At 41.0% G+C, this 71325-nt stretch overlaps 4 protein-coding genes across 7 annotated transcripts in view; 3 read left to right on the top strand and 1 right to left on the bottom strand.

The window, feature by feature from the left end:
- The window catches only part of LOC113451829 (uncharacterized), a 44408-nt gene extending 26388 nt beyond the window's left edge, over positions 1–18020 (bottom strand). The window contains exons 1-9 of the mRNA XM_087923001.1: positions 16653–18020; positions 16247–16361; positions 16055–16122; positions 14932–15061; positions 12374–14125; positions 9533–9680; positions 5521–5788; positions 2732–2810; positions 1115–1182 (exon numbers count right to left, since the gene is read on the bottom strand). Of these exons, the coding sequence (XP_087779127.1) occupies positions 1115–1182; positions 2732–2810; positions 5521–5788; positions 9533–9680; positions 12374–14125; positions 14932–15061; positions 16055–16122; positions 16247–16361; positions 16653–17126 (3102 nt within the window). The 5' untranslated portion in view covers positions 17127–18020. The remainder of the gene's footprint in view (positions 1–1114; positions 1183–2731; positions 2811–5520; positions 5789–9532; positions 9681–12373; positions 14126–14931; positions 15062–16054; positions 16123–16246; positions 16362–16652) is intronic.
- A 2304-nt stretch (positions 18021–20324) lies between these two features.
- On the top strand, positions 20325–31630 carry LOC148126579 (uncharacterized). Its single transcript, XM_026723222.2, is given in 7 exon segments — positions 20325–20617; positions 21432–22038; positions 22791–22902; positions 23027–23094; positions 23705–23834; positions 26028–27992; positions 27995–31630. Coding segments are annotated over 6 exon segments (2835 nt in total). The 5' UTR covers positions 20325–20617; positions 21432–21498; the 3' UTR covers positions 28015–31630.
- An 844-nt stretch (positions 31631–32474) lies between these two features.
- LOC113451826 (uncharacterized) lies at positions 32475–43854 on the top strand. 4 transcript variants are annotated; one of them, XM_087927777.1, is made up of 7 exons: positions 32475–32622; positions 33812–34403; positions 34795–34909; positions 35247–35314; positions 38411–38540; positions 39850–41649; positions 42615–43854. In XM_087927777.1, the coding sequence occupies exons 2-7, from the start codon at positions 33873–33875 to the stop codon at positions 42656–42658; spliced, it is 2688 nt and encodes an 895-aa protein (XP_087783903.1). In that variant the 5' UTR covers positions 32475–32622; positions 33812–33872; the 3' UTR covers positions 42659–43854. The 4 variants fall into 4 exon arrangements, with proteins under 4 accessions (XP_087783903.1, XP_026579008.1, XP_087783904.1 ...); XM_026723223.2 differs by having other exon boundaries at positions 42611–43854; XM_087927778.1 differs by having other exon boundaries at positions 32479–32622; positions 39850–41583.
- A 7668-nt stretch (positions 43855–51522) lies between these two features.
- Positions 51523–65217, top strand: LOC148126578 (uncharacterized). Its single transcript, XM_087927998.1, is given in 5 exon segments — positions 51523–51585; positions 54122–54236; positions 61531–61660; positions 63007–64816; positions 64818–65217. Coding segments are annotated over 4 exon segments (2049 nt in total). The 5' UTR covers positions 51523–51585; positions 54122–54161; the 3' UTR covers positions 64852–65217.
- The last annotated feature ends 6108 nt before the right edge of the window (positions 65218–71325 follow it).

Below are 71325 nucleotides of genomic sequence, written 5' to 3'. Positions count from 1 at the left end.
TCTGCTTCTTCCCAGAATATAAGGAATCAACTGCTAGTACTACAAACCATTGTCTGAATTGGAAAAAAAAAGAGAGAAATCCCCTGGGAGTGAAATTTGTTACACTTTGCAACACTGCTTTCTTTGGTTATAATATCCAGGCACAAATCAGAGGATTAGAAATTACTTTGCAGGCCAAAAATACCGCGACTAGGTGCCAAAAAGGCCATCACAGTTGCCAAAAAAAGCAAACAGAGTTCTAGGCTGCATTAAGAGAAGGATGGAATCGAGATCACATGAAGTTTTAATACTACTTTATAATGCCTTGATAAGGCCAAAATTAGAATATTGCATTCAGTTTTGGTCACCGCGATGTAAAAAAGATGTTGAGACTCTAAAAAGAGTGCAGAGAAGAGCAACAAAGATGATTAGGGGACTGGAGGCTAAAACATATGAAGAATGGTTTCTGGAATTGGGTATGTCTAGTTTAATGAAAAGAAGGCTAGAGAAGACATAATAGCAGTCTACCAGTATCAGGGGCTGCCACAAAGAAGAGGGAGTCAAGCTATTCTCCAAAGCACCTGAGGGCAGGACAAGAAGCAATGGATGGAAACTATTCAAGGAAAGAAACAACCAGTGGAACGACTTGCCTCTAGAAATTGTGGGTGCTCCATTACTGGAGGTTTTAAAGAAAGAATTGGATAGCCATTTGTTTGAAATGGTATAGGATCTCCTCCTTGGCGGGGTGTGTGGACTAGACGAATCCTTTCCAGATCTATTATTCTGTTAATTTTTTACTTGGAGAAGTCTCTAAGTGGCCAACTTCATTGTGTTTTAATACTGTGCCTTATCTTTTAATCCGACGCCCTTATTTTTTAATCATTGGTTATAAATAAGTTTTTTTTAAAAAATTGGAAATGCGCAAACGTGAATGTTTCATTATAGTTCACAATTAGAAATAAAAAAAAATTACAAAAAGAGTGGTTCTCTTTGAACGATTCTGTAAGAGAACAGTTACTGAAAATGTGAGATGGTAATTAGGAGTTAAGTATTGGTCTTAAAAAAGATTTCCTAATAAGAAATCCAACTGATTTTTCTATGTTGCTCAGGAACATGAAAATACTCTCTTTCTTACTTGATTTGGAGATTCAATCTCTGTTTCAGCTCCACCATAAAGGCCAGAAAACTCCATCCTTTGCTTCCCTGTAAGGGATACAGAATTTTAAAATACATAATTAACGGAAAAGGAATAATAGAATACGTAGAGAAGATGAGATAGTTGAGATGTTTCTGGGAAACCAGAGAAGCTTCAATTACCTCCTGAGGTGTCTTGACTTGGATCTTCCTGAGGGATCATCCTGAAAAACAGCTCCTGAGGAGGATTTGACAGAGTCCTCCTTCCCTCTGGATCTCTGATTCCCATAATGAAGGACTTGAAATAGGAGGAATGAGAAAAGAAGAATTAATGGACGCACAACATGAAGTAGATTCTTGTTCTCTGAAGCCTTCCCAGTGTTTCTCACTGAAAGTCAGTAAAAAAGCAACAGTTGTCTCAAATCTACCTTATAGAAGGAATAATGGAAGATAGTCCTACATGAATTAGTAAGACACATTCAGGTATTATGAAAGGTAGAGGATCCTGGTAGAGAAGGGTGAAGAAATCCAACACATTCTTTTTTTTTTTTGAAAACAATTTTATTGGTTTTTTAACAAACAAACAAACAAACAAAAACATAAAAACATCTGCTCTCCTCGATACTTATATACAGTGTGTCGGTTGGTTCATCGGTTTTGTGCATTCATTTCGTAGTCACAATTACAGTTACATTACATAACTCTTATTATCAATTCAAACTTATATATCCACATACCATTATTAAAAAAAAGGATTTGACTATACTTTTATTCAATCATGCCTTATGAGATAACTATAATTTAAGTAATTTATTCTATAACAAATCATATAATCATACCAATTCTATCTTAAGAAAAAAGAAAAAAAACATTTTATAAATGTAATGTCAAGTAACAAGAGAAAAGGGAGAAGAAAAGTCAATAATATTCCTTATTACCTAACATTCTAAATATTCTATTTTTGTATTTCATCATCCAGCCATTGATAGAAAAGGTCCCAAATTGTATAAAGTTGTTTATCTTCTTGCTCTCTAATTTCAAATATCAACCTACTCATCTCAGCACATTCCAATATTTTCTTAATAATTTCCTCCTGCAATAAAATTTTCTCATTTTTCCAATTTTTTGCAAATACAATCCTAGCCACAGTGAATACATTTACAATCAAGTATTTCAAATCTTTACTATAAACCTCTAGTAAGATTCCCAATAAGAAAAACTCCGGTTTCAAGTCTATATGTCTCTTTGTCGTTTTTTCCAACCACAAATGGATTTTAGTCCAGTATTTTCTGGCATCCTCACAAGTCGACCACATATGGTGATATGAACCAGGTATCTGATAACACTTCCAAAAGTTTTTCCGATTTGTTCTTAAACATTCTTGCTATCCTTGTCGGGGGGAAATGCCACCTGTAAAACATCTTATACAAATTTTCTTTATAAACTGTAAACATTATCATTTTATAATTTTGCGACCATAATTTCTGCCATTTCTCTAAATCAATCCCATATCCAAAATTCCTCCCCCAAGCAATCATAGTTTCTTTAACTTATTCTTCCTCTAGCTTAATTCCCAATAAGTAACCATATAGTTTTTTAATCATCTTTTCATCAGTACCTGTCAAAATCTTATCTAAATCGATCTGTTTATCGTAAAATCCCTCTGTTTTGGAATCTTCATCATACCTTGAGTGTATCTGCGCATAAGAAAGCCAATTCGTCTGTATACCTTGTTCCTCTAATTTTTGTATCAATTTAAGTTCACCCTTTTCATCTAGTAATTCCCCATATCTGTTTGTTCCTTTTTATAGATTATAGAATAAGAAAAAGCTTCTAACGTCGACAACCAAACTGGAATTTTCAAATAACATTGTTTTTTTTATCTTCTCCCAGTTTAACCACAAAGGCTCCCGTATATAATATCTTCTCTACTTCTTATAAACAAATTATGTCAAACTTTAATTTCCCTAGTTTATGAAAAGTCTTCCTTCTCTTAGCAGCTAAATTCAATCCATTTATGTTCATTGTTATCAATTTTTTCTCTTCCATGATGATATTTTATATTTAGTCTTAGCGGGTCTCATACTTCTTGGTTCACGTTGGTCTTTGATATCCACCTGTCCACATACTACACCTTCTTCTTTTACCATCTCCATTTGCTCCTCTTGGGATTCAGTTAATAAGACCTCATTTTCTACCTCTTCTTCCCTCCTTCCAAAAGAACCTGCGTAGAAGAGTTCTGCTTTCTCAACTGAATCAATTCTATATCTCTGTTCTTGCCATATAAACATCAATCCTTCTGGGATCAGCCATCTATAATTCACCTCCTTCTTCAATAACGCTTTGGTCAGAAATCAATATTCTCCTCTCATCTCTCTCACTCTTTTAGGTATTTGTTTTAGGACCCGGATTTCTTTACCTTTGTATTTAAATACCTTCTCTCTTGCCACTTGTAAAATCTGTGTCTTAATAGATTTTTTAGTAAATCTAATGTGGACTTCTCTGGGTAAGTTATTTCTCATCGCATATCTTGTGGAAACACAGTATATCTCATCTACTCCATCCATCATCTTTTCCTCTGTTGTTTCCAAAACAACAGCCAAGATTTCTATCATTATCGCAGCCAAATCTTGCCCTTTTTCTTCCTCTATATTTTGAAATCTAAGATAAAATTCGGACCTCTCCATCTCCCACTTCAACATCTCGCTTTTTTCTTGTTCAACCACCATTAATCTAGTATGAATATTTCCAATCTTCTCCTCTCTTCGTTCACCCTCTTCTTCAACTTTTCGAATTCTCACATCATATTTCACCATCATCTGTTGAATATTTTCCACCTTTTCTTCAGTCTTCCCTGTTCTTTGTTCAATGATATCTATTTTTGTCTTAAGGTCTTGAATTCCTTGCATGATCATCAGTAAAGTTACTTTTTCTTGTTCTTTATCTTGCTTTGGCATTACCTGCGTTGAACGTTGTCCTCCAGATGGTGAAGAAGCAGAAGAAGATACGGAAGCACCCGAGGGTATAAGTTTCCTACTCATTTTAGGTGGTTCAAAATCTTCAAATTCTTTCAAATTTAATCCAATCAAAAACGTAGCCAATTATAATCCAAAATGGAAAGGTCCAAATAATCCAGAATTATAAATAAAAAGAAACAAAAATCCCAAATAAATTTCTTCAAATTCCACACCTTAATCCAGCCAAAAAAATCTCAGTTGAGAAAAGAAAAAAAAAGATAGTCCAAAAGTATACATTAAAAAAAAAGCAAAAATCCCAATGGAAAAAATAAATAAAAATGAAGAATTCAAAGGCTTCCCCTTGAAAATAAATAAAAATTAAAAATAAAGACCTTACTAGAATAAAAATATACAATAATGCTGGTGGAGGGGGTAGCGGAACTAAAAAAAAGATTAGAAAAGGAAAGTAGAAAACAATACACTGCACTCTGCTTAGTTGTCCAAGGCTCTAATTATGACTCCCTTCTCTTTCCCACAAGCTTCAAAGCTAAACCATAGATATTTAATTATAGACAGACATCCAGAAAAGCACCTGTAATAATATTCTACAGCGCTCTTCCCTCTATCTTATCAAGAAATGTCCTTGAGAAGGAGTCTTTCACATCTCTCTCCAGTTCAAGTAGAATATTTCCGAGCCTCTAGTTGGCTGTGTTACAAAGTTTCTTAGTTCTCACTTTCCCCCCTCCTCTCAGGACAGCATAATTAAAATAAAAATAAAAAGCCCGCAGAAAATATATACATATATATAAAAAGCAAACAAGGAGAAAAAAAAAAATAACCAAAGGGAGCCTCTAGCCTTAAAAAAATTAGAATATAAAAAATCCAAAGGGAGAATAGAAAATATATATATAAAAAGGAACAGTCCGGTTATCCAGTAAATAACAATAAAGTCCGGTAGCAAAAAACAAAAACAAATAAAGCCTCGCTTTGACGTCTCCCTTAAAAAAACGCCGCTTAATCAGTTTTGCCAAAAATCACACAGATTTCTTCTAATAATCAAAGTGTCCTTTCAAACCTCAAAAAATTAGAAAAAAAAAGTTTCTCACCCAACCGACAGACTTTCTTTCAGACTCTTTCTTTCTGGAGCTGCCCCGACTTCAGCAGCATGGGGGCTGCCTCTCCGCTGCCAGCAAAAAGAGCTTCTCCCGGGTCATCCAGGGACTTTGCGGTGTCCCCGGAGTCCACAGGGTACGCTCTTCACAATAGCCGTCCCTACAGGACGGTTTAGGTCCGTTTGGACCAGCCGGAAACGAAGATATCGGCTGCAATCGAAGAGCTCGATTGCAAGCCGTATCGTCATGGCGCCAGCTCCTCCCAACTCACCCGAAATCCAACACATTCTTTATTCCCTTCAAACTCCTTTTGGGCTCCCAAGTTGAAGGTCTCTCACCTGCAACTCTACCTGCTCCTTCTGTCCCTCTGCCTGGCACAAGAAGAAACCTTCGGCCAGGGCCACCGCCTGGGAGCTGGTCTCCTCTCCACACTCCCACACCCAGCTCTCCATCTGTAAGGGCAGAAGGGTCAGGAGCTGCTCCAGAACCAACAGGTCTAGCATCTCGGCTTTGGTGTGTTTTTCTGGTCTCAGCCATAGCCTACAAAAGTCGTGGAGACGACTGCAAAGTCCTCGAGGACTCTCAGTCTCCTGATACTGGAGGCTCCTGAAATTGCAGGGATGAACTTCTGAACAGATAATGGTTTCCTCCTCCAGGATATTCTGCCCAGGTCTTGCCCACATTTCCCCACAGTTCCCAGGCTGAATGGCAGAAGAAGGGCCTTTTCCAGTTCCTTGACTTGCTAAAGGTTGTGTCTCCATTCTATCTCTGTTTTGTAACGCGACTCCAAATAGGTCCAAAGAATCTTGTGGATGTCCAAATGCCTTTTCATTCATAGGGCTGACCGCAAAAGGTTATTCAGCCCTCTTTGTCCAAGAGATAATGTTGGACGACTTCCATTTTCACTTTGTACATCTGAGATGAAAAAGAAAACCCAAGAATTAGAAAATGGAGAAGTTAACCATTGAACAACACTCAACCACACGGAAAGAAATATATTTCTGGTGTAGGATTGAAGAGGTTTTGAGCAAATGATGTGTGTGTGTATGTGTGTTTGTGGTGCAAACATGGGACTGTCCTTCAAGGGCTGTCAAGACCTAATGAGTATATTTTTCATTTCTATTCTCAAATGCCAGGAAATGATCCTGGCTGGGGATGCCCCATTTCCCTTCTTCATGGTAGCCTTTGGAGAGCTGAGTCTCCCTCTGACATGCAGGCAGGTTCATACTACGTGCCCGGAGCCCCAAGCGGGCCATCCCAGCGCAGGGTCGGGAAAGAGGCTGCCCTGTTTCTTTCCCCCTCCAGCTGGGGAGCATGGGATTCGGGATGGAACCTGGAGGGGGTGTGGGTCTCTCCCTCCTCCGCCTCCCTTTGCACGGGAAGAGCACACCCCTCACCTGAGGCACATTTAGGTTGAGTAAGAAAGCAACAGCTATTCCAAATTTGACTTAATCTAGAATGAATAACAGAACAGTGTCATACAAAAATTAGGTAAAGGTAAAGGTAAAAGTTCCCCTCGCACATACGTGCTAGTTATTTCTGGCTCTAAGGGGTGGTGCTCGTCTCTGTTACAAAGCCAAAGAACCAACCCTGTCCAAAGATGTCTCTGTGGTCATGTGGCTGGCATGTCTAAACACTGAAGGTGCACAGAATGCTGTTACCTTCCCACCAAAGTGGTCCCTATTTTTCTACTTGCATTTTTACATACTTTCAAACTGCTAGGTTGGCAGAAGCTGGGACAAGTAACGGAAGCTCACTCTGTTATGCAGTGCTCGGGATTCGAACTGCTGAACTGCCGATCTTTCTGATCAACAAGCTCAGTGTCTTAGCCACGGAGCCACCGTGTCCTCCACAAAATTACTGAAATTAGTGAAACTTATTCACATATTGGGAATGCCAGAGAAGTCCGGGGATAAAGAATTCAAATATATTTCTTATTCTGTTTAAACCTGTTTTGGCTTCTCAAGATAGAAGTCCTTTACCTGCAACTTGTTCTGCTCCTGCTTCTCTGCCTGGCTCAGGAAGCCTTTCACCAGAGCTACTGCCTGGGAGCGAGTCTCTGCTCCACACACTCTCACCTAGCTCTCCATTTCTGGGGGCAGAAGGACCAGAAGCTTCTCCAGAACAACCAGGTCCAGCATCTGGGCTTTGGTGTGTTTTTCCGATCTTAGCTGTCGCCTACAACAGTCATGGATTCAGCTGCAAAGTCCTCAGGGACCCTCAGCCTCCTGGTGTAGGAGGCTCCTGAAGATCCAGGGCTGAACCTCTGAATGCATGACGGTTTCCTCCTCCAGGACTTTCTGCCCTGTTGCTCCCCAGATCTTTTCAGTTCCTAAGCTGAACAGCAGAAGTACCTTTTCCAGTTCCCTGACTTGCTAAAAGGCGTGTCTCCAAATGAGTCCAAAGAATCTTGTGGATCTCCTAATGGCTTTTTATTCATAGGATTGTTCCTGTAGCTGCAGGACTGACCACAATAGTGTTGCAGCCAAATCTTGCTTTTAAATTCTGCGCATAAGCTCTCTCCAATTAAGTAACCAAGTAGGAAGATCTTTTGTACAATTTAAGGAAGTACTTAAAAAGGGGTCCTATTCAAAATGGAACTTGGAACAAATTTCCTTTTATACTTAGGACAGCAAAGAAAATGCTGGAATGTGAAATGAGTATATTGGTCACAAAGAAACGCCCTGCCCCTTTACATCAGAAATGAGTTATATGGAGTTAAGCATACTTCTAGTAGGGAAATTTTAAATGTTGATAAGGAAAAAGGTTACTTAAAGAGTCCACAGAGACAAAAACCAGACATTACTGTCAAAGTCTGCTAGCAATACACTGAAAGGGTTCTTTGACTGAGGGTTGATAAGTTAATGGTTGATAAATTCCAGACAAAAATTACCTCAACACATTGCTTCATTTTTTCTCTCCAGTATGTCTGTTTATCTAAACACATCCCCTTATTATTTCTCTTCAGTGTGAGGTTATGATAACATGTGTCTGCAATTAAAGAAAATAAAGTACAATACAATACAAGAAGGCCTACTACATTGATGGGCAAGTACGCCAAAGTCCATGTTGCTTGGTCTGGCCCATTCTGACATCTTGTCCAAGAGATAATTTGGGCTGTACCTGAATACGGTCACATGGCTTCCAGTTTGTGTATCATAAATGGAAATGTCAAGAATTAGAAAGTGGAGAATTTAGGTAATGAACAACATTCATTCTCATGGAAAGAAGTGCGATATTTTTCTGATCTGGTGTAAGGTTGAAGTGATTTTAAGATGAGTCCTGTTTGTGTATGTTTGTGTTTCTCTTGCTGTGTGTGCGTCTGTGCTGTAAAATATAATATAGATTTCCATCAAGGATGTGGATCATTCATGTTAGAATAATTTACTTGATTTTCTGACAGGGTCATGAATAAACATGTAAGACACAATAAATAAATGGGCAATTGCTAGAAATAGAGTTCATTCAACCATCTACAATACCTACAACAATGGAGACTTACTACTAGAAGTATATATTATGACAAGTGGCCTTTGATGTTTAGATATGCAGATTGAGGTTCCTACCCTAGGCTTTGATTGTGATTCCCAAGGATATGTTAAATCCAAGATCATTCCTAGGTGTAGATTATTATGAAGGCATCTGGCATTTTTACTTAATCTAGCAGTTTGATGGAGCAAGTGAGGTGCTACTCTAAATGATAGAATTGTATGTTCCTTTCCTTTAGGGGATGGAGTCCAAAAGGTGCTTTTTCAAGAGGCAACTGGACTCTGTTTTTTCTTTGAAGATGTTTCGCTTCTCATCCAAGAAGTTTCCTAAGCCGAGGAAGCTTCTTGGATGAGAAGTGAAACGTCTTCAAAGAAAAACCAGAAAGTCCAGTTGCCCCTTGAAAGAGTACATTTGGGACAACCATGACCTGGATGACTGAAAATCTCCACAGACTTTCAGGAGAAAGAGGTTGCTAAGGCATGTGTTGGGGGATGGCAAATGAAAGGCTTTTAACTTCCAATGTTCTTCTCCAAGTTCTTTTTCTGTTTAAATTCTAACACTCAATAAATGCATTTTCTATTTCTTTTTCTTCACAATTTACTTTCAGCTCCAAGCAGGGTCCACACCACCTGTAAAACCCACAAAAGGTGAACAAACCATGCAAGTCAATGATCATGGCTAAGGATGCCCCGTTTCCCTTTTTCAGGGTGTCCTTTGGAGAGCGGTGTCTCTCTGAGGTGCAGGCAGATTCACACAGCCTGCCCGGAGCCCCAAAGGAATCATCCCAGAAAAGGGCCAAGGTCCCCTCCAAGCAGGGGCGGTAAGGAGGCAGCTGGAGGGGCCGGCCCGCTACTCTCCCACTCCGGAGACAGGATCAGGCCCTCGGGGAGCCTGGTGCGAATCCTGCCTCCTCCTCGCCCGGCTTCTCTCATCTCCGCAAGGCCGACCCTCCTCTCCTCCCACTCGGCTCTTCCCCGGACACGAGGCGGGACGGTATCCCCGTTTCCCCCTGCATGGAGAGGGCGGCTGATGAGCATGGGACCCAGGGTTGAAGACGGAGGAGGGCCGAACAAGGGTCTCTCCCTCCTCCTTCCTTTGCACGGGAAAAGCCCCTCCCGCACGTCTGGGTCTCCCCCCGCCAGACTCTTCCGCAGCCTCTCTGCCTCCTGTGGAGCTCCAGGAGTTGCAGTGTCCTAAAGTGGCGAGCGTTTGTGATGTCACTCCCTTTGCAGCCTCCTCTGGAAAGCCAGACGTGACATTTGCCCTCCGTGGGCCAACAGGGAAGCTCTTGGCGGAGGACACCCCTGGAGGAATCTGCGCGCGCGGCACCAGGATTCCCCGAAAGGGCGGGAAAGAAGACCGTATCTTTGGGAATGGAGAGAGCACGAGGATGATGGGCATGGGAGTAAGAGGAAAGGACTCTCAATGGTTGCCTCAGAGAAAGACGGCAGCATTTCATGAGGAAAATTTTTCGTTTCAGGAAAACGGGGATTTCTATCAGATTTTATTTCTTTAATTCAATATATATAGCTGCCCTTCTCACATTCATGGCTCTGGGTGCCAAAGATTAACCAAGTGGCAACTTGTGATATCGGAAGTAATGCTGGAAAGAAAAGAAATATCAAAAGAAACGTTCCCACGATGGAGAAAAAGGTCAAACTGATGGATCTTTCAGAATTTTACCTCACAAGGCACCACAGTGGAGAAATGAAGGAGGGAAAAACGGTGTCTTATTGGTGACGAGAAAATTTGGAATTATAAAATGAAGGAAAATAGTGGAAAAGGAATATAAATCTCAGATATCTCAGGAGAAAAAAAACTGTTTTTCAGGAAAAAAATCTGTTTTAAAAACAGATTGAATAGGTAATCCATCTGAGGAAATGTGATGGGGAAGAGTTTGAAGAAATTAAGGTCACAAGAATGTTTACATTATGAATAAATAGAAACAAGTATAAATTTTGTGTTAGGCGGAAAGAACTGAAAACTCCAGTGATTTGAAGAGATTCCTCTGCATCTGGAAGTGACAGGGCAAACAAAAAAGAGGTTTTAGCTACAATTAGTAAAACAAATAATTTGAAATGAAAGGTAAAAGTGGTTTAAAAGCTCCATTTAAAAAGAATGGATTTAACTTCTCCATCCATTTTTAGCTATCCAGGTTCTTTATGACAATCTGAGTTCCACTTCTCTAATTAAAAAAGGACACCAAAATGGAAATAGTAACTTTTTTAGTTTGACTCAGAACCATCCAAGAGCAACATTTGAAGCTTCAAACCAGCAGGAACCTCCAAAACCCTGAAATTTGCCTCCCACTGAAATCCTTCCAAAAAATTTCATGGGTAAGTGTTAGGGTTTTTCTTATTATCATATACAATCCAAACACATGGCACATAGACAGCATTTCCCCCCACAAAAACTGCTTTATTGTACAAATTTAAACTGTTTTAGTGTACAAAGTTAAAATCCTACTTTTTACTTACTGAATGCCAATGCAGCTAAAAAATATTTTAATACATACCTGGAAAGTAACCATGCCATTGATGTTTAATTAACTTTATTTAAATCAAATGTAGATATCTTAGTCCACATACGAAAGAAGTAAGTCCCTAATGTTTGAAAAAGCTTTTTGTATATTTCGTGGGCTTCTCATCATTCTGAGACTTTTGTGAAAATTCTTCTTCATCCTGAAGCCCTTCACACTCTATACTTATACATATGTGACAATATTCCTGCATCATGAGAGACTTTTGACTGAAAAAGATTCCATGCTTCTGCATTCATACTGGTTGCTTCAGGTTTCAATTCTACACTATGGGTGTGAATTGAATTAGTTTTTTTAGATATCTTCATATCCCAGAGGAAGTTCCCATTCTCATTTCTGACTATTTGGACAGGAGGAACTGAAATAGTTTTTTGTAATAATGTTTCTTGATTTCATGTTGTTTTGATCCTCAACTGATTTCCAAAGGTGCCCCTTCTTGCTTGATCGTTTGCAATGTCAGCACATTGGAGTTACTTTCATTCTCATTCCACTGAGTATCCCTAACTTCGGATGAGACAGAAAACAGAGGGAAAATTATGCAAAATTTAAAACACAAATCCTTAGTTGTCACTTTTAATATCAGAATTATTCAGTGGGAAAATGCAATATCACGTTCCATCCCATGCTGTATACCAATAGAATTTGAATTCCCCTCGTATTGCTTAAATTCCCAGAATCTCTGCTGCAACATTTCTAATATTTTGTGAAGACAGAGAAGTGCAAGGTCCTCTGATAAACTGTAAGCTTATTAAGGAATGAGAAAAGGAGAGAAAAACATGGTTAAGGAAAAGAAGCAAAGTTTAAGCTATGAGAAATTATAGTGGATCCATTCCCAAGACCACGATTAGATGGGAAGAACAACTGAGGACCAGGAAACTCATTTGTAAAAAAAAAACACAATAAAAACATCTTCATAAAATTGCATAGACTATATCTGAAAAAATTAAAATGCCCATTTTCTTGTATTTTTATTTCCAATTGGAAACCACAATGTATAAACTTTAAAAAAAAAAAGGATATGCAAGAGCAGCTACCTTAAAACAGCACATCCAGATTGCTTTTGTTTTATTTGTAAATTCATTTTCCTGGGGCTACGGGTTGTAACGGTCAGACTCAAAAACCTCTAGAGCTTCAGTATACAAAGGAGGAAATAGATAGAATTTACCAATTCTGGAATTTACATCGATTCTCACCCAAATGGATCTGTGTATGAGGAATTAAATCATTGGTCATCCTGAAGCTCTTTCCAAGCTCTGCGTACTTGTATGGCTTCTCTCCCGTGTGAATCCTTTTATGGGAATTAAGATTACCCCTCTGAGTAAAGCCTTTTCCACATTCCAGGCATTTATATGGCTTCTCCCCTGTGTGAGTTCTTTTATGGGAATTAAGATGACTGCTATTAGTAAAGTCCTTTCCACACTCCAGGCATTTATATGGCTTCTCCCCTGTGTGAGTTCTTTTATGGGAATTAAGGTGACTGCTATTAGTAAAGCCCTTTCCACACTCCAGACATATATATGGCCTCTCTCCTGTGTGAATCCTTGTATGTCTCATAAGGGAAGCTTTTTGACAGAACCCCTTTCCACAGTCTACACATTCATATGGCTTCTCTCCTGTATGGATTCTTTTATGAACAGTAAGGGACCCACTTTCACAGAAGCTCTTTCCACACTCCATACATTTATATGGCTTCTCCCCTGTGTGGATCCTTTTATGAACAGTAAGAGATCCACTTTCACAGAAGCTCTTTCCGCATTCCAGACATTTATAAGGTTTCTCTCCTGTATGGGTCCTTTTATGGGAAGTAAGAGTACTATGGTAGCTGAAGCCCTTTCCGCACTCCAGGCATTTATATGGCTTCTCTCCTGAATGGATCCTTTTGTGAGAATTAAAATGACTGCTTTGAATAAAGGTCTTTCCACACTCCGTGCATTTATATGGCTTTTCCTCTGAATGAATCCAGTTATGGGAAATAAGATCACTGCTGTTAGTAAAAGCCCTTCCACACACTCTGCATTTATAAGGCTTCTCCCCTGTGTGAATCCTTTTATGACAAGTAAGATTACTGCTCTGAATAAAGGTCTTTCCACATTCCATGCATTTATATGGTCTTTTCCCTGCGTGGATCATTTTATGGAAAGTAAAAGAACTATTCTGACTGAAGACTTTTCCACACTCCACACATTTATACGGCTTTTCCCCTGTGTGGATCCTTTTATGTCTCATAAGGGATGATTTTTCACAGAACGCCTTTCCACACTCTAAACATTTATATGGCTTCTCCCCCATGTGGATCTTTTTATGGGAAGTAAGGTGGCTGCTATTTGTAAAGCACTTTCCACACTCCAGGCATTTATATGGCTTCTCCCCTGTGTGGATCCTTTTATGGGAAGTCAGATGACTGCTCTGAATGAAGGTCTTCCCACACTCCACACATTTATACGGCTTCTCCCCTGTGTGGATTCTTTTATGGGAAGTAAAGTAACTCCTTCGACTGAAGCTGTTTCCACACTCCATGCATTTATATGGCTTCTTTGTTGTGTGGATCATTTTAGGAGAGGTAAGAGATCCAGTTCCATGAGAAAGACTGAAAGTCCAATTGTAATTTTTTCCATTGTCTCTACATATATAATCATCTCCTTTTGTTTCGGTTGGATAATGTTCATTTACATCTAATTTACCACTGAATGGTCTTGTACTTTTCCCAAAATGTTTGTTCTTTATTTTTCCATATTCAGCAAGAAAGTCTTGCATTGGAGCATCAATGGAAGATGAACGTTCCTCGTTCCAATTATTTGACTGGCTTCTCTCATGGCTTTCTAGTTCCATCTGCATTGCAGGCTTCTCTGTTCTGTCTCCAGAGGTATTCATTAGGAATGGTTCCCCAGAATCCTCATTTTCCTGCCAATTATTACCTTCAAAGAAAAAAAGAAATGAAAATGATAACAAGGTTAGGGAAAAATCAAATTGTGGGAAGTGCTATGAATTTCCTTATGGAACTGCCAAATTCTACTGTTCCTATATCTTGAAGTTCTTCATGCTTGCAGTGGCACAGCATTGATATAATTTCTATATTTACGGCTCAGAAAAAAAATCAGCTGCATCAACAGAGGAACAGTATCAAAATCATATGAAGTGCTAGTACTGCTACATATTACTTTAGTAAGACCACACTTGGAATATGCATCCATTGGGGTCCCCATGATATAAAAAAAGATATTGATACTCTAGAAAGAGTGGGGAGAAAAGCAATAAAGATTATTAGCAGGTTGAAGGCTAAAGCATATGATGAATTTAAAATTCAGCAGATGAGAAATGGTACAGGAAGCATCAAAGCAGAGTGTCAACTCAAAAATATTTCTCTGGTCTTTTAGGCATGTAAGATTTTACTGGAAAGCATGATTAATGACTCTTGGCTACAGAAGAGTCGGTGCAGCCGACTCTGAGACACATCATTCATCTCACCTTTGACCCTGGATGTATATTCTCCAATGGGACACATCCATAGCCAAGAAAGTCAGAGAGATGCGTCTAGAGACTCATGATTTGAATGGGGGTGGATTGTCAGAGCCCTGACATTAACCTCTTTCCTTCCTTGGAGCAAAAGAAGGCCAGATCTTTTCCTTCTCATTCCCAGATGATTTATATGAGAAATAGCTGATGCCATCTAACTACAGAATGCCTTCCAAAATTCTCTGATTATGGAGTACCAGACCCTTACCCAGAGAGGCCATGTTCCTATAATTTTCCAGCATGACTTCCCAATGCAATGTTTTTTGGTCAGCATCAAGCTGAGACCATTCTTCCTCGGAGAAATGCACAGCCACCTCCTCAAAGGACACAGGATCCTTCTGAACAAAGAAAAAGAAGAACAAAACAGTCCCAGCAAGATTTGTAAGATCTGTCCCATTATCTAGAAATGCCAGAAGGAAAGCTATGGGCCAAGTGAAATGTCTGTGCTTGGTCGAATTCCAAGCTTTAGTTGAGAAAATGGACAGAGCTTAAAATCTTTGACTAAAGAAATATTTCAGGCAAATTTTATCAACTTGATTCTAATAAAGGAGAATATTTGTAGCTCAAGGTTGAAATGAGGGGTTCTTGGTGCTCTCTGAGGTTGTTTGTTTTTCTTTCTAGACATTTCATTACCCAAACTATTGTAAGTAACATCATCGGCGCTAGTGAAAATGTTACCTAGTTTGGTAATGAAACATCTGGAAAAAAAACAACCAAGCTCGGAGACCGCCAAGAACCTCTCAAGGATTGATTCTGCAGGACTTTCAGTGGTGTTCAATGAAAGGAAGCTCAGTTCTCAAGCCTTATGTGACCAGCTTCACTGGATTTTAATAGTCTGCAAAATCATTTAATCAGATAGGCTTATACTTCTTATCACTCATTGTGCACAAGGATTTTTAAAAAATATGTATTTAGTTATTTTTGAACACATTGCTTAATTAACAAAAGAATGAGTCTCTGTTTTAGCAGTTGTTACATATAATAATGCTGCTCTGATCAAGTGAAGCATTTTTTAAGATTTAAATGTTGTAAAGTAGAGAGGGTAGCTAATGTAAAGAGGGTTAAAAACCAGTCTTAAAAAAAAATCCTAAGAATCTTAGAATTGAAATAACAAAACAATGTATCTCAAATGTAGATTTTAAAAGAAGCTAACCCGGCTGAATCTTGAAGATTGAACCTTGAAGATTCAATACCTGAATCTTCTATTCCCCTATCAGTTTCGCACAGGTAAAAAGAAAATATCCAAGTCAAGGGACATGGAAAAATAGGACTCTAGATTGACTTCCCAAAGGAAAGGGAGGATATAAATCTTATAAATTTCCCACTCTTACTTGAGTTTCAGCTGCTTCATCTGCTGTTTCACCACTACCATAAAGACCACACATCATTCTATGTTTCACTGTGAGGAAGACAGAATTTTAAAATTCATAATTAAAGAAACAGGAAGAAGTATTCTATCGGACAGAAAGATAAATAAGATGAGAAAGAGAATTTCTCTGGTGAACGGGAGGACCTTAGTTTACCTTCTGAGGTGTCCTGATTTGGATCTTCCTGAGGAATCCTCCTGGAAAACAGCTCCTGAAAGGGATTTGATGGATTCCTCCTTCCGTCAGGATCTCTGATCTCCACATTGAAGGACTTAGAAGGCAGGAGAAAAAAATAGAATAGTCATCAAACAACTCGAAGTAGATTCTTTTTCTCCAAACATAACTTCAAAGCCCTCAGTTACATCAATGGTGCTGGAAAGAAAGGAGCAATGGTGCCAAATATAACTTCCAAAATGGATAATGGATAGATAACTACAAAATTTGATGAAACAAACCCATGTATTATGAAAGCCAAGAAAAGTGTGGTAAGGAAGGTTGAAAAATTCAGCACCTACTTTAGTCCCTTCAAACAGCTTCTGGCCTGCCGAGATGAGTCTCTCACCTGCAACTTTGTCTGCTCCTTCTGCTCCTCCACCTGGCTCAGGAGGAAGCCTTCCGCCAGGGCCACGGCCTGAGAGCTGGTCTTTGCTCCACACTCTCGCACCCAGCTCTCCATCTCTGGGGGCAGGAGAGCCAGGAGCTGCTCCAGAACAACCAGGTCCAGCATCTGGGCTTTGGTGTGCTTTTCTGGTCTCAGCCATCGCCTACAAAAGTCGTGGAGTTGGCTGCAAAGTCCTCGGGGACCCTCAGCCTCCCGGTATTGGAGGCTCCTGAAGTTCCAGGGCTGAACTTCTGAACTGATGATGTTTTTCTCCTCCAGGATCTTCTGCCCCATTCTTTCCCAGATCTCCCCACAGCTCCCAGGGCCTTTTCCAGTTCCCCGACTTGCTAAAAGTTGTGTCTCCATTCCTTCTGTCCTGAAATGCAACTCCAAATGGGTCCAAGGACTTTTGTGGAACTCCAAATGCTTTTTCATTCATAGGACCAATCCTGCATCCATTTTTTCCCCCAAAGAGGTGATTTTATAGGCCAAGAAGTTAAAATGTGTATCTGAGATGGAAAAGAAAATTAATTCCAGGAATTAGAAAATGTAGATTTAACTATTGAGCGACACTCATGAGCAAGGAAAGAAGTATTTTTCTGATCTGGTGTAGGTTTGAAGTGACTTTGAGTGTGTTTGTGTATATGTGTGAATTTCTCTTGCTTTGTGTTTGCAGTATAGATTTCCATCAAAGACTTGGATTGCCCAATAAGTGTATTTTCTTGTTTCTACTTCTGGTTTCTTTTTTAAAACCTAGATCTATATTTAACACCAAGCCCCATTCACGCAACCTGCCAAACCCTAAAAAGGTGAACAAAGCATGGAAGATCGGTTCACATTGAATGAAATATCAGGAAATGATCCTGGCTAACGATGCCCCATTTCCCTTCTTCATCTTTGAAGAGCCGAGTCGCCCTCTGACCCGCAGGCAGATTCACACAACCTGCCCGGAGCCCCAAGGGCTCACCCAAGCGCAGGGAAGGAGGCAGCTGGAGAGGCCGCCCCGCTTCTCTCCCCCACAGGAGACAGAATAGGACCCTCGGGGAGCCCAGTGCGAATCCTGCCTCCTCCACCCGCCTTCTCTCCTCTCCTGCTGGGCCTCCGCAAGGCCGACCCTCCTCTCCCCCCACTCGGGCTCTTCCCCGGACACGGGGCGGGAAAGGATCCCCGGATCTCCACAGCCTTCCTGAGATCCTCGGTTCTTCTTCTGCTGCTGCTTTGTCCTGCATGGAGAGGGCGGCTGGGGAGCATGGGATCCTGGGTTGAACCCGCAGGTGGGTCGGGCGCGGGTCTCCCCTCCTCCGTCTCTTTTTGCACAGAAAGAGCTCTCACCCTCACCCGGGTCACGTCCGGAGACTCTCCCGCAGCCTCTCCGCCTCCTGCGGAGCTCCAAGGGTTAAGGGGAGAGAGTGGGTCGTCCTAGAGCGACAAGCGTTTGTGATGTCACTCCCTTTGTGACCTTCGCTCTCCAGCGGCCTAATGGGGAAGCGCCCAGAATTCCCTTGTCTTGGCTGAGGGCGACCCCTGGAAGGTTCTGGGCAAAGTCCCAGGATTTCGCTCCTCCCCACCCCCAAGGGCGGGAAAGAAGAGCACACCTTGAGGGGAGGTGGAGGGCAGGGATGATGGGCATGGGAGTAGCAGTAAAGAGACTTCTGATTGGTTGCATGTCAGAGAAAAGCTACAGGGCCTCCTGAGGGAAGGAAATTTTTCCTGTCAGGAAAATAAGAGATTTCTGTCAGTTCTTATTTCTTTAGTTCAATATATACAGTTCTTCTCAAATTCTCTTGCCAAGAATAATTGGCAAAACCAAATGCTGCCTGAAACAAGGAAAATAATGCTGGGGGCGTGGGAAAGGGGGGGTGGATATATATAAAAAATCAGTTCCAAAATGAAGAAAAAGCTAAAACTTGTCAATGTTCCAGAAATTTTACCTCAGAAAGAGGCTCCCTGGTAGAGAAATGAAGAGGGAAAAAATGGTGTCTGTGACAGGAAAAAAGATGCAATTGCAAAATGAAGAAAGGCAAACAGTGGAAATGGAATTCAAAGTTCAAATATTGTGACGGGGACAATCTGTTTTACGTTGGGCAGAGGATACACTTAAATACAATTAAAGAAGGCCCTTGAAACAGATATGGTGGCTCTGGGCATTTGGAAATAAATTTAAGCAGGGTCTTCGCTGACCTTGTGCAAAACCTTCCTGCTGTCCCTCTGCAAAAGCAAAATGGTACTTGTAGCAGCCTCCTTACTTCAAATATCCTATTTATTCAGTAACAAAATAAGCCTCATGCAGAAAGTGAAGGGAGGAAAGGAAGGGGATGTGGATTCAACAACAGCATTCCATGGCAAGTGGGCACACTCTTCTAGCACTACTGGTGGCATCCATACCATAGCTTGGGAGATGATTGTCTCCTTGCTTGTAGCTCGCCCCTTTTCCCACATGCGCTGTCCTTATTCCTCAAGCTGTTCACCACTGCAGACTCACTACAACCCCACTCACCATGCTCTATTTCCAATGCTGTCAGAATGCCTCTTTCAAGGTTCCGATTGACCAACCCAACCAGAGCAAGCACGGTCCAGGCAATCTGATCTCTTAATGCAAACCTTTATTGAGTACAACCTTTTAGCACATTTGAAGTGAAAATCAGATCTAGGTATTTCTCGTGCTAACCTGCATAGTTAAAGTTCAAATTCCCCTTCCTCCCAATTAGATCAGGTCACATTGCCCAAAGCAGTTTCCGGATATTGTGGGAAATTCCTTTTGCTCTGGTAAACACCTTCCTTGGTTCTCATGCTGACATCTTGATGTCTCGCCCCATGCTCTATCTCTTCTTTCCCTCTACCCATAGTTCATTGGCCAACTGAGATGTGATCATAGCTGCAACAGCAAGAATGCCTTTTGAAGCTTGGCAGCCTCCTTTTCCCCATCCCAGCCTGTCACCCCACCCAAGGCTCACTCCCTCAGAAAAGACTGAGGAATGCCAAGCAAAACATAGCTGAAGCCCCTCCAACTCAGCAGCATTCACCCATTTGTGTGGCTTGAGAAAAACTGCAGCGAACTGACGCTGACGCCACTACTACCATTACTGCAGCACCCCCATCTTCCTTCTCCTCTGCCTGAGCTCTGCAGCCTGTGCAGCAGGCCCTCATGTAGCTCCACTGTTTTGGCTCCTTGGGCGGCATCAGTCTGAGTGCTGTGAAGCCGGTGGAAAGGATGGGAAGAGATAGGGGTGCTGTGTTTCCAATAAATTTGCATTTTTCTGGTTGTGGCTTCCCTGTCTGTGTCCCTCCAGGCCCATCTTCCTCCATTTCAGGCTAGAATTTGCAACAACCACAAGACACAAGCTATGTTTCCAAGAGAGGCTTCAGGTCCTCTTCTTCTGCCATTTCTGACAGGATTTGATCCCCTTTGAGGCCTCCTCCAATCTCTGCTGAGCCTTCCTGGGTGGCTGTTCTTGAGGGAAGTGAGTTTTGATCCTCCAGAGAGATTTTTCTCCATCTTCACAGATGTTCCTGGACATGAAGGAGAGGAAGATGGAGAAGCTGCTACCTCTGGAGAATTCTCATGCAGAGAATCCTTGTGAGTGGCCTTTCTTCTACTCCCATGTCCATCATCCCTGCCCTCCCCTCACGCCAAGATGTGCTTTGCTCCCCACTACCTCCACTCAGTCCTCTTCCCAGCCCTTGCAGGGTCTCCTGGCATTACAAAGAAAATCCACCAGGGGCCGCCCTCTGCCAAAAGAAGGGAACACCAGGGACTTCCCCCATTGGGCCACTGGAGGGCGAAAGTTACGGCTGAGAAGGGAATGGCATCAGAAACGCTTTCCGCTCTAGACTCCGACACTCGCTCTCCTTAACCCTTGTGGCTCCGCAGGAGGCGGAGAGGCTGCGAGAGAGTCTAGCAGAGGGCTGATCCAGACGTGCTCCGGGTGAGGGGAGGGGCTCTTCCCGGGCAAAGGGAGGCAAAGGACCCGTGCCCGGCCCTACTGCGGGGTCAATCCCGGATCCCATGCTCCTCAGCCGCCCTCTCCATGCAGGGGGAAGCGGAGCTGCAGAGTAGCAGCAGCAGAACAACCGGGGATCCCAGGAAAGTGGGGAGGGGAATCCGGGGATCTCTTCCCGCCCTGTGTCCGGGGAAGAGCCCGAGTGGGAGGAGGAGAGGGTCGGCCTTGCGGAGGCCCAGCAAGAGAGTACAGAAGCCGGGCGAAGAGGAGGCAGGACTCGCACCCGGCTCTCCGAGGGCCTGATCCTGTCTCTGGAGGGGGAGTGAAGCGGGCCGGCTTCCAGCTGCCTCTTTCCCGGCTCTGTTGGGGGTGGGGGGAGGATCTCGGCTCTGCACTGGGATGACCCCTTTGTGGTTCTGATCCAGGTTGTGTGAATCCTGAAGAAGGGGAAATGGGGCATCCTCAACCAGGGTCATTTCCTAAAATTGTGAATTGGACTTCCACGGTTTGTTCACCTTTTGGGGGTTTGGCAGGTTGTGTGAACTCTGCTTGGAGGTAAATATAGATCTAGGTTTTAAAAAGGAAGTCCTTTCTTGTAAGGAAAAATAATGCACAACGCTCACACAAATATGTACACATATGCATGAAAGAGGACCTATCTGCTTAATGCCACTGCAGTCCTATAACAGTTTACAAAAACACTTTCTTCCCTGGCGATGACCGTTGCTCAATTGTTAAATTCTCCAACTTTCTAATTCTTGGGATTGATTTTTTGATATATATATTTTTTGCATTGCAGGTATAGAAAGTGGAAGCCTTTTGGACTTGATCGCAGGTAAAATTATCTCTTGGAGAAAAAGAGCTGAATGGCTGCCTGCGATCATTCCAGTGAATGTAGGATCGGTTCTATGAATGAAAAGGCATTTGGAGATCCGCAATATCCCTTGGACCCAATGGGAGTTACGTTAGAGGAGAGAGACAGAAGAACGGAGACAACACTTTTAGCAAGTGAGAGAACTGGAAAAGGCTCTTCTGCTGGACAGTTTGGGATCTATGGGGAGATGTGGGCAAGAACTGGGCAGATGATTCTGGAGGAGGAAACCATCATCTCTTCAAAAATTCAGCCCTGGAACTTGAGGAGCCTCCAATACCAGGAGGCTGAGGGTCCCCGAGGACTTTGCAGTCGTCTCCACGACTTCTGTAGACAATGGCTGAGACCAGAAAAACACACCAAAGCTCAGATGCTGGACCTGGTTGTTCTGGAGCAGCTCCTGGTTCTCCTTCCCCCAGAGATGGTGAGTTGGGTGCGAGAGTGTGGAGCAGAGTCCAGCTCCCAGGCAGTGGCCCTGGTGGAAGGCTTCCTCCTGAGCCAAGCAGAGAAGCAGAAGGTACAGGTCAAGTTGCAGGTGAGCGAACTTTTCTCCAGAAGGGAGTAAACAATGGATTTAAATTCTTCACCCCTCCCTCCCAGAAGTCTGTCATTCAGACTACTTGGAGACATTTTACTAATTCTTTTTTAAAATATACTTCTATTTTATTAAAAAAAGGTTAAAATACAAAACACCAATTAAAAAAACATTAAAAAGAAAAAAGTACATTAAAAAAGTATTAACATGTATAGACATATTGACCTCCTAATTGAATGCTGATTAATAAAAAAGTATTAACATGTATAGACATATTGTCGTCCTAATTGAATGCTGATTAATCTGTTATGGGTATCAAACTGGTGCAGGCCGGATGCGTCACACACAGGCCTTTCCCATCCCAGCTCTGCAAAGGGGAAAAACACGTGACAGCAATGGGATGTGGCGAGTTTGACACCCATGATCTATTACAATAATAATAATATTGATATTATATTAATTCTTGTAGAACATTGATCTAATCATAGAATAACAGAGTTGGAAGGGACCTTGGAGGTCATCTAGTCTAACTCCCTTGCTTGAGCAGAAGAGTCTATTTCAAATATTAGCCTCTACCTTCACAGCCTCCTGATTGTGAGGCTAGAGCTCCACCTCTAGGCCACTGTATGTAGTTCTCCCTCAGCCTTACTGATGGATATTAGGAGCTTTGATACTTTGTTCAGAGAACAATAATCCACTTCATGTTGTTTGCTGTCAATTCATTTTTCTTTCCTCCTTCTTCCTATTTCAAGTCCTCTGTGGAGATCAGAAGTCCTGAGGGGAGGAGTAATCCATCAAATCCCCATCAGGAGCTGCTTTTCAGGAAGAACCCTCAGGAAGATCCAAGTCAGGATACCTCAAAAGGTAATGAAGATCTCCTATTTCCCACAGAGATCCTTTCTATCTTATCTTCTTTTAGTCTTCTCTTGTGTAGAATACCTACTCCTGTTTTGTTAATTGTGCATTTTAATATCTGTCTTCCTCACAGAGAAACATAGAATGAAATTTTCTGATCTTTATGGTGGAGCTGAAACAGTGGTTGAACCTCCAACTGAAGTAAGAACAGGAAAATAATTTATTAAATTTCTATCCTCCCTTTCCTTTAGGAAGTCATACTGGTGTATACAGCACTGTCTCCTTCTATTATTCCCTCTTGTTTTGGCTTGGATATTTTCTTGTTCTTAAGCAGCAGGAGAATAGAAGATTCAAGCTGACCCCAAAAGCCTTTTGCTGAAATGCTAGAAAGAATTCACACACATACACAACACAGGAAGGATTGGTAGACAGGGTTTCCAAGGCCTATCTGCAAGTCGCGCTGGACACTCAAGAATGTTTGATGTGAGATGGGTGAATGGGTGGATAGTTACAGTGATCTATCGATGATATGGATAGAAAATAGATAGTTCTAGAAGGGAAGTGGTGATACTTTCACTGAATGGCCTGAATGTGTACCAGAATCAATTTATCAAAAGTTGATAAAACCTGCCCAATGTATTTCTTCAGTCACTGCCTTTTGGTCGTGTCCTCTTTGCCAACCCTACTTTAGAATACTACCAAGCACGCCCATTTAACAGTGCATATCTTTGCTTTGGGAACTTGTGTGAACCACAGGATAGATGCTGCATATTCTCCTGGACCTGTTCTGTTTTTTCCCCCCCCTGTTCAGGAGGGCCTTGTGTCCTTTGAGGAGGTGGCTGTGTATTTCTCCAAGGAGGAGTGGTCTCAGTTGGATCCTGACCAAAAAGTGCTCCATTTAGAAGTCATGCTGGAAAATCATAGGAATGTGGCCTCTTTGGGTAAGACGACGCAAGAAATTTTATCAGAATAAAAACAATACAAATTTTGAGGAAATAAAGAAGATAGAGTAGGGGTTTTCGAACTCGTGGCCCATGAGCTAGATATGTTACCTGTTGGCTACGCCCACCTCTAGTTTAGTGGGAAAAGTCAGAATATGTCACATGATGATGTAGCAATGCGAGTTTGACACCCCTGAGATAGAATAATGAAATTACTGAATAAGAAAGAAGTATGATAAAATTTAAAAAATCATAGGAACTCTGGGTAAGGTGTTTGCTTCTCCCCAATATAGTATTTAGGAAGACATTCTGTAGTTAAATGTTATCAGCTACTTCTTTATTTTTCAAATTTTATTAAATATATCAGAATAAGAACAATGCAAATATTGAAGCAAAAATCAAGAAAATAAAGTAATAAGTGAATAAGAAAAAATATCAAGAAAGAAGGGGAAAGGAAAAAATATGAAAAAGTAATAAAGAAGTGGCTTCCAATCTTCTTGTAATTGTGGTTATAAATGCAATTATTATATATTATATAATATTTTATATTGTATTACAGCCTTTATCGCTTAAGGTTACATCATCATCTTTCCAAAATGTATCCTTTGTACTCTTCAAACCCATAAATCATAACTGAGTTTTTATCTTTTTGCAGCTAAAAGTCCATCAGGGGTTTTTCGTCTCTAATAAATATAGATATTGTCCTTTCCCAGATCAAAGGACTCGATCTAGCCATCTCTGTTAATTCTGCCATCTTCAATCATTCCTCCATTGTAATTTTTTCAGAGTCCTTCCCTCTTTATGAATATAATAGTGTTGCTACAGTTATCATAGTTCTGTTTTCTAGCTGTAGCTTTATTAGTACCAACAGAAAGTGTTCTAATTTCAGTTCGGTATTGATCTTTAAAATTCTCGACATCAAAATTTTCTAGCTTGCCAGATTATTACATAATTTTCATTTCACTCCTTTCAACCACATATTTTCCCATTGTTACATTTCTATGTTATGACAAAACTTTGCCCATTTTATCATACATTTTAACCTGTTTATAGGTTTTAATGATTACATGTTCATTCTTCATAATTATGACTCAAATTCTCTTATGTTGTTGAATACTGTAGGTACTTTTATCTATCTTGAATTTTTGACAGTATGACAATATGAAAACAGCTGACAACTATATCCTTCTGCTGTCAATTACTCTGTTGATTTCATTTGGTATTCTCTTTGTTGAAGTTCTAACACTCTTGCCATAATATCCATTTGTCTTCGCCTGTTGCTTCTCTTCCGTGCCCAGAGCTGTCAAGGTGTTTTTAGACAGTCTGGGTTTGCATCTGCTCCATATTCTAAAAATTTCTGACTACATGGTTTTTAAAATCTAGATTAATTCTAACTTTATCCTAACATAAAAATCCATGCCATCCAAACTTTAGGTCATGCACTTCTAGTTCTAAAACTACCTTATTTCTCAGCAATTCCCAATCTTTCATCCAAACCAAATGGCAGGTCACAAGGTACAGTTTCAAATTGGGCAGACCAAATCCTGTTTCTTCTGCGTCTTAGAGAATTTGATATTCAGTCTGTAGCTTTTGCCTTGCCATACAAATCTAGGCTTATCATTCTGCCATTGCTTAAATGCTACATCATTTGTCAAAATATGTATTGCTTGAAACAAAAGCATAATTCTAGGCCACACATTCATTTTTGTCACAGGAATATTTTCCAACAATTTTGATTTCTCCTGCCTTAACATACCCTAACTCTTAACATCAATTCTATTTGATTTGTTTGTTTCATATTTTTGGTTAATATCTTCTTTTTTAAAAGTTAAAATTCACTAAAATACCATGTTTCTTTAATTTGGGGAACAACAAATAGTAAAAGGAAGATAGTTTGGGTGGGAAGAAAAATACTTGTTTCAAAATCGATGTAGTTCTTACAAGTTGCTTCTGGAATTGACCCCTCCAATAATTATTAGATTTTTCCTAATACCTCCTCAGATGTTTATGTGATTCTTCCTTAATTCAAAGCTGACTCTAGGTGAAATTTAAATATGTATGGATAATTATAAACAAACATACTATAATATATTGGAACCTGTCAAAGTATGATTAGGAAATTCATAAGATTTCTTGCAGTTTGATCTTTTTCCCTAACTTAGTTAGCATTTTCATTTCTCTTTTCTTTTGAAGATAACGGCAAAGAGAATAAAGATACCGAGGAACCATTCCAAGTGTTCAATGCTGGAGATGAAACACAGAAGTCTGAAATTCAAATGGAAATAGAAAGTCATGAAAGAAACCAGACAAATAATTGGAATCTGGAAAGCTCATATTCCATTGAAGCTCAGATACAAGACTTTCTTGTCCAACAAGGAAAAGTAAAGAAAAAATATACTGGGAAAAATGTAAAGCTTTTGAAAGAAAAATTAGAAGTAAACAAACACAATTCAACAGAAACCAAAAGAGAAGATTATATATGCAGAGATAATAGAAACAATTACAATTGGGCTTTCACCCTTCCTCATGAAAATGGGTCTCTTACATCTTGTAAAAAGACCCATGCAGAAGAGAAGCGATATAAATGCTTGGAATGTGGAAAGAGCTTCAAAAGAAGCAGTCAAGTTACTTCCCATAACTGGATCCACACTGGGGAAAAGCCATATAAGTGCATGGAATGTGGAAAAAGTTTCAGTGAAAGCCGTTCCCTTACATCTCATAAATGGATCCATACAGGGGAGAAGCCATATAAATGCAGACAGTGTGGAAAAGAGTTTGGTGAAAATGCATCGCTTGTGAAACATAAAAGGATTCACACAGGGGAGAAGCCGTATAAATGTGCGGAGTGTGGAAAGAGCTTTATTCAGAGCAGTCATCTTTCTTCCCATAAAAGGATTCACACGGGGGAGAAGCCATACAAATGCAGAGAGTGCGGAAAGGGCTTTACCAATAGCAGTCATCTTACTTCTCATAAAAGGATCCACACAGGAGAGAAGCCATATGAATGCACAGAGTGTGGAAAGAACTTTACAAATAGCAGTCAACTTATTTCCCACAACTGGATCCACACAGGGGAGAAGCCATATAAATGTTTGGAGTGTGGAAAGAGCTTTACTAATAGAAGTCAACATACTTCTCATAAAAAAATCCACACAGGAGAGAAGCCATATAAATGTGTGAAGTGTGGAAAATCTTTTACTAATAGCAGTCAACTAACTTCCCATAACTGGATCCACACCGGGGAGAAGCCATATAAATGTCTTGAATGTGGAAAAGGCTTCTGTCGAAGAAGTTCCTTTACTTCTCATAAAAGGATCCATACAGGGGAGAAGCCGTATACGTGCAGAGAGTGTGGAAAGGGCTTTACTAATAGCAGTCATCTTACTTCCCATAAAAGGATCCATACGGGGGAGAAGCCGTATAAATGCCTGGAGTGTGGAAAAAGCTTCTGTGAAAATGGGTCCCTTATGAGACATAAAAGGATTCATACAGGGGAAAAGCCGTATAAATGCTTGGAGTGTGGAAAGGGTTTCTGTGAAAATGGGTCTCTTATGAGACATAAAAGGATCCACACAGGGGAAAAGCCGTATAAATGCATAGAGTGTGGAAAGGGTTTCTGTGAAAATGGGTCCCTTATGAGACATAAAAGGATCCACACAGGGGAAAAACCATATAAATGTGTGGAGTGTGAAAAGGGCTTCAGCCAACAGAGTAAACTTATTTCCCATAAAAGGATCCATACAGGGGAGAAGCCATATAAATGCCTGGAGTGTGGCAAGATTTTTATTCAGAGCAGTCACCTTGCTTCCCATAGAAGAATCCACACAGGGGAGAAACCATATAAATGCAGAGAGTGTGGAAAGAGCTTTATTCATAGTGGTTCTCTCACATTCCATAAAAGGATCCATTTGGGGGAGAAGCCATATAAATGTGGGGAGTGTGGAAAAGGTTTCTGTGAAAATGCATCCCTTATGAAACATAAAAGAATCCACACAGGGGAGAAGCCATTTAAGTGTGTGGAGTGTGGAAAGGGCTTCTGTGAAAATGGGTCCCTACTGAGACATAAAAGGATTCACACAGGGGAGAAACCGTATAAATGCAGAGAATGTGGAAAGAGCTTCCGTCATAGTGGTTCCCTTACTTTCCATAAAAGGATCCACACTGGGGAGAAACCATATAAATGTTTTGAATGTGGAAAAAGCTTCAGGCGGAGCAATGACCTAATTTGCCATACACAGATCCATTTGAAAGAGAATATATGTACATTTCAGATTTAGTGTTAAAACTACAGACATTTCCCTACTTATGAACTTTAGAGTTACAAACTTTTAGTAATACAAACGTGCAACTCCAACCTAGAAGGTCACGGGTGGCTGGAGAAGTTGGGAAAGGGTTAGTTTGTGGTACATTGCATGTATATGTGGTGTGCTTTAAAGTAATCCTTCCTTGCCTCTTTGATTGCTTACTGTTCATAGTGTTACTGTTTAATAGTTGGATGACTGGTGTGACCTGTAGGTACTGAATGTGTGGAATTGAGTGGTAATGGGAAAGGGAGTCCAATGAAGATGCTGAAGAAAATAGAGTGGGGGCATAAGATAGGGAATGTGGCTTGTTACTGAAGTACCGTAATGATCATTAAGAACAAAGGGAAGATCATAGAACATGTCAATGGTTCATGTGCCTATGCAATCCACAGTAACCAAAAGGAGTGGAAAAGTGACGGAAGAGAGAGAGAAGCTATTCTGCATGCGGAGCAAAGATAGCATCGGTGATGTATGTCCCTGAGCTTAATGCTGATCCAGAAGGCTTAGAGCTTATTCCATGACTTGCAACAAAAGATTGGTGAAAGTTCTGCTGAATACAGGTTTGTTGCAAGACATGGAGGGTTCCTGCATTTTAAGGCTTGTGCATAATGTGAAAGTGAGTGGCGAGGTGGCAAGTGTGGATGAGAATGCAACCAAGGAATTCCAAAAAAAAAAAAAAAAACCTCAATGAAATTGAGGAAAATTGTTATTTGCCTCAACAAATATTCAGTGTGGATGAAATGGGGCTTTTGTTAGGGAAAAAAAGTGCCAGGCAAAACTTTTATCAGCAAAGAGATGATGATGCGAAGCTGCAAAAGACAAGACTATGTTGCCAAGTGAGCAACGCTTCTGGTGATCTAAAATTGCTGCTATATCATTCTGAGAACCTGTGAAGTCTCAAGAACATCTCAAAATCTCACTTTGTTGTATGGGAAACTAAAAAGAAACCTTGTGTCATCCTTCTAATCTTGGAAGAGTTGTTTTTTCACTTATCCTAGAAGTATAAAGATAATTGCCACGAGAAAAACATTGCCTTCAAGATTCTCATTTTGGATAATGTCGTGGCTCATCCAGCTTATTTGGACAAATTCCATCTGAACATGAAGGTTGGGTATCTGCCTCCAAACACCACTTTCCTTCTACCACTATGGATTGTGGGTTGTAGTAACCTAATTACGCTGCATATTCAGCAGGCAGTTCAGATGACCGTGTGCCAGTTTTGGATGTCCTATGACATCTAAAAAGCTGTCAAGAATATTGATGCAGCCTGGCATCAAGGTTACTCTTATGAATATGAATATGATGTGAAAATGTCTCTGTCTTCAGTTTGTTCGTGACTTTCAAAGGTTTGAAGAGGTAAATAGGGAGTCACGGCATTGTCAGCAACTTGATTGCTTTCATCAAGGATCTTCCTCTTGACCTGAAAAGGTCTTTAACTAATTGTTAGCTACGCATATGGAAGAACTCTTCAACAGCAACCTCATGAAGTTATAAAACCAGTGAAAGCAAGAGAAAATGATTAAACCTCTGGAGATGCCAGACCAAGCTGATGGCGGAGGGATTCAGCTTGATCAAGAAAGCACTGTAATTGTTTGAAATGCAGGACTGTTTTGAGCATTTTACCAAGGTGTTTGTAGCTATCCAATGGTGCAATATAGTGCCATAGTGTATGAGGAAAAAAGAAAAGATGAAGGCTATCACCAAAAATTCACTGGACCATTTCTTCAAGAAGGTGGAGAAATGTGTCCTTTCAGCTCTGAAGTATGAGCTTATATTATTGTAAGGTTTCATCATAATCCTACTGCTTATGTAAGGTAAGAACTGGGCTGTACATGTTTTTTATGTTTGTTTGGATTTATAAACAAAGCAGACTTAAGAATAGCTTGGAACATAACCTGTTCATAAACAGAAATATCTATACATTTTCTATTGACATATACTAAACTAGGAATCAAATACTTTGGCCACCAATGAGAAGGAAGGACTCACTGTAGAAGAGCCTAGTGCTGGGAATGATTGAGGGCAAAAGAAGAAGGGGACGGCAGAGATGAGGTGGCTGGAGGTGGTCTCTGAAGCAGTTGGTGTGTTTTTAAATGGACCCCAGGGTGGGGATGGTAGAGGGCAGAAAGGCCTGCAGGGATGTTGTCCATGGGGTCACAATGGGTTGGACACAACTTCCGACTAACAAAAAACAAAAAGGAAAGGAAGGTATTTTTGAGTCTGATCTTCACAAATGGCGGCCCCAGAAAGATGAATTTACCAATGAAAATAAAAACAGGCACATGCTGTTTTAATTATGAATACAGGTAGTCTTCAACTTATGACAGCAATTGAACTCAACATCTTAGTTGCTAATTGAGACATTTGTTAAATGAAATTTACCCCATTTTATTTCAGTTCTTTCCACAGTTGTTAAGTGAATTGCTGCAGTTAAGTTAGGAACACCGTTGTTAAGTGAATCTGGCTTCCCAAGGTTGCAAAGGGGGATCATGTGACCCCAGAATACTGCAACTGTCATAAATATGAGTCACTTGCCAAGCATCTGAATTTTGATCACAACCATGGGGATGCTGCAAGGTTATAAGTGAAAAATGGTCAAGGTATTTTCATCTTAAGATTCTGAATGCTATTGCACATTGTGAGGAAAACAAATTCTTATGAGTGGATCTTGTTAGCAAAATGAAACATAGAAAGTTGGTTCTCAATAAGTCTTACCAACATTTCTATAGCAGAATAACTTACATGTTTCTTTCATTTAAGACAGTATTTATTGAAGAATGTAGAGTGAAGAATTATGCTGTCGAATTAGACTGCAAATAGGCAGTCATTTAACAGATGCTGCCTCCCCAATAGAAGGAGCTCCCTGATGCAGCTGTTCAAGAAAAAACTTTACTATGTTTATTCCACTATAGCAGGCAGGAAGACATAAATTCAACTGATACTTCCCACAATTTAAACTTTCCCTCTTTTGCAGAGTCCTCTTACAATTGTTGTTTTTAACAGATGCAGTAATGCCTTGTGACCACATCGCTTAAAGATGGAAATTTTGGTCCCAATTGTTGTCATAGATGGAGGACTACCTATAATAAATATAGTACATAATACCTATGTTATTATTTCAGATAGCTCTTATTGGACTTTTGCTGATTAATATGGAGGGATAAATATTTAGAGATTGGGAATAAGGTTTGATATGGACTGAAAAAGTGTTTAGCTGTATTTTAAAAGTGATAAGTCTTTAATGTTGATTATAGATGTTGGGGACTAGAAGAAGAAAAATTGTTTTTCTATCTTCTGCAGTTTTAATTTTTTTAAACATATTTCTGTACAATATACTTTGTATAATACAATCTTCAATAAAATTACTGGGGGGAAAGCCAATAATAAAGCCTAAAATTCTGTATGATACAAACACACACAGGACTTGCCAGTTCTGTACCATGACAATCCTAATACCAGTTTAGAAATAACAAAAAACAGGGTTATTTTCTTCTACAGAACATGGCTGAATACCATTCCCTGGCTCTTCTCTCCCTCTGTCTAAACAGATGTAACTTTCTCCAGAAACTTTCTTTAAAATTTCTTGGAAACTGAACTAGGAGAAATTCAACCTAGAAATAAGGAGAAATTTTCTGACAGTGAGAACAATCAACCCATGGAAGAGGAGTTGCCTTCAAAAGTTGTAGGAGTTTCATCACTGGAAGGTTTCAAGAAGAGACTGGCTCGCCATCTGTCAGAAATGGTGTAGGGTCTCCTCCTTGGGTAGGGTTTGGACTAGGTGACCTACAAGATCCCTTCCAATTATGTTCATCTGCTAAAATAGAATGTTGGATATGGATTTAAAGTAGAAATAAAGTAATTATATTAGGAGGAGCCTGGTTGTGAGGTAAAATTTCTGCAGCATCCCCCAGTTTGAGCTTTGTCTTTAATTTGCAGCTGGTTTTCCTTCTATATTTCCTTTTTTTTTCCACCATTGTTTCCTCTGTCGCAACTTGCCACTCGGTGTTTCCAATTATTCTTAAGCACCCAGAGCTGAGAGTTGGAGAAGGGCAGCTGTGTATATTGAACTAAAGAAATAAAAACTGACAGAAATCTCTTATTTTCCTGGCAGGAAAAATTTCCCTCCCTCAGGAGGCACCACCGCTTTTCTCTGACAGGCAACCAACGGGAAGTCTCTTTACTGCTACTCTCATGCCCGTTATCCCTGCCTCAGCCTCCCCTCAAAGTGGACTCCTCTTTCTCGCCCTTCCAGCATCCCTGTCATTTTGCGCAGAATCCACCAGGGCTGCAAAAGGAACGTCAGGCGCTTCCCCATTGGTCCACAGGAAAGCGAACGTCACAGCTGGCTTTTCAGAGGAGGCGTGGCATCACAAACGCTTGCCTCTCTAGGATCTTGCACTCGCCCTACTTAACCCCTGGGGCTCCGCAGGGAGGCGGAGAGATTGCGGGAGAGTCTGGTGGGGCGTGATCCAGACGTGCCCCGGGTGAGAAGTGGGGGCTCTTCCCGTGCAAAGGGAGGCGGAGGAGGGAGAGATCCGCGTCCGGCCTCCTTCGGCTTCAACCCCGGGTCTCATACTCCTCAGCCGTCCTCTCCATGCGGGGGGATGCCAGAAAGGCGGCAGGGATCCCTTCTCTTACCTGGGTCGGGGAAAAGCCCGAGTGTGGGGAGGGGAGAGTCGGCCTTGCGGAGGCTCAGCAGGAAAGGAGAGAAGCCGGGAGAAGAGGAGGAGGCAGGATTCGCACCTGGCTCCCCGAGGGCTCGATCCTGTCTCCTGTGGGGGAGAGAAGCGGGATGGCCTCTCCAGCTGCCTCATTCCCGACCCTGCTGCGGGAGGGCGGGGGGAACCTCGGCCTTGTGCTGGGATGACCAGCTTGGGGCTTTGAGCAGGTTGTGTGAATCTGCTTGCGTGTCAAGAGGGAGACACCCTGAAGAAGGGAAACCGGGCATCCTCAATCAAGAGGGAGACACCCTGAAGAAGGGAAACCGGGCATCCTCAACCAGGGTCATTTTCTGGCATTTCATTTAATGTGTACAAGTAGTCCTCAACTTATAACAGTTTATTTAGTGACCATTCAAATCACAACGGCATTGAAAAAAAAGAGTTATGACCGTGACTTAACGACTGCTTTTCACACTTTACAACCATGGCAGCATCTCCATGGTCACCTGATCAAAATTCAGATTCTTGGCAACTGACTCATTTGCAATTGTTGCAGTGTCCCAGGATCATATGATCAGCTTTTTGCGACCTTCTGACAAGCAAAATCAATGGGGAATCCAGATTCACTTAAGGGCCATGCTACTAACTTAACAAATGCAGTGAGTCACTTAACAACTCCGGCAAAAAAAGTTGTAAAATGGGGGAAACTGGCTTAAATGTTTCACTTAACATCATAAATTTTGGGTTCAATTGAGCTTCCATGGTTTATTCACCTGTTTTGGGTTTGGCAGGTTGTGTGAATATTCCTTGGAGGTAAATATAGATTGGAAATCCTTCCTTATAAGAAAAAATAGTGTACCTCACTCACACAAATACACACATACACGCACAAAAAAGGACCTATCTGCTCAACACCATTGCAATTTTATTCCAGTTTAGAAAAAATACTTCCTTCTGTGGGGATATAATATTGTTCAATTCTTGGGTTTTTTTTTCCCCATCTCAAATACAGAAACTGGAAACCATTTGAACTTCTTGACATGTAAAAATATCTGTTGGGAAAAGAGTGCTGAATGGCCTTCTGTGGTTATTCCTGTGGCTATAGGATCGGTCCTATGAATGAAAAGGCATTTGGAGATCTTCAAGATTCCTTGGACCCATTTGGAGTTTTGTTACAGGATAGAGAAAACATGGAGACACAAACTTTAGCAAGTGAGAGAGTTGGAAAAAGCCTTTTATCTGTTCAGCCTGGGTGCTGTGAGGAGGTCTGGGCAAGAACTGGGCAGAAGATCATGGAGGAAGAAACCATCATGCATTCAGAAGTTCAGCCCTGGAACCTCAGGAGCCTCCAATACCAGGAAGCTGAGGGTCCCCGAGGACTTTGCAGCCGACTCCACGACTTTTGTAGGCGATGGCTGAGACCAGAAAGACACACTAAAGCACAGATGATGGACCTGGTGGTTCTGGAACAGCTTATGGCTCTTCTTTCCCCAGAGATGGAGAGCTGGGTGCGGGAGTGCGGAGCAGAGACCTCTTCCCAGGCAGTGGCCCTGGCAGAAGCTTTCCTCTTGAGTCAGGCGGAGGAGCAGAAGGAGCAGGTCAAGGTGAGAGACCTTTATCCTTAGGACTCCAAAAGTGAATAAAGAATGTGTTTGTGTTCTCTTTTCTTCCAGATTTCTCTCACACTCAAAATGTGGCTATATCACACTAGGACATCATTCATTATCCATCATAATAGATAAATTACCAATAAAGGAGAATATTTGTAACTCAGGGTTGAAATGAGGGGATTATTGGTGCTTTCTGAGCTTGCTTGTTTTCTTGCAGATGTTTCATTACACAGATACCATCAATTGAGGACAGAGGTTCCTTTCTTTACTGCCTCCTTGTTGACACTGGGGACTTTGAACTTGTGTTCAGAGAACAGTAATCGACTTCATGTTGTACGATGTCCATTAATTCTGCTTTTTTCCCCCTCTTCCCTCCTACTTCAAGTCCTTTGCTCTGGAGATCAGAGATCCTGAGGGAAGGAGGAATCTATCAAATCCCTCTCAGGAGCTGCTTTGCGGGAGGATATCTCAGGAAGATCCAAGTCAGGACATCTCAGGAGGTAATCCAAGGTCCTCCTATTACCCAGAGAGATCTCAGCTGCCTCATGTTTATGTTTCATCTATCATATAGAACAGGGGTCTCAAACACAATTTACCTGGGGGGCGCTGGAGGCAGAGTCTGAGTGAGGCTGGGCCGCACATAGAAGTTTTTAGCTAGCTAGCGACACATGGAGAACGCACTAATATTATACTTCAATATCACGGTGGGGGCCACAGGATATTGTCCTGCGGGCTGCAATTGGCCCGCGGGCCGCGAGAATGAGACCTCTGATATAGAAGATATCATCCTTTTCCTTTAATTATGTACTGTATTTTAAACTTCTGTATTCTTTACAGGGAAGACTCAAATGAAGTTTTCTGCTCTTTATGATGGAGATGAAACAACGGTTGAACTTCCAACTCAAGTAAGAGGGGGAAAATAATTTATTAGATTTATATATTTCCTTTCCTTCAGGAAGTGAATCTGTTGTACAAAGCACTTTCTCCTTACAATTGCCCCTTTTGTTGGGCTAGAACTAGATTATCTGTGTTTTCCTGAGCAACGTGGAAAGGAGAATAGAAGATTCAAGTTGCTATCAGTCAGCTTAGTTTTCTTTGAAGTTGTTTGTTTGGGTCCCGGGGTTCGTATTTTCTACTCTTAAATTATCACTAGGAAATAGTTTTAAAGGCTAGCTCTTAAATCTCACTTATCTAGTTTAACCTTTGAGAGAAAGAGAGGGAGGGAAGGGGGAGAGAGAGAGATGCGCAAAAGAAAGTATACCTTCTTTGAATTCTATAGTTGTACATATCAGGACATAATAAAAAACCATCGGGTCCTTATCAGTTCTTAAAAGCAGATAAATACAATCTCAGATGAACAACAGCACATCATATGATGTCATCATTTGTTTTAGAAAAAGAAAGCCCAAATGGAGTGTGTGAAAAAAAAATAAGAACAATCTTATTGCTTTCATAAGATAGGAAATCATCAGCGCGTGACTATCTCTATAATCCTAAATCAAAGTTTTAGGAATTTGCTGGTCTCCATTGTTGCGGTATGTGTTCACACAAAGCCAAAGAGTAAAGACATTGGCAGTTATCTTAGAAGAGCAGTTTTTGCTGCCCATCAATCTGGGAAGGGTTATAACAATTTAAAGTCCATCATTCTAAAGTGAGGGAGATTATGGAAAACATTCAAGACAATTGCCAATCTCCCCAGGAGTGGACATCCCAGCAAATTCACCCCAAAGTTGGACTCTGCAATGCTCAAAGAAATTGCAAAAAATCCAAGAGTTACATCTCAGACTCCACAGGCCTCTGTTAGCATCTTAAATGTTAAAGTTGATGACAATACAATTAGAAAAAGACTGAACAAGTATGGTTTGTTTGGAAAGGTTACCTGGATAAATTGTCTTCTCTCTAAAAAGAATATGGCATCACTGCTTAGGTTTGAAATGTTGTGTTCTGACCAAGGCTTCCTTAGACCGTAATTAAGCACACGTGTAGTCCAAACAACTCTCTCGAGATAAGCACTCACCTTTATCTCCTTTGAATTGCTGCCAACAACTAAAGTGCCAAATTAACTGTAAAAAGCCAAACGGAATACCAAGTCCACACAGGGATTCAAGGTTTAATCCGAACAGAGTGAACGACTTTGCTTCCTGCAAAGATTTCTCTACCTTTGCACTTCCTTTATACCTTATGGGAGGGGCAATCACCTCCAAGCCTTACTCCTGAGTCACCCCTTTTGTCTTAGCTGCTCGTGCCTTCTGGCAGCTGTGCGCACATGCGCATTGGGAAAAAGCTCCCCTTGTTCCTCTGCCTTGCTGCTGCCAGATTCTGGAGGCTCCGGAGTCAGCACACAACTCCCTGATAGTCCTGGGCCCGTCTCTGTATCGGACACAGGACCCTCATCCGAGTCCTCCCCAGAATCCTGGATTGGTCCCTGTTCTTCCCCACTGTCTAATTCTGCTACTGTCTGCACAGGCTGCTGGTGAACCACAACATGTTGCACCTGAACAAATCACAAGGGCACTGTCCTTTGGACAGAGAAGTCCAAAATTGGCTATAACTAAACACAGCATATAAACTCAAACATCTCATACCAAGCGTCAAGCATGGTGGTGGATTGATGATGATTTGGGCTTGTTTTGCAGCCTTGCAGTCACCGAGTTGCCTCTGTATACCAAAGTATTCTAGAATCAAATGGGGAGCCATCTATTTGACAGCTAAAGCATGGTTGACATTGAGTCATGCAAGAGGACAATGATCCCAAGTCCACCAGAAAATCTACAACAGAATCAAGATGTTGCAATGGCCCAGTTAAAGTCCAGACTTCAACAGAAACTCAAAAGAGAACTGTGCATAAATAAATGCCCACAAACCTCAATGAACTGTAGCAGTATTGTAAAGAAGAGTGGGCCAAAATTTTCCCTCAATGATGTGAGAGACTGTTAAAGCCATAAGATTACCTCAAGTTATTGCCGCTAAAGATGATTCTACACACTATTGAATTGTAGGGTGTACTTATTCACATACAACTTCTTTTTGTACAATAAGTTATGGCATGGTGTAATATGTCATGTGCTGTTGTTCATCTGAGATTGTATTTAACCATCTTTAAGAACTGCTAAGGACCAGATGATTTTTATTATGTTCTGATAGGTAAAACCATAGAACACAAAGGGGGTGTGTTTTCTTTTTCATGTTAAGATGATTGATAGATAGATAGATAGATAGATAAATAATTAAAGTTGGAAGGGACCTTGTAGGTCATCTAGTCCAATCCCTTGCCTAAGCAGGAGACCCTACACCATTTCTGACAAATGGCGGTCCAATCTCTTCTTGAAAATCTCAAGTGATGGCGCTTCCACAACTTCCAAGGGCAAGCTGTTCCTTTGGTTGATTGTTCTCACTGTCAGAAAGTTTCTCCTTATTTCCAGGTTAAATCTCTCCTTGTTCAGTTTCTATCCATTATTCCTACAGACAAGGAATATTTTCTTTAGAAAATAGCTTGACCCCTTCCTCCTCTCTGTGGCAGCCCCTCAAATATTGGAAGACTGCTATCATGTCTCCCTGGTCCTTCTCTTCAGTATACTAGCCATGTCTAGTTCCTGTAACCGTTCTTCATATAATTTAATCTAATCATCCTGGTTGCTCTGTACTTTTTCTAGAGTCTCAACATCTTTTTTATAATGTGGTGACCAAAACTGGATGCTTTATAGAGTGATATTAGTCTCTCACCTGATCTTGATTGTATCCCTCTGTTAATGCAACTTAGGATTGCATTAGTTTTTTGACTGCTGGTGCACACTGCTGGCTCATATTTAGCTGATTGTCCACTAAGACTCCAGATGGATGGATAGATTGATTATGACAGACAGACAGATAGATACTAGGCAATAGACTGGCTTTAAAAGTCCTGCAGAACTTATATTATGTTGATTAAAAAGTTATTATCTATGCTTTAGGAATTTCTACAGAATAAGGCAGATTTTTGTTTTGTTTTTGTTCTTGTTCAGGAGGGTCCAGTGTCTTATGAAGAGGTGGCTGTGTATTTCTCCGAGGAGGAGTGGTCTCAGCTGGATGCTCACCAAAAAGTTCTGCATTGGGAAGTCATGCTGGAAAATCAAAGGAATGTGGCCTCTCTATGTATGGATTTGCTATTCCTCTATCATCGAGTTTGGGAATACATTTTGTAGTCTGATGTCATCAACTATTTTTTTAAATTAAAACTCTCCAACCATATATGATCTCTTGTGAGGGAGAAGGAAAAAGGTCTGTTCTTCTGCTCCGAGGAAGGAAAAAAGTCATTGGCTTCTTGCTTAGAAGAATTCTGTATCATTTCTAATCTGATTTTTTTTTTTCATTTCTGTTTCAGCATATCAGTAAGAAACCCTTCAGCATCAGTAAAAAATCTAACCCTTCTTACATGTCAATAAAAAACTAACCCTTGGGTTTAGTAGCTGCTCTATTCTATCACATGAAAAGCGGGCAGTAAACAAATCTAAGCATAAAAATCACACCTATATTACCTGTACTATATAATATGTACAGCGGTCCTTCACTGTTTCCAGGACAGTCCTGCAGGCCAGATCTAAGCATCCCATGGGGCTAGATTTGGCCCCCGGACCTTGAGTTTGACACCCTTGCTTTAGGCTTTTGGTGTCTAAGGAGATTATCAGTCATCCAGGCCATGGTTGTCCCAAAGGTGCTTTTTCAAGAGACAACTGGACTTTCTTTGTTTTTCTTTAATGACCTTTCACTTCTCATCCGAGAAGCTTCTTCAGTTCTGACTGAAGGATTTATAGACCTTGCACTTGCCTGGTGATTAGCATTCTTTCTTGAAGTCATTGAGGCCATTTGGAGCTTTATCTGGGCCTCTGGTCACCTGAATGGTGCGAATGGGTGTTCTTTTTGGAACTCCTGTGTTGTAAACAGGAGATGGTATTTAGGCTTTTGGGTTAATAACTTCTTTCTGTTCCAGTCTATCCTGAGCCTTGAGATTAAGGGTGAATGGGCCAGTTTTCCGTTGCAAATTTGCTGTTTAGAGTTAATTGAATAACTCCTGCAAGGATTTGATTTCGCTAAGAGACAAATGAATAGTAGTAGTTCAACAGTAGTAGCAAGGTAGTTTTTATAAGTCCTTGCTGAAATTGGCTACTTTCCAATAAATTTTAGGTTTTTTCCTAACACGTAGATGTTTCCTGTGTCTTTCTTCACTCAAAATTATCTCAAGGTGAGATTTGAATATGTACAGATAATTAGAAAATAAGAATAAAATAAAACAGAACAGCTTGTCTCTGGAAGCTGTGGGAGCTCCATCATTCTGACAATAAGAGATTGGATAGCCATTTGTCTGGAATGGTGTAAGATGTCCCGAAACAGGCAGGAGGTTGGATTATAGCTTGATATTTTTCTCTAAGCTTGCTTTCATTGTCATTTCTCTTTTCCTTTGAAGGTAATGATGGGCAGGAGAGTAAAGATTCTGGAGAACCATTCCCAATGATGAGCTCTGGAGACGGAATGCAGAAGAACCAACCGGTGCAAACACAACTAGGAAGCCATGAGCAAAAACTGTTAAATAATTGGAATCAGGGAAGCTTATCTTCTATTGAGGCTCTGATGAAAGACTTTCTTGCCCACGAAGGGAAAACAGAGAAGAAACATTTTGAGAAACGTGTGCGGCAATTAAAAAATAAATCAGATGTAAATGAACACTATCCAATGCAAACCAAAGGACAAGCTCATGTGCAAAGAGACAATGGGAAAAAATTCAGTTGCACTTGGTCTTTTGGTCATAAAAAGGGATCCGGTACATCTAAAAAAAAATTTCACCCAGGAGAGAAGCCATATAAATGCGTGGACTGTGGAAAAAGCTTCTGTGAAAATGGTTCTCTTACTATTCATAAAAGGATCCACACAGGAGAGAAGCCATATAAATGTTTGGAGTGTGGGAAGAGTTTCAGGAGAAGCAGTCAATTTACTTCCCATAAATGGATCCACACAGGGGAGAAGCCGTATAAATGCAGTGTATGTGGAAAGGGCTTCTGTGAAAATGCATCCCTTCTGAAACATGAAAGGATCCACACAGGGGAAAAGCCATATAAATGCAGAGAGTGTGGAAAGACCTTCATTCAGAGCAGTCATCTTACTTCCCATAAAAGGATTCACACGGGGGAGAAGCCATATAAATGTAGAGTATGTGGAATGAATTTCAGCAGATGTGGATCCCTTACTTTCCATAAAAGGATCCACACAGGGGAGAAGCCATATAAATGTGTGGAGTGTGGGAAAAACTTTATTAAAAGGAGTGTACTGACTTCCCATAAAAGGATTCACACAGGAGAGAAGCCATATAAATGTTTGGAGTGTGGAAAGGCCTTCAGTCAACAGGGTAATCTTGCCTCCCATGAAAGGATACACAGTGGGGAGAGGCCTTACAAATGCCGAGAGTGTGGAAAGACCTTCTCTGAAAACGCATCGCTTACAAAGCATAAAAGGACCCACACAGGGGAAAAACCATATAATTGTTTGGAGTGTGGGAAAGGTTTTGGTACTAGTAGTAATCTTAATTCCCATAAAAGAATCCATGCAGGGGAAAAGCCATATAAATGCATGGAGTGTGGAAAGACTTTCACTAATAGCAGCCAACTTACTTCCCATAAGTGGATCCACACAGGGGAGAAGCCATATAAATGTGCCAAGTGTGGAAAGGCCTTCAGTCAACAGGGCAATCTTACCTCCCATGAAAGGATGCACAGTGGAGAGAGGCCTTTTAAATGCCCAGAGTGTGGAAAGAGCTTTTTCGAGAATGCATCCCTTACAAAACATATAAGGATCCACACTGGGGAAAAACCGTATCACTGCTTAGAGTGCGGAAAGAGTTTTACTACCAAAAGTAATCTTAATTCCCATAAAAGAATCCATGCAGGGGAGAAGCCATATAAATGCATGGAATGTGGGAAGACTTTTACTCAAAGCAGTAATCTTACTTCTCATAAAAGAATCCATATAGGCGATAAACCTTATAAATGCATGGAATGTGGAAAGGGCTTCTGTGAAAAGGCACCTCTTATGAGACACAAAAGGATCCATTTGGAAGAGAAGTCATATAAATGCATGGAGTGTGGAAAGTGCTTCTGTCAAAAGTCATCTCTTATGAGACACAAAAAGATCCATACAGAGGACAAGGGTGCAGAGTGTGGAAAAAGTTTCAGGACAAGGGATGGCCTAATTTCCCATACACAGATCCATCTGGGTGAGAGTTTATGGCAATGTTTGATTCAATTGATTAAATCTGTGCATTTCCCATTTGTGTATGCTGAACTAATGAAGGGACATTTTTTTTAAGCCTGACCCTCACAGCTGATAGCACCAGATGAATTTACCAAAGGGAAAAAAGCATGGGCATGTCTGTTCTAATTGTTACCTTTTAAATAATTATTATGCTTGAAAATATCCAACCCTCTTTATGGTGGTCCTTGACTGTATAAAAATTGATTTCTTAATTATGAATCATTATGAAATGATTTTCAAAAGTACAATTTGAAAATGGCTATTGCTATTGTACATCAGTACATTTTTTTTTTCTTAAGTTTACGTTTATCCCAATTTCCAGTTCATGGTTCTTAGAGCAGTGGTGGCTAACCTTTTTGGGCTCCTGTGTCAAAAATTGTGCGTGCACTAGTGGGCACACACTCATGTTCCAGCACCCAGAATGCAATGCACCTCACCCACGCTCCCTGTGCATGTGCGTGCAATCCCCCCTACGCCACCCCCTTACCTTCACTGCTCCTCACGGCTGGTTTGAAGCCTTTTTTGGCCTCTGGGAGGCCGAAAAAAGCCTTAAACCAGCCGAAAAATCAGCTATGAGGTGCATGCATGCGCAATGAGGTAAGTTTGCCTGCGGCTCATGTGTCAGCACAAATGGCTTTGCGTGCCACTTGTGGCACACGAGCCATAGGTTCGCCATCACGGTCTTAGAGGACCGTGAACCACGGTCTTAGACCACTTTTAACAAGTGCTGCTTTCTCAAACAGCAGAAGGAACTGCGTTTCTTGGATGCATCTCTTCCAGACAAAGCTCGATTAGTCTTTCTTCCACTGTAGCAGACACGCAGGTGGAAATTCATCTGATCCACAGACATTTCCCATGTTTTAAACTTTCCTTTTTCATAATCTTACAATTCTTTCTTTTTTTGTTTTTCTTTTTCTCCCAAGTTAGGAATATTCAAGAGGATGAGAATGAAAACAACTCCAGTGTCCTGACATTACAAATGATCAAGCAAGAAGGAAGATCTTTGGAAATTTGTGAGGACCAAAATAAAACAGCATGAAATTTAAAAAAATACTTCAGGAAATTACTTCTGTCTTCCTGACCAAACACACAGAAATGAGAATGGGAACTTCCTCCTGGATGTGAAGATAAAAGAAAACTACTACAACTTGCTTCTGCTGTGAAGAACTGAGATCTGAGTCATGACATTAGACAATAATCACATAGAAGCCCATGTTGAGTGTGAAGAGTTTCAGGATGAAATTTCCTTTGACAAAAAAGGAGGCAGAATGATGATAAGCCCCTGAAATGGCTGAGATTGTTTTTCTCAAGCATTGGGGCCCTTTTCCTTTCTATGATGTAACAAGGGCTACAAAAAGTCTACGTTTGATGGTGTGGGTTGACAAATATAATCTCTTTCTCCTGGTTGTCTTAAAAATTAATACATTATTATGTTTGAAAGCTTTGATTGGGGGCATATTTCAGACTTTCAGAGGTTCCTGGGTTGAAGATGTTTATTCAGATATTGCACCTTACTGGTTCCAGGTCAAACTGGAGAACAAAGAAATGAAAATAATAAAGTTAACTAAATAAAAGTTAACTCCATTCTTTCAAAACTGCTTTTTAAACACTTCTCCATTTAAATTTTCACTCCCACCTTCACCCGCACTTTTAGTTCCAGATCCAGATGAAGACAACGGTGTCTTCAGGTCTTATGCCTGAATATCAAAGTTCAAATCTTTTCCTTTCCTTCAAATCTTTTTCTCTTTACTGATGATCTAAATATTTTCCCTTGCCTTAAATTATCCAAAGATCATAAGCTTCCTTGTCACATTTCCTGAGGTGAATTCCCTCCTCAACACATGAATAAGACAAGATTTATTTAATTTTTCCTTCGTGGTATTTGAGGTTTATATTCCCTTTCAATTTTTTACTTCATTTTGCAATTCCACTTTTTCTACAGTTTCAAAGGAGTCTGATGTGTGAGGCAAAATTTCTGGGACATCCAGCAGTTTGAGCTTTTTTTTCCATTTAGAAACTGTCTTTTTTCCCCCTTCAGGATTGATTTCTTTGTCACAAGTTGCCGCTTGGTGTTCCCAATTATTCTTAGGCTCCCAGAACCAATAATTTGAGAAAGACAGGTGTATATATATTGTAATATAGAAATAAAAAGCACTAGAAATCTAAATTTTTCTGGCTTGGCTTCCCTGCTTGTGTCCCTTCAGGCTAGAGTTTGCAAGAACCAGAAGACAAAAGTTGTGTTTCCAAGAGACTCATGGTCTTCATTTCTGAGAGGATTTGAGCAATCTCCAATCTCTGCCAAGCCTTCAGGGAGACTATTCTTGAGGGGAACGAGTTTAAATCCTCCAGAGAGATTTTCTCCATCACCACAGACGGTTGCTGGAGAGAAAGATGGAGGAACTGCCGCCTCTGGAGATCCCGAAGCCTTTTTCTGACAGAAAGGAGTCTCCTCCTCTCATATCCGTCATCCCTCCACTCCCGCCCAGATTCGTTCCGCTTTCCTTGCAGGAGGGAACTGAGCATGCGCGCGGATTCTTCCCGCGGGAGCAAAGCACGTGTTTCCCGGAGCGCGCCGCTCGTCCGAAGAGACGTGCGGGGAGAGGTATCCGTCTTTCTGCTTCCTCCCTCTGCTGTGAGTGAGAGGTGGGGCCCTTGCGGGAGGCTCAGAGGTTGCCGGGGAGCCTTTGCGGAGATGTGGATCCCAACGTGACTCCCGAGTTCCGTGAGTGACGGCTCTGCCCGTGCAAAGGGGTCCAGCGCTGGAGGGGTGCGTGGAGACGGGCCAAGTCAACCTCGGGGCTCGGAGTCCGGGACCCCATGTTCCCCTGCCGCCCATTCCTAGAAAGGAGCCAGGCGAGAGGAAAAGACGGAGCCTCAGCGTGGGGGCAGGCTGGACGGAAGTCCTTTTGCTGGCTCTGGGTGCAAAGACGGCTCCCCTGTTCGAGGACTGGAACTGGGGTGCTGCTTCCCAGCCCTTCCCCACGACCGCAAAGGGGCTCTGCCGGCAAACAAAGGAAGAGTTTGCAGGGACGGAGATGCAGCATTCGCACTGTGTGTCCGATTAGACCAATGTTTCTCAAACTTCTTTAACGTCTGGGAGTCGAAGGCCACCCGTCTTAATTTGCCAATGTTCGAAAAAGTGTGGATTAGGCTAAGAAGTGGGAAACGTGAATCAGAAAATAATTGCGTGAATCAGAAAATAATGTTAGGCTGTAAGTGGTTTATTCATTCGAATGTTAATCCTCTATGTGCTGCATGGTGGCTTGTTCATTCAGGCTTCTCAGTTCTCAAAAAGGATTTTGAGCCGGATGATGAATGGGATTCTGCTGGATAAAGTTTTACTATTCGTTCAAATGTTGATATATTTCCTTATGAAATCGATTTATATAGCAATAGCACTTAGACTTATATACCGTTTTATAGTGCTTTATAGTCCTCTAACCTGTTTACAGAGTCAGCATATTGCCCCCAACAATTTGGGTCCTCATTTTACCACCTTGGAAGGATGGAAGGCTGAGTCATCTTGATTGCTATTTGCGACCTAAGACATTGAAAGAAGTGTTCTTAATTTCCTATGTGGTCATAGAAATTATTAGAATAAATAACTAGGAAATAGAAATCCAAAACCTGTTTTAAATGTATTTCACCACTGTTTTGTGTTCTTGATGGAATAGAATAGAATTCTTTATTGGCCAAATGTGATTGGACACACAAGGAATTTGTCTTGGTGCAAATGCTTTCAGTACAATAAAAGAAAATAGAAGTTCATTGATAGAAATTCATTGTCGGTTCTCTTGAATATCCTCCAGATGCAGAGAAGTCAACCTTCCTAATAAGATACCCCACTTTCTTCCCTGACATAGTGCTTTCATAAGATTGTCTTGTTATTTATTTATTTTTTTGCTTTTAGGATGGATTCTCAGTTAAATTATTCACTCTGTTTTTCTGGATCTTTGGTTTTCCATTTTTGATATATAACTTCACATTTCCTTTGGAATACAACAACAAAAACTAGGGTCAGACCCTCCCCAGTTAACCAGGACTTCATCTTAAAGATGTGTTCTTTCAATCTTTCAATCCTGTGTTTCATGTAACCTTTTCCCGTAAAGTTAGTTAAACTAATTTGGCATCTGGGCAAATTGTGTGAAGCTGCCTTTCTGTTATAGTATGACTTGGTTCCAAAAAGCAAGTACTGAAAAACAAAAAGTGAGCCAGGGTCATTTCCTTGGAATTTCATTTGATGTGAACTCAACCTTCATGCCATGAAGAATGTTGTTCCTACTCAGGATCATTTCACTCAGTACTATCCCGTATTTTTTCCTTTTCCTCCCTGAGGACCCTGACAAAATGTACATTTCTCTTTCTTAGGAGAAGCCATTTTTGGAACTTCCTCCTCTATGACTTCAGGTACTTAAAAACATACAAACTCAAAGACAAGAGTGAGGAACATCCTTAATGGCTAATTCCTAAATGTCTCAATATGAAGCACAAAAGATGTGTAAGAATTTGCTACTCCTCAGTCAGTATTTGGGAAGACATTCTGTAATTAGATATATCAGCTCTTTTTATTATAATTTTATTAAATATTTTTTTCAGAATAAAAACAATACACATTTTGAAGAGGAAATAATCCAAAGTAAGGTGATAAATGAACAAGAAAAAAGACTAATTAAACAAGGAAAGAAAAAATAGAGACAAAATAATACTTTATTTTTGCTTTCTAAGGTTACAGAGTTGTTTTCTCCTTTATATAATTTGCCCTTTTTAATAGTTAAATACAAGTTTAATTACAAGTTTATTTCTCTTTTTTTAGCATGGCGAGTTGACTGTGTCAAGAAGGCCGTCATCGTGAGTTGCTCTTCTCATTTCAACATGTGAGATGGATGATACTGTTATAAGCAAGAGAGGAAGAGAAAAGTTTGTTTCTGATGGGTACCTCTCCGTATTTGATAAGTTGAGTGAAGTTGATTCTTCCATTACATTTTGGCGCTGTGAGCAATGTACAAAATGCAAGGCCAGAATTCATACCAGAAATGGAAAAGAGGATCAACGGGCATTCCCTCTGGCTTTTAACAGCAAATGTGGAAGTGGTAAGATTTGTGACCAGGATGAAGTGTCGAGCTGAAGAGATAGTGGAAGGGATATCCCAAGTTACTCATACCTGTCTGGCTAATATGAGCCCAATGGTCTATGCTGCAGTACCTAGAACTTCAGTGTTGCAAAAAACTATCCAGCAGACATGAAAACAAATACAGGCAGCACCTTTGGACCCAGTGAGCTTGGATACCCTTGTATTACCCAAGGAATATAAGATCCATTCACCAACTCAGGGCATAGAAGAGCTCTTCTTGGCGATTTTGGAGAGGGATTGAGCAGGATAATATTTGGCAGAAGTAGTTGGTTATATATTCTGCAATCAGCTGACACCTGGTACGTGGATGGCACTTTTGCAGTTGCTCCCAAACTGTTTGCTCAGGTTTATGTGATCCTAGCAAAGTAGTATGAGGGCATACCTCCTGTGTTGTATGCGCTTCTGCCAAACAGTGCACTACATACAAATTGCTGTTCAACTTTGTGAAAATCCTAGTGGCTAACACCCAGCCGTGGATCATTCTCTGTGATTTTGACATGGCTACCATGAATGCCGTCAGGGAATGATTCCCAGAAGTGGCTCTAAAGGCTGTTTGTTTACCTCACTCGACATAAAGAAGCATTTGGTAAGAATTGGAGATGCCCATGAATTCAACACTGATGCAGTTTGCTATGAAAGCAAAAATGGTTTCAGCTTTGGCATTAGTGCCTGTCCTGGACTTGGAAGAATATGTTGCTGCTCTAGAAGAATATCTGCCAGGAGTGCTGCAACCTCTAACTGAACTCTGGTTCAAGGACAATTACATAGGTCATCCAAGCAGGAATGGGCAAGGAGGATGACCACGTTTGTTTGCAACAGCCATGTGGAATCTGTTTGACTGAACACAAAATGAGGAGGATTGTACGAACAATCTCTGAAGTCGCTCAACGGTGACTGCGTGCTCAATTGGGATTATACCATCCAAGTATTTGGAAGTTTATTGATGGTCTGTGGAAAGTCCAGAAAGACAGAGATGCGATTTATGAACAGTTCCTTTCAGGACATGGTCCTCCACTGAAACGGAAGAAATATTGCATGGCAGATAAACGCATTTGCTAGAATTGTCAGTGAATCTGGCAACCAAAACCCGCAGTGTGTTGAACATACATTGAACAATGTGGGAAGCTTAAAGAAACACTGAATATACCGTGTTTCTCCAACAATAAGCCTCCCCCAATAGGAAGTCCCAGCATGTTTTATAGGCATAAAATGAAATTAAGCCCCTCCCCCCAAATTAAGGCCTATTTTAAAACATGCGAAATGGGAAGGGCGGGGGGTTTGCCGTTAGGAGCACCCAGCGGGCAGCCATGCCTCGCCACCATTCTCCCTACTGTTGCCAAGTACTTTTGCTGCACACCCAGGTATGGTGCTGCCTGTGTTGACCTGTGTTGACAGGCAAGGCGACAGCAGTGCTGCTTCCCTGGCCGGTGGGTCTGGCAGAGAGAGCCCGAAGGCACCCATCCTTTCCACCCCTCGCCCAGCCTGTCCCTGTCCCCATGCATTTCCAAATGCGCCAGCAGCTCCAAATGCTGCAGCGGCAGGAGGGCCCACCTGTCGGCTGTGCTGGGCACCCCAGGCAAAGCTCTTCATGCTCTGCCTGGCGCTAGGCAGGGATGGCGGCTGGGCGCTTCTGGGGTGGTCCAATCCTGCGCTGCGGTCCTGGTGGGGGGCATGTGGGGTTGGGCTGTCCTCTCGGGCAGGGCATGCTTTGTCGTCGTAGGGTGTCATTTTTAAAAGAATGGGCTTTGCCTTCAAACGATGCCCAGGAAGGTGGCGGAATGCCTGAAGCCGAGTGTCTCCTCTGGGCTCTGGTTGCAGAGAGGAACTGGCCGGCCCTGTGTGGCTGTGCCAAACGCTGCGGTGATGCTCCAAATGCCGCGGTGGCATGGGGAGAAGGGAAAGGAATGGTGGCGGAAGGTCTCCCGATATAAAGTGCCCCACCAACACCGAGGTCAACATTCAAGCCATTGCCACCCGCCCACCTGAGGACGCAAGGGGGGCAAATTAACCCCCCAAAAGACGGCCTAGTCATTTTTTCGGGGCTCAAAAAAAAATAAGACCCAGCCTTATTATATGAGAAATACGGTACTTTTGCAATTGGGTAGTTTATCCAGGACTGTGTGTTCAGAACATTAAAGACTCTGAGGTCTGCATGGAACAATTGATCTGCCAACAGTAATGCGATATACTTTCATTTTGGGAAGCAGGCATATAATTTGGGTTTGTAGGCATACATCCTATAATCAGCCCAAAATAAAAAGCTATACGTACAGTTCTCAGCTGTTAAAGAGTTAATTCAAAGAGTAATGTTTTCGGCTTAGGAAAGCTTTGATTTTGATGCCACTATTCTATCAGTGTTGTAGTAGTGGTTGCAACCATCTAGTACTGTGATGAAATGGTGCTTCATATTATGGATCTAACATGCAGTTATTCACTGTTGCCTGCAACACTGAATGTTATAAATGTTGTCCCATTGCAGCATAGACGGAGTTAAGTCAATCTAATCAAATGGAACTCCATTGTTCAATGCTGAAATATACATAGATCATAGAAAGTATTTCATATAATGGGTAGCTGTGAATTTACCAATTCAATATGACAGAATATATATTGTGGCAAGATTTTCCCCATGTCATAATTTGTATGCCCATTCCAAGTTTTAAAGAGTGTGGAAATAGTTGACCAAACTAACATAATGTCCATCTCCAACATCTTTTTTATAATGTGATGATCAAAACTGGATGCAATTCTCTAGGTTTGGTCTTACTAAGGCTTTATAGAGTGATATTAGTACCTCACTTGATCTTGATTGTATCCCTTTGTTAATGCAATTTAGGATTGCATTAGCTTTTTGGGCTGCTGCTGTACACTGCTGGCTCATATTTAACACTTTTTCTCTTTGAGTAGCAATAGCACTTAGACTTATATACCACTTCACTGCTTTACAGCTCTAAGCGGTTCACAGATTCAGCATATTGCCCCCAACAAACTGGGTTCTCATTTTACTGACTTTGGAAGGATGGAAGGCTGAGTCAACCCTGAGCCTGGTGAGATTCAAACTGCCAAATTGCAGTCAGCAGAAGAAATGGATTTATCTGATAGTGGGCGCATTTGCAACCACCAAAACGCACCTAGCAGTTGCAACACAGTGCTGTCTCCTATTTAAGTACCGAAAGTTGTTCCACTAGGGCTCCAAAAATTTTTTCATAGTTAATAGCACCACCTACAGTACTTTATACCTGTGCATTTTTTTTCTTGCCTAGGTTTAACATTGAATTACATTTTGCTAGATAGGGCCCAGTGTTCAAATGTAAGATTTTGAATTTTGAGCCTACCTTCTGGGGCATGGTGGTTATTCCTGCAAACTTCTTGTCATCTGCAAATTTGATGAATTCCCCTTCTATCTCATCTAAATAGTTTATGAAGATTTTGAAGAGTACCAGGCGAAAGAAAGATTCTTGGGGTATCCCACTGTTTATTTTCCTCCATGTAGATCAGGAGGAATGTAAAACTCACATCATCACATTGTCATGTGATGTAACTTTTCCCCCCTTCTTTAAATTGGGGGTGGGTGTGGCTAGCACAGGATGCATCCAACCCGTAGGCTGCGAGTTTGATACCCCTGATGTAGTTCCATTGGACTACATCAGGTGGTATTTAGCAGGTTCTGACCAGTTCTAGAGAACCGGTAGCGGAAATTTTGAGTAGTTTGGAGAACCGGCAAATACCACCTCTGACAAGATTTTACAGTATTCTTCCCCTGCCACACCCACTAAGCCACACCCACAGAACCGGTAGTAAAAAAAATTGAATCCCACCATTGGACTACATGCTGAATGCGGTTTGTCAGCCACTTACGAATCCATTTAGTAGTCCGGCTGTCTACATTTGTTTAAACAAAATTAATTAAATATATGTGTGGTTACTATTAAGAGGTATAACTTTCTCTGTTGGTTATCTTAAAAATTAACTCTTACATTAGGGTGGGTATATTTCAGGCTTTCAGAGCCTCTTGAGAGGTTGAGGATTTTTATTCAAATGTTGCCCATTAATGGTCCCAGTTCAAACTGGAGGACCATTAATAAATAAAACAGCCTTTTTTTCCTCTCAGGGTATTTTGAGCTTTTTATTCCCTTTCCACTACTTTCTTTCCTTCTTTTTGCAATTCCACCTTTTCTGCAGTCAGGGATGAGACACCATGTTCCCCGTCTTCATTTCTCTACCAAGGAGCCTCCTTGTGAGGTAAAATTTCTGGAACAGCCACATCTTCCAGCTTTTCCTTCATTATGGAATGGGTCTACCTTCGATATTTCTTTTTCTTCAACATTGTTTTCTTTATTAGCTGCTGTCACTTGGTGGTAAAGCTACGGAATTGAGAGGGGCAGCTGAAAGCATAAAATTGCCACCTGTGGAAACGCTGGCACCTTTCTCGGTTGGAGAACCAGTCAGAAGAGCCTTTCAAATTCACTCCCATACCCATCATCCCTGCTCCCCCCCCTTTCACATCAGACACGGTCCTCTTTCCCGCTCTTTCTGGGAATGCTGGCGCTTTGCGAAAAATTCAACAGGGGGCGCTCTCAGCTTCAAAAGGAAACTGAGCATGCTCCGGGCGGGTTCGTCGAAAGAGGCGTGTCTGCTCTTTCTGCCCCCCCTCTCTGTGAGTGGGAGGTGGGGTCTTTGCAAAGGCTGCCGGGAAGTCTTTGCGGAGACGTGGAGTCCGACGTGAGTGCCGAATTCTGAGAGTGGCGGATCTGCCGGTGCAAAGCGGTACTGCGCTGGAGGGATGCGTGGACAGGGGCCAAGTCGGAATCCGGGGTTGAAATCCGGAGTCCCATGTTCCCCTGCCGCCCGTTCCCATGCAGGGGCGGGGAGGAAAGGAAAGAAAATTGGGGTCCAAAAAGTGAAGGGGTGGTTCCCCCTCCATTTTCTGGGCGAGCTTCTGCATGGAAAGAAGGAGAGGCTGGCTGGAAGTCCTCCTGCTGGCTCTGGGTGGAAGGACTCGGGTGCGAGGACTGGAACTGGGTTGCTGCTTCCCAGTCTTCCCCCAGAAAAGACGTTGGAGGGATGGAGGTGTAAAAGTGGGGCTGAGATGCAGCATTCACACCGTGTGCCCGATGAGGCCGTTGTTTCTCAATCTTCTTGAGAGTCTGGGAGTTGAAGTCCACCCGTCTTCATTTGGCCGTGTTTGAAAAAGCGTGGATTAGGCTAAGAAGCGGGGAAACATGTTTGTAGGAGTTCTACGAATCAGGAAATCATGTTAGGCTGTAAATGGTTGATTAATTGGGGTGTTAGTCCTATGGGTATTGGATGGTGGCTTATTCGTTCAGGCTTCTCGAGTTCCCAAAGAGATTTTGGGCCGGATGATGAATGGGATTCTGCTGGATAAAGTTTTACTATAACTTACTATAACTTCAAATATTCTATAACTTCATATTTCCTTATAAAATCGATTTATATAAGTCTTATCTCAACTGCTGTTTTGTGACCTGAGAGTATTGTTTAAAGGATTGTTCTTAACTCTCTTGAAAACATTAGAATAAATAACTAGGAAATAGAAATCTAAAACATACTTTAAATGTATTTGCCCAGAATTTTGAGTCTTTGACAGAAGTTGATCAAGAAGAATGTGTCAGAAAATACCCCAGCTGCAGAAAAGTCAGATTAGCTAATAAGATTCTCTATTTTCTTCCCGGACATTAGTGATTTTATAAGATTTTCTTGTTATTTTTTTCTTTGGGAATGGACTCTTGCTAGTTAACTTAGTCATCCTTTTTTTCGCTTGCCTGGACTCTTCCCTTTCCTGCAACTTTTAAAGACAAAAAATGAACTAGGGTCAGATCCTCCATGCTTGAATTTTGCCCATACAGTTGGTTAACCAGTTTGGACTCAGGGCAAATTGTGTGAAGCAGCCTTCGTGTTGTATGATGACCCAAAAAGCAAACCCTGAAAAATAGAAAATGAGCATCCCTAAGCCAGGGATATTTCCTTCGCATTTCATTTGATGTGAACTCAACCTTCCTGGCATTGTTAGAATATTGTTCCTTCATTATTTCACTCAGTATTATTCCATGTTAGGGGTCTTCTTCCATTTCCTCAGTGAGACCTCTGACAAAAGCTAATTTTTCATTTCTTGAGTAAGCCATTTTTGGAACTTCCTCCTTATCTCTTCTCTATGGCTCCAGGTACTTATAAACAAACAAACAAACTTAAAAAAAGAGAGTGAAGCGACAAACTTCCTAACAACAAAAAGTTAACTCTTGGGTGAAGAGCGGATAGCCTTTGTGGTCAACTCTGCAGGTACAGGAATAGTCCTATGGATTGAAAGGTGTCCACAAGATTCCTCAGACCTATTTGGAATTTCCTTATGGGACAGACAAAGGATGCAAAAACAACCATTAGCAAGTGAGGGAACTGGAAAAGGTGCTTCGGCTGTTCTGCCAGGTAGCTGTGGGAAGCGCTAGGGAAGAGCTGGGCAGAAGATCCTGGAAAACAAAATCATCATCAGAGGTTCAGCCCTGGAACTTTAAAGACACCCTATACCAGAAGGCTGAAGGTCCCTGAGGACTTTGCAGCCGACTCTACAACTTTTATAGTCAATGGCTGAGGTTAGAAGGCACACTAAAACCCAAATGTTGGACCTGGTTTTTCTGGAGCAGTTCCTGGCCCTTCTGCCCCTGCTGATTAAGAGCTGGGTGTGGGAGTGTGGAGCAGAGACCAGCTCTCAAGTGGTGGCCCTGGCGGAAGGCTTCCTCCTGAGTCAGGGAGAAGAGCAGAAGGAACAAGTGAAATTGCAGGTGATAGACCTTCATCTTGGAAGTCCAGAAGAGGATAAAGAATGTGCTCAAATTCTTCACCCCTCTCTTCTATACTTCTCTCGTCTTCATAACGTGGATATGTTCCACCAGTTCTTGTAGGACATTGTTCCATTATCTATTCTAGAATATACAGATAGTCCTTAACTTATTACAGTTCATTTATTGACTCTTCAAAGTTATGGCACTGAAAAAAGGGACGACCATTTTTCATGTTTACGACCATTGCAGCATCCTCATGATCACATGATCAAAATTCAGGTATTTGGGAACTAGTTCATATTTATGACAGTTGCAGTGTTCTGAGGTCATCTTAACAGCTTTGGTGACCTTCTGACAAGCAAAGTCAGTGGGATAGCTGTGTGACTAACTTAACAATTGCAATGATTCACTTTAACATATTGGGGCATTAAAGTTGTTTTTAGAGAATAAGTATCCACCTCATGTTGTGTGATGTCTTACTTATTTTTTCTCCTCCCTCCTATTTCAAGTCTTTTACTCTGCAGACCAGAGATCCTATGAGAAGGAGGAATGTATCAAATCCCACTCGGGAGCGGTTTTCCAGGAGGATCTATCAGGAATCCACAAATCAGGACATCTCAGATGGTAATCAAAAGTCCACCTATTCCCAGGAGAGGTCCCAGCTGTGTTACCTTCTCTATCTCCTTCTGTAGAACGCCTTCTGCTATTTTATTAATTATTCATTTAAAAATTCTGTCATTTTGGCAGCCAAAAGTACTTCGTTAAACACTTCCAGCATCAGAGGCCCTACTAAATCTATTGTGGCTTTATACAATTCTACTGGAATCCCATCTGGACCAGGGGATTTATTATTACATTGATTTTCCATTGCAGATTTTAACTCAGACCATGTAATATCCTTATTTAGTAATTCTTTGTCTCCTTCCCCTATTGTTTTATCATTCGTATTCTCCAGATAAGTTCTTATTTTATCCTCATTAATTTCTTCTTTTTTATATAATCTTTGAAAATAGTTTAATATAATATCCTTTTTCTTCTCAATCTCATGTTGTGGGATGCCTTTCTCGTCTATTAATTGGTGTATCAATCTCTTTTCTTTTTCTTTTTTAAGTTTATAAGATAGCCATCTTCCTGGTTTATTGGCGTGTTCAAAATAATTTTGTTTGGACCTTCTCAAGCTATCTTGTTCAATTAAATTCAGCTTATGTTTGGCTAGTATTAACTGATTTTGTAGTCCTTGGATCTTAGGGGTTTTTTGTAATTGTATTTCTAAGTCTTGGATTTGTTGTTGTAACACGTTTTGTTGGGCATAAATTCTCTTGTTTCTCATAGCATTATAGGAAATTGTTGTGCCTCTTATAATTGCTTTCATAGTATCCCAAATGTTCTGTTTTGAAGTTGTTTCATTATTATTATCTTTTAGAAAATAGTTTAGCTCCTCTTTCAGTTTATTAATATACTCTTCTTCGTTTACAATTTGGTTGTTTAGTGTCCATCTTTTTTTTATTCGTCTCCTATCTCTCCAAATTAGCTGTATTGGGTTATGATCAGCCCATTCATTTGGTAGGATTTTGATTTCTTTTATTTCATTAGCCAAGTCCAAATCCATCCAAGCCATATCTATTCTGGTCCAAGTCTTATGTGGGTTAGAATAGTATGTAAATTGTTTTCCTTCAGGATTCCGTTCCCTCCATAGATCTTTTAAATTTAGCTCTCTCAACATTTCCTTACATGCCGCAGAAAGTTCCCTTTTCCCTTTCTTGTTTTTCCCCATATTACTATGGTCTTTCTGGTAGTCTGCAATGGAGTTAAAATCGCCAATCAAGCAAATGTTTCTTTTTTCAAAGCCTACTATTTTTTGGTGAAGGTGTTTAAAAAATTTCCCCTGGTCATCATTTGGGGCATAGATTGCTACAAGTAAAAATGTGATATGGTTTATCCAAACTTGTATAACCAGAGTTCTTCCTTTGGGATCCGACCAGATTAATTCTGCCTTTACATCTTGTTTTACGTAAATTGCAATTCCTTTTTTCTTGTGTTTGTCGGCCGGTGCTGTAAAAGTTTACCTAATTTTGGACAAATTAGATGTCTTTCGTCATTTTTCAAATATGTGTCTCTTGAAGACATATTATATCTGCGTTATGTTGAATAAGTTTTGAGAATATCCTTTTTCTTTTTGATAATGAATTTAATCCGTTTATATTGATGGAGAGCAACTTCTTCCCCTCCACCATTTATCTACTTCTGCTTAGATTTTTGCCTAGTAATGATTCGGTTCTCTTGTTGTTGTTGTTGTTGTGGGATTTGCTCTTCTCTCCCATGTTGTGGATTATCACTTCCTAAAATTAGAGAAAGTCGTTCCTTTTGGGTTCTGTGATAATATCGGACCTCCTGTGGTCTTGTTTTAGGTTCTTCTTTGGTGGGTTGACTATTCTTATCTGTGAGCTGTTGATGAAAAACTTGGGCCTGTTCTATCGATTCTATTTTGATTTTCCTCTCTTTCCATGTAATTAACATCCCTTCCGGGATTAACCATTTAAAATGGATTCCTTCTTTATTTAAATCATTAGCTAAAAATTTATAATCTTGTCTTATCATCCTCACTCTCTTTGGAATTTGTTTTAAAATCCTAATTTCTCTGCCTTTATATGATATTGTTTCCTCCCTAGACATTTTCAAAATTAAATCCCTCAGACATCTCCTAGAGAAGCGGATATGAATTTCTCTTGGACAGTTGTTACGCCTGGCGTAGCTTGTGCTAACCCTATATACCTCATCAAACTCTTTAATTAGATCATCTTTTTCCTTTCCTAGCCATTCAGCCAATATTTCTGCCATCAAATGTTCCAATTCTTCATTTTGGCTTCCGCCACATTCTGGAATCTTAAATACGCCATTGCTTTGTCCATCTCGAGGTGGATCAGAGAGTCTTCCGTTTCTCTAAGTACATTTTTAAATTCCTCATCCATCCTTTCAAAGTTAGTCTCCATGCCTGTTGTTCTACTCTCTATATCTTTTATTTTCACTTCGTTTCTCTCCATGGCCTGCTGTAGAGACCCTATCTTACCCTCCACCTTCGATATATCCGCTTTCATTTCAGCCTTCAGTTTCCCCATCTCATCTTTCAATTCGCTTATATCTGCTCTAGTTTCTTTGTGATTTTTAATCATCATTTCTTGCATTTTAGATATAGCTTCCTGCAAGGCTAATATGGAAGTTTGTATATTAATATTGGGGACATTGGGCTGCTTTTCCCTATTAAAGACTCCTCGATAGTTTTTTGAGATGTTGGTGGGGTGGCTGTCAATGTAGTCGATAGGGTCGGGATAGCCTTCTTTCCTGTTTTTAAGGCCATAGTTGTTGTGGATGTCATCTCTCTAAGTATTTGTTTTTGTTGATGCACAATTTTAAATATATTATCCCAAATCACCATTCAGTATTTGGGTCCTGTACTTGAAAGACTATTCACGTAGTTCAATTTTATATCTCACTCCACAGTCTTTTCCCCTATATCATAAATAGATATCTGCAACAATATTCTAGTCTATGTAATAAGAAAATTGGTCAGCAATAGTACATCAATTAGCACTTTAAGGGCTTAATCTTAAATGTCATAAGTAGTCTAAATAATTTATAAATAGATTATATCAACAAAGTTTATCCCTTTTTACTATTAATACAACAGTAAACTCTTAACTCTTTGATAATAGTGTATCCTCCTCTTCCCCCCCCCCCCCAAGTAAGTAGAATTATGTAAAGTATTTAGGAGATACAATAGGGAGGCAGGGGGCTAGATAATAAGAGAAGGGGTAGAAGAGAGATTACCACAGCTTCAGAAAATCAACAAACAAACAACAAGGAAGTCATCTTAAAGAGAAAATAGTACCCACTTAGTAAACTTAAGTAGTACCACGTAATAAAGAAAGCAAATTGGGTGAGTTAAAGTTCCATCTTCCAGCTAGAGGTTTCTTTTCAGCCTTCCAATCAGCAAATGGTGAAATGTGCTGACTAATCTGCAGTCCCAAAACCGTCTTTCCCAGCCTACTGTTCGCCTCTGCCTTCTTCCTCTTGCTGCTGCTTCTTCCTTTGCTTTCCAACTTTTAAATCCACATACAAATCTTCCAAAGTCCAATATAATGCTCAATTTATCTTCTCCCCAATATTAAGTAGATGTAATAGTCATGTTATGCTCAGATCTGAGGATTCATAAGACTCAATCAATGTCAATATTCTTTCACCTCCATCGCCTCCCTCTTCTCAAATAGAGTCAAAAAAAAAGGTCCAAGAATCAAATAAAGCCCCTCACCAGTTCCGGACCTCCGATCTCCAGGTTTTAGCAATCTCCCTTTTTCCCCAAAGCTTCCCCTTCGCTCTCCATTATAATCTTTCCATTTTCCCAATTGCTTTTCTGGCCGCTCTCCGCCCGACTTCCAAGAGGTGCTTATCACAACCAGGAGAGAAGAATTTATGCTATCATTCTTCTGTCATTCTACTCCCTTCAGACTTCAAAGAATCCAAGATATAAACCGTTTCTCTGTTCCTGTTACTCGATCTCGCAGGCTGTCACTGCTTTGCTTATTCACTCAAGTGGCAGACCGGATTGGAAGCCGCCATAAAATGACAGCTTACTCTTTAGCGCCGAGCTCGGGAGCTTCCCTCTTCACTGTCGGGGAGTTGCCTTCCCCCCTCTGCAGCTCGAGGATCTCCACGTTGACACGAACCTCTCCGGGGTTCATGTATCCCTGGGGGATCGCTCCTGACGCCAGAAAAGGTGTTCGAAGCCTGCACCAGACTTCTTCACCTCCGTTCTCCTGTCCTGCCACTCTGCTTGGAGGGAGGCGTTGATTGCGTTAATTCCGAAGGAGGATGTGGATGCCAGATATATCAACAATTATAGACCAATCTCACTTTTAAACGCCGACTATAAATTATTTACCTCAATTATAGCGAATAGAGTAAAACAAGTTTTAAATTTATACATTCATGAAGATCAAAATGGTTTCCTTCCATTCCGCCAAATTAAAAACAATTTAAGAACCGTTATTGATGTCTTAGAATATTATGAAGCTCATCCAGAGAAACAATTTACACTCATGTTTCTAGATGCGGAGAAAGCATTCGATAACTTACATTGGCACTTTTTAATACAAAAAATCTATAACATGAATCTGGGCACTAAATTCGAGAATATTATCACAACAATTTACAATACCCAACAAGCCAATATACTAATTAATGGTGAACAAACAGGCCCACTAAGCATTGAAAAGGGCGTTAGACAGGGTTGCCCTCTCTCACCCCTCTTATTTATATTTGCTTTAGAATCATTGTTAACGCGGATAAGACAAAATTCTGAAATCCAAGGAGTTAGGGTCAAAGCAGAGGAATATAAATTACAGGCGTTTGCAGACGATATGGTTTTCTTCCTAGAGGATCCCATGGAAAAAGGACATAATCTAATAAAAGAACTAGAACAATACGGCTCAGTAGCAGGATTAAAGATTAACAGAAATAAGACGAAATTACTGACTAAAAATCTAACAGAGAACCAGAGGAAAGAATTAGAAAAAACCATGGGGATACAGGCAACAAAAAAGGTCAAATATTTAGGCATATGGTTAACACCACATAGTAAATCACTCAAAGAGAATAATTATGATAAACTGTTACAGCAAATTAAGAAAGATCTAGAATCTTGGAATAAGTTGCAGCTTTCTCTACTGGGCAGGATTGCCACAATCAAAATGAACATCTTACCAAAACTCCTTTACTTATTCCAGACAATCCCAATAAAATTACCAAAAATTTTTTTTGATGATATAAATAAGGTAACTCTTAAATTTATTTGGCAAGGGAAAAAGCTAGAATCAGTATTAAGGCCTTACAAGATGCAAAAAGTAGAGGTGGGCTAGCGCCCAAACTGGGAATTATATTATTGGGCAGCCAACTTATTATGGTTAAAAGACTGGGTCAATTTACGGAACAAAAGAACTCTAGTCTTGGAAGGGCACGACCTTCAGAGAGGATGGCACGCATTTCTATGGGATGTGGGGAAAACTAAACAGGCGTACTTTCATAGACATCTTATTAGAGATTCACTATTAACTAATTGGAAAAAATATGTAAAAAACATTATTTAAAAATTCCGATTTGGCTTTCAACAATGGAGGCAATGGTTCATCCCAACAATTTGGATATAACAAAAACGACTAAATATAAAGATTTATTAGACCCTTTAGGGAAATTAAGAACTCGACAGGACTTACAGGAACAGGGATTTAAAATTGATCAGTGGTTATATATACAAATCCATAGTAGATACAAACAAGATATCAAAGAGTTTGGAATCTATAGCAAATTACAACACTTAGATAAAATCTTATTAGGATCAAATAAAAAGAATATCTCTAAATTTTATAAATATTTATTGGAGGTAGAATTAGAGCAAGAGATAGTGAAAGGGAACATGATAATGTGGAGTAAGAATATTGGAAGAAGCATTACATTAACAATGGGAAAAGATCTGGAATAGAATCATTAAGATTACGAAATCTGCGGCGTACAAAGAAAATATGTATAAAATGTTATATAGATGGCACTTATCCCCTTCGAGGTTAGCGAAAATGAACCCAAACTCTAGTCCAAAATGTTGGAAATGTAAAAACATAGAGGGAACCTACTTTCATATGTGGTGGACCTGTAAAGAAGCCCAGAAATACTGGCAAAAAATTAGAAAATGGCTGGAGGAGATAACCAAAGAACAAATCGAATACAAACCAGAGTTCTTCCTACTAGGGATCTCTGATAAACATTTTCCTAAAAAGACGAAATATATAATAATTCATATTCTAACTGCAGCCAGATTAGCATTTGCCCAGTGCTGGAAATCATCCTGTTTACCTACAGATCAATTGGTCATTCAGAAAATATGTGACTGCGCAGAAATGGGCAATTTAACCATAGCTCTTAAAAATAAAGAGTCTTCAGCATTTGATAATAATTGGAATGCGTGGTATAATTGGTTATATCAGAGATAAACTGTTCAAGGAATAATGGGTAATTTAAGCATAAATAGTAATAAGATGTGTATATTTAAAGTAAGGTAGGAGAATTGGATCTTGCAGACTGTCAAAAAGAATATCTGTTTGGTTTTAATGTATTTTCTTTTTTCTTCCGTCTCTTTGTTTTTTTTCTCTTTTATACTTCTTTTTCTCCTTTCTCGGTCGCAAGACTGAGCATTTTTTCTTTTTCTTTTCCTCTCTCTTTCTCTTCTTTCTTTCTTCTTTTTTTCTCTCTGTTGCATATGTAATGTTGTTATGTTATTTTTTAATTGTAAATTCAATAAAATTTATAAAAATAAAAATAAAAATAAAAATTCTGTCTCCCTCACAGGGAGTCATACAATGAATTTGACTCCTTTTTATGGTAGTGCTGAAAGACCGGTTGAAGCTCCAACTCAAGTAAGAGAGACGATAATAATAATTTAAAAAATCACAAAATTAGTGTTTGCTGAATAACTCTAGCAGTAGTACTTATATACCACTTCAGTGCTTCAGTCCTCTCTAAGCGTTTTACAGAGTCGGCATATTGTCCCCAACGATATGTGTCCTCATTTTACCGACCCAGGAAGGATGGAAGGCTGAGTCAACTTTGAGCCGGTGAGATTCAAAGTGCCAAATTGCTGGCAGTCAGCAGAAGTAGCCTTCAGTACTGTATTCTAACCACTGTTCCACCATGGCTCTTTTTAATAGAATGGTGATCCTGGTAGTAATTCTTTGACATTGAATTGTGGAAGACTGCTGAATAATAACTAAAACAATCACACTGACACCCTACACTTTTGAAAAGGCCTTGTTTATAACCAGCGACTATAACCAGTCTTTAAAATCATCCTTCTTTGTGTTCTGTTGTCATTCAGGAGGGTTTTGTGTCCTTTAAGGAGGTGGCTGTGTATTTCTCTGAAGAGGAGTGGTCTCAGCTGAATGTTGACCAAAAAGCACTGTATTGGGAAGTCATGCTGGAAAATCATAGGAACGTTGCCTCTTTGGGTAAGACTTTGCCAGAAATTTTATACAAAAAAGTACAAATTTGGAAAAGGAAATAAAGAAGATAAAATAATGTGATTAATGAATTAGAAAAAAGTATGATGAAATTTTTTTAAAAAAAGACAAAGTAATGAAGTTATATTCCTCCCTCCTCTTTCTAAGTTTACATCATTATTTCCTCCTTTACATAATTTATCCTTTCTAATCCTCAAGTACAAATTTGATCACAAGTTCATTTTTTTTCATTTTTTTTTCAGCTAAAGTCCATCAGGGGCCTCCAATCACTAATAAATATTGACATATCACATCTGTCTAATCGGAGTCAATTTAGTCATCATTGAGTAAATTTAGTCATTTTCCCCAACCATTGTAGTTATTGTAGAGTTCATTTTTTATATGTAAGTCTTACTATGGCTATCATACTCAGAAACAATCTTCTATGACTGTTGATTGGTGCCAACATAGTGTTCTGTTTTCAGTTGGATATTGATCTTTAAAGTTCTCTGTATCACTGAATGTCTTTAAATCCAAACTTTTCTAGCTTTTATACAAAGCCACCAAAGCATGACAAAATGATCATTGTCTGCATTTCCAACATAAGTTTGAGGTACATTTATACACTTTTGAATCTTTTTCTGTTGATTTTTGTATTCCTCTGTTTTGTTTTTCACAATTCATATTTATCTTTTCTACAAAATGAGATTCAAAATCTGCTTTATGTAGTTGAACAATATAGTTCCCTTTATTTGCCTAGAATATTTCTGATAAAATGAAAACTACAGTATATTGTTCTTGACTTAATTTGGTATTCCCGCAGCTCAAGTTTTAATGCCTCTCTATAGGTTATCCATTGTCTTTTCTTGCTGTTTTTTTTTCCTGCTGAAAGCCATTAGGATGTTTTGAGGCACAGCCTGAGTTGATATCTGTTTCATATTCTCAATGTGGCATTTCTAACATGATGATTTTAAAATCTAGATTGATCCTATATTTATTGTACCACAAATAGCCATGACATCCTGCATTTTTAGTTCTAAGACCCTCTTATTTCTGAGCAATTCCGACTTCTTATCCAAACTGCACAGCAGAATACATAGTTCAATTTCAGATTGGGAAACAAATATTTCCATTTCCTTCAAAACTTAGATAATTCAATATTTAATCCATGTTTTTTTCCTTGCCATACAAACCTAGATGTATCTTCCAAAATTTTAATCAAGAAAGTTCAGATCAAATTTTTGAAGGACCTCTCTGCATCGATGAAGTTTGAAGCAGTTATTCATTATATACAAACTTCCTATGCTTTGCTTTTTTTCCCCTCATGTTATTTTCATTTTTCTTTTCCTGTGAAGGTAATGACAGTGAAGAAGATGAAAAGTCCAGGGAGTTATTCCAAATGCTCAGTCGTGGATACAATATGAAGAACCCTACAGTTCTAATGGAAGTAGAAAGCCGTGAGAGAAGCCATTCTAATTGCAATCAGGAATGTTCATCTGATGTTCATGCATCAATGAAAGCCTCTGTGGCCCAGGAAGGAAAAATAAAAAAGAAATATATTGGAAAATATACAAAACTATTCATAAACAAATTAGATGTAGCTAAACATCAAACCCAAATGGAAGGAGAAGATTTTATATATGGAGACAATGGAAATACTTATAAATGGACTCTGTCTCTTCCCCATCAAAATGGGTCCAATAGATCTCAAAAAAGTATCCACACAGGAAAGAAGCCACATAAATGCATGGAGTGTGGAAAGAGCTTTAGTAGGAACACTTCCCTTACATGTCATAAGAGGATCCACACAGGAGAGAAACCCTATAAATGCCTGGAGTGTGGAAAGAGATTCACTTTTAGTACTTCTCTTACTTCGCATTCCCGGATCCATACAGGAGAGAAGCCATATAAATGCATGGAGTGTGGACAGAGCTTTACTTCGAGCAACAGTCTTGCTTCCCATAAAAGGATCCATACAGGGGAAAAGCCGTATAAATGCATGGAGTGTGGAAAAAGCTTCTCCCTTAGCAGTTCTCTTACTTCGCATTACCGGATCCATACAGGGGAGAAGCCCTATAAATGCATGGAGTGTGGAAAGAGCTTCTCTCTTAGCAGTTCTCTTACTTCGCATTACCGGATCCATACAGGGGAGAAGCCCTATAAATGCATGGAATGTGGAAAGGCCTTTACTCGGAGAAGGAGTCTTACTTCCCATAAAAGGATCCAGCAACGGAATAAGATGTATAAATGCAAGGACTGTGGAAAGAGCTTTTCTACAAACTGTCAACTTACAGGTCATAAGAAGATCCACATAGGAGAGAAGCCCTATGAATGTATGGAGTACGCAAACAGCTTCAGCTCACTCAGAAATCCTTTACATGAAAGAATCCACGCAGGGCAAAGGCCTTATAAATGCATGGAGTGTGGAAAGTCCTTTATACAGAGAATTCATCTAAGTTCACATACAAGAATCCACACAGCAGAGAAGCCCTATAAGTGCATGGAATGTGGAAAGAGCTTCTTATCCAGTAATTCTCTTACTTCCCATTACTCGATCCATACAGGGGAGAAGCCATATAAGTGCACAGAATGTGGAAAGAGCTTCTCTCAAAGTTCTTCTCTTTCTCTTCATCAACGGATTCACACAGGAGAAAAGCCCTATAAATGCATAGAATGTGGAAAGAGTTTCCCTAAGAACAGTGATCTTATTATACATTCAAAGATCCATACAGGGGAGAAGCCACATAAATGCCTGGAGTGTGGAAAGAGCTTTGTTAAGAACAGTCAACTTATTTACCATAGTAGGGTCCATACAGGGGAGAAGCCCTATAAATGCATGGAATGTGGAAAGAGCTTCCCTAAGAACAGTGATCTTATTGCACATATAAAGATCCACACAGAGGAGAAGCCGCATAAATGCATAGTGTGTGGAAAGAGCTTTATTAAGAACAGTCAACTTATTTACCATAGTAGGATCCATACAGGGGAGAAGCCCTATAAATGCATGGAGTGTGGAAAATGCTTTACTGCCAGTAGTAATCTTCTTGCCCATAAAAAGACACACACAGGGGAGAAGCCTTATAAATGCACTGAATGTGGAAAGGGTTTTTCTACAAACAGTTATGTTAATATCCATAAAAGGATCCACACAGGGGAGAAGCCTTATAAATGTACGGTGTGTGGGAAAGGTTTTATTATGAACCGTTCTCTTAATGCCCACATAAGGACCCACATAGTGTAGAATCCATATAAATCTGTGAAATCTGGAAAAAGGTTCAAGATGAACAGTGCCTGAATGTTCTCTATACAGATACATTTTGGTGAGAATATGTTTAAATGTTAGGTTTAATGACTGAAATATATACATTTTCTAATTACATTTACTGAATTAGAAAAGAGGTTTTTTTTTGAGTCTGATGTTGACAACTAGAAGCTCCAGAGAGATGAATTTACCAATGGAAACCAAATGCTAGCCATGTTTTAATTACAAACAGTGAATTTTTGTAGCTACTGTCATTTGAAGGTCAGCAATGCCATTTCACGTAAATAAAGGAACATCTTCCTTTCTTCATGTTTATCGCATTTTCGATTGGATCATAAGAAAGCCTTAATCCCTAATAAAAGGTTAATTTTTGAGATCAAGCATACAGCTTAGCTAGTAAAATATAATTCAATCTATTATATGGGAAAGCTATAAATCAGGGAAGACATGTAGGAGTTATAACTAAATGTGAATTACCAAAGTTCAAGTGATGCTATAGAAGATACCTTATGAACAGAACAGTTTAAGTAGCAATTGTTTTTCAGTTAAGCTGTGTATAGCTGTCATTAGAAATATAATGAATTGCAAAATTTTGAAATGAAACGGCTTGGGATATTGTGCTAAATTACAAGAATGTTAAAAAGAAACATCTGGTGACTGGGTAACCTCAGATACTCTAACTTAATTCTTAATGCTACAAAAAACTCACTGGATTTAGTCTCCAACTCTGTGTATTCAGTTTGGACAAAGGGCTCACATGAGAATGTATCTCTTCAAGACAAAACATTTTAAATCTTTCTCCCTCTATAGCAGAAATGAGAATGGGAATTTAGTCTGCAGTGTGAAGAGATGAGAAAATAATCCAACTCTTCAATTCACTATGAATAACAGAGCTAATCAATCATTATAGATACGGAAGGAGGGAACTTTTTTCTGTCAAAGGCTTATCATGTTTTGAGAGAATAATCATACAGGTATTCATTCGAGTGTGAAGAAAGTTTCAGGATGAGGAAATCCCCTCTCAGAAAAAGCCAGAATGACCAGAAACCCCTGAAATTCAGGTGCAAAAGACTTTCCAAGCATTAGGACCATATTTTGGCTTCCTATGGTGAGATCAGAGCTAAGAAAAAGTCTAAATTTAATGTGAATGAAAATGTATATCAATGGTTCTGTATACAACACCTGCAGCCCCTCCTTCACTGGACGGTTTATTGTACCGGAGGGGAAAACTGGATGAATAGCCAGAAAACGATGAGACCGCAGTATAGAGGGCTTCAGGCAGGCAGTCAGGACACCAAATTCCTTAAAACAGCTCCAGTAATGGAGGATTAAGATTGGGGAGCAGAGGAGAAAGTCCCCTGACAAATGCCTATGGAGATTCTCATACATCCAGAGGTCTTGGTTGTCCCAAAGGTACTTTTCCAAAAGGCAACTGGACTTCGTGTTTTCCTGGAAACCTTTTGCTTCTCATCCAAAGAAGCATCTACAGAACTCAAGGTGCTCCTTGGATAAGAAGTGAGACATTTTCAAGAAAATAGAAATTACGGTTGCCTTTTGAAAAAGTACATTTGGGAACTATTGACAAATCCAGAGGAGCGAAAAGAGTTTTCGTATATAAACAACAGAGAAGATAGAAATTAATATATCCAGTAAGATAGAAATAGTTGCTAACCTATAGTAATAGGAAGAGAGTAAAATGAGCAATGTGCTATTAACATTAACTTTACAAGTAAGGAGTGGGAGTTTTAAGTGCACCTTATTAATTTTTGTGGGAAGAACAAATTCTGTCTTTATATACGTTTACGATGAGAAAAGCCCTAACAATTGCTTATTGGTAAAAAATTGGGTGGCAGACAGACCTCTGAGTGTGAGAGGCTCCTGCAGGGTTGAACTTGAAGCTGTTTATTTAAATAATCGTGCATGAATCTGTATCAAAATGGAGAAAAGAGACACCAATTCGAGTTTTATGCCAGTTACTGTCCAATTTTTTATTAGAGAAATGGAAGTCAGACTGAGAGCCATACAAAATTAGACATCAACTGAACCTTTGATTCATGATCTAGAGATATCCCAGTTGCCTTAAATTCTAGAAAGGTTTTAACTTTCCTACTTATATTTCCTGAGGGTGTTTGGTATTCAACCCCTAAATAAAACATATTTTTCTCCCCCCCATGGTATTTTATGTTCTTTTTTCCATTGTTGTGTTCCATCATATTGCGGTTCCCCTTTTTCTCCTGTCACAGATGAGACGCTGTTTCGCCCCTCTATTTGTCTTCCAAGGAGCCTCGCTGTGAGGTAAAATTTCTGGAACATCCACCAGTTTCAACTTTTCAAGCAGCCAGTCGGTCTTTCCAATTATTCTTGGCTTCACCTGAGACAAAAAAAAATCGACAAGTGCAGGGAACTAGAGAACAAAAACAAAAGTCTCCGTTTTCCTGATTGTGGCTTCCCTGCCCCAGCTTCATGTTCCCCTTTAGGCTGGGGCCTGCAACAACTACAAGATACAAAATATGCTAACCAGAGAGCCTCTTGGTCCTCATGTTCTGCCTGCCTGGCTATTTCTGACAGGATTTAGCTCCTTTTGAGGTCTCCCTCAATCTCTGGAGCCTTCAGGTCAGCTGTTCTTGGGGGAAACTAGTTCAAATCCTCCAGAGAGATTTTTCTCCATCTCCACAGACCATTCTGGACAGGAAAGAGGAAGGTGGAGAAGCTTCCACCGCTGGAGACGCTTTTCTTTCACAAGGAGCCTTTTCTCTTACTCTCATGCCCATCGTCCCTTGCCCTCCTCCCCCACCCCAGATACGCTCCTCTTTCCCGCCCTTTTAGATAATCCTGGCACACTTTCCGAAGAGTCCAGCAGGGGGTTCTTGCAGCTTCAGCAGGGAACTGAGCATGCGCCGGGCTCTTTCGCTGGTCCAAGGCACCTGTTGCTCAGGATGCTCGTCCGGAGAGGCAGGAGGCGCGTCTGCCCTTTTTTCTTCCTCTGCTATGAGTGGGTGGCCCGGGGCCTTTGAGGGAGGCTCCGAGGCTGCTTGGAGGTCTTGCGGGCACATGTACCCCGGTGTGAGTGTCGAGTTGCGTGAGTGGCGGCTCTGCCCGTGCAAAGGGGTCCCGCCTGGAAGGGTGCGTAGAGAGGGGACAAGTCTTCCTTCGGGGTTGGAGTCCGGATCCCATGTTCCCCTGCCGCCCTTCATCATGCAGGGGCCAGGCTGGGGAGGGGGACATGCAAAGGAAAGAATGTGGGGTCTCCAGAAGGGGAGGGGGCGTTTCCTCCATTTCCTGGGGGAGTCGAAGCCGGCTCGAAGTCCTGTTGGTTCTGGGTGCAAGGACGGATGTGCGAGGACAGGAACTGGGGTGCTACTTCCCAGCCTTTTCCCACAACCGCAAAGGGGCTCTTCCTGCAGAAAAGAAGGGAGACGTTGCAGGGAGGTGCAAAAGTGGGGCTGATGTGCAGCATTCGCACCGTGTGCCCGATGAGTCCGGTTCTTGTCAGACTTCTTGAAAGTCTAGGAGTTGAAGTCCAACCGTCTGAATTTGGCTCTGTTTGAAAAAGTGTGGATTAGGCTAAGAAGCAAGGAAACGTGTTTGTAGGAGTTGTATGAATCAGGAAATCATGTTAGGCTTTAAATGGTTTATTCATTTCGGGTGTTAATCCTATATGTGTTTGGTGGTGGTTTGTTTAATTCAGGCTTCTGAAATTCCTAAAGGGATTTGGGTGAAATAATGAATGGGATTCAGCTGGCTAAAGTTTTTCAAGTTCAAAGGTTGATTTGTTTCTTTATAAAAATTGATATATAATAACTCTTACCTCAATTGGTTTTTCTGCAATTCTAATTATCAGTTGAATTATTTTGTGACAAAAGAAATGCAGACCAGCCACGAATCAAGTGGTGGAACCAGAAGAAGATGGCGGGACCCCTCATCAAACCGGAGCAGTTCCCGCAGATGGTCGACGGGCCACAGGAAGCGTGGTCCATGCTGAAGAGCACTGTTCACACTGCCGGCTGCCAACAGCTTGGTTGCACCAAGCCAGGACGGAGACGCATCGAACGAGATACATGGCTCTGGACACCGGAAGTACAAGATGCCGTACACCTGAAGAAACGGCTCTACAAGGCCTTTCTTCAGGACAAGACCAGCGAGAAGCTCTGCGAATACAAGGCGGCCAAAAAGGCAGCCAAGAAAGCAGTAGCGACAGCCAGAAGCTCCCACTACACGATGACATCTCACGAGAAGCTGAACACGCGAGAAGGCGAGAATGAGATCTACCGCCTAGCCAAAAGCAGACACAGGAAGACCCTGGACATTGACCAGTTTCATGGGATCAACGACGAAAGGGGAAATTTGATCGTCAACCCCAGAGACGCTGCGGAGAGGTGGCGGCAATACTTCGAGAAGATCTCCACCGAGGAGTTCCACACCCACGAACCCCGCGAGGTGACCCAGTTGAAGGCCCAGTCTCAGGCATTTATGCCAGCGAGGTCGCCGACGCCATCAAGGCCATGAAAAGCGGTAAGGCAACAGGACCAGACGACATCCCTGCCGACTTCTGGAAAAAGGCACTACCGGGCTCGGCATTGTGGCTGTGCGAGCTGTTCAACAACATCGTCTCCACGGGAAAAGTGCCACACGACTGGTACCGCAGCACCACTGTTCCGATCTGGAAGGAAAGGGCAGCCCAGCGGACTGCTCCAACTACAGACCGGTCAGGTTACTGTCACACACTATGAAGATCTTTGAACGCGTCCTTGATAAGCGCATTCGGGACACCGTCGACATCAGCGTCAACCAGGCTGGATTCATCAAGAACTGCGGCACCACCGACGCCATCTTCGGTGTGCGGATGCTGATGGAGGCTCACAGAGAGAAGAAAATCCCGCTCCACACCGCCTTCCTAGACTTGGAAAAGGCCTTCGACCGAGTCCCGCACGATCTCATCTGGTACGCACTGCGAGACCACGGCGTGCCTGAGCTGCTCGTACAATGGGTCCAACTCCTATACAGATGTCACAAAAGCTGTGTAAAAGCGGCAGCTGGGATATCAGAGGAGTTTAATATTACCGTCGGCGTACACCAGGGCTCTGCTCTCTCACCACTGCTGTTCATTCTGGTGATGGACACAATTACACATGACCTGTACACGCCCGCCCCATGGACGCTGCTCTACGCCGATGATGTGTTCCTGGCCAACCTGTGCAAGGCTGAACTAGAGCACCGAGTCCAACAGTGGCACGACCGCCTCGAGCAGTTCGGGCTCCGGCTGAACCTAAAGAAGTCCGAATACCTGACCACTGACAATGAAATGACAGGCTCCATCCACGTGAACGGGCAGGAGCTACCGCGCACCTCCACCTTCAAGTACCTGGGAACTACTCTTGGGGAAGAAGGCCTACTACAAACTGAGGTGGCAGCCAGGATCAATGCAGCGTGGGGCAAATGGAAGTCCGTCACGGGCGTCCTCTGTGACAAGAAGATGCCGATGCGCCTGAAGGCGAAAATCTATAACTCTGTGGTGCGCCCCGTGGCCATATACGGCGCAGAGTGCTGGCCGACGACCAAAGAAGTCGAAAGCAGACTCCAGATAATGGAGATGCGAATGCTCCGATGGTCGGTAGGCCTCACCCTACTCGATCGCGTCAGGAACGAAGAAGTGCGCAGACGGTTCAACGTCGTGCCCATCCCCACGGTCATGAGGCAGTCCCGGCTACGATGGTTCGGCCACGTGAGCCGCGCCAAGGAAGAATCCATCATCAAATCTGTAATGAAGGTGACTGTCGGGGGAGCGAGACCACGTGGTAGACCTAAACAACGCTGGATGGACACGATCAAGGCCGATCTAGAGATCGCGAAGGCAGACCCGACACACGTGGCAGACAGAGAGGTGTGGAAGCAGTACTCAAGGACATTAGCGGACCTCGCCCGAGCGCGAGACAAACGCTGAAGAAAAAGAAGAAGAAGAAGAAGAAGTTGAATTATTTTGTGTCAACTTTGCCAACAGGGCTAGTTAACCAGTTTGGGGTCAGGGCAAATTGTGTGAAGCAGCCTTCGTCTTATAGTATGACTTTGCTCCCCAAAAGCAAGCTCTGAAAAACGAAGTGGGCATCCTAAGCCATTGCCGTTTCCTTGGCATTTCATTTGATGTGAACTCAACCTTCATGCCATCATTAGAATGTTGTTCCTACTTAGTATTATTCCATGTCAGGGGTCTTTTTCCTTTTCTTCACTGAGACTCCTGACGAAAGCTAAAGTTTTCTTTCCTGACATAAGCCATTTTTGGAATTTTGTCCTCTATGGCTCTTGTTACTTACAAAGATACAAACTTAAAAATACAAGAGTGAGGAACATCCTTAGTAAATGTCTAATGCCCAAACGTCTCAATATGAAGCACAAGAAACGTGTAAACATTCTGTGT

Source organism: Pseudonaja textilis, chromosome 2 (genome assembly GCF_049901715.1).
Source record: "Pseudonaja textilis isolate UNSWEBS1 chromosome 2, rPseTex1.2, whole genome shotgun sequence".
In the NCBI taxonomy this organism is placed as follows: domain Eukaryota; kingdom Metazoa; phylum Chordata; class Lepidosauria; order Squamata; family Elapidae; genus Pseudonaja; species Pseudonaja textilis.
This window is presented reverse-complemented; position numbering and strand designations above follow the sequence as displayed.

Bases quoted from the DNA above. Each gene is read 5' to 3' on its own strand.
- LOC113451826 (XM_026723223.2), top strand. From the start codon at position 33,873: ATGGCCTTCTGTGGTTATTCCTGTGGCTATAGGATCGGTCCTATGAAT. The intron at 35,315-38,410 runs GTAAGAGGGGGA...GTTCTTGTTCAG, and splicing joins CGGTTGAACTTCCAACTCAA to GAGGGTCCAGTGTCTTATGA. The intron at 41,650-42,610 runs GTGAGAGTTTAT...TTTTCTCCCAAG, and splicing joins CCATACACAGATCCATCTGG to TTAGGAATATTCAAGAGGAT.